Source organism: Lepisma saccharinum, chromosome 18, assembly GCF_977018435.1.
Source record: "Lepisma saccharinum chromosome 18, izLepSacc3.1, whole genome shotgun sequence".
Classification (NCBI taxonomy): Eukaryota; Metazoa; Arthropoda; class Insecta; order Zygentoma; family Lepismatidae; genus Lepisma; species Lepisma saccharinum.
The window spans coordinates 11274524-11346612 of NC_139246.1; the positions used below are offsets into that span (position 1 = coordinate 11274524).

Below are 72089 nucleotides of genomic sequence, written 5' to 3' on the forward strand. Positions count from 1 at the left end.
ATTTCCATTTCTCTTGCAATTTGTCAGCTAAAAGTGGATCATCAAATAAAGATACATTCATTTTCCAATATCCATACCCATATTGTATATTTGGCAGTTGCATTTTTACCGCCATTATAAGTGCACTCTGATCTGAGAAGCAAGTTGGCACCATATTAACATTAGTGATATTAGGGATAATTGATGGTGAAACATAAAATCGATCTAACCGTGAAGCACCCCCAACCTTTACGTATGTGAAGCCTGCACTTGTTGGGTGCAAAGTGTCCCATGCATCTTTCCATTGAAACCCAGTTACCAACTGTTGCAGCGCATTGGATGTATTAAATCCAGGGCGCTTGTCTTTTTGCAACAGTTGCATAAAATTCATTGCGTCCACTTGTACAGTTGTAATTCTACCGCTCGGATGGTATTCTACATTTGATACAGGTATATTGTCTCGAACTAATACAGCTGTTCCTTGCGTTGAATATGTGGAATTATTATAGACAATATAACTAGAGGGTAACTCATAATTAGTTACTGCTACTTCTTGAATGAGAGCAATATCTATAGCGGACTGAACTAGAAAGTCCCCCAATGCACTCTGTTTTGTAGTTTGTTTATGTTTATACTAGCAAGTCTAATGGTGGTAAGCATCACTATGGATATGTAAACACTTGCTTTTACAATACTGTTAAATATGTACATTGTTTTACTGTTTTTAGGTCTACCTTATACACAAGGATTCTTAAAAGGAAAAAATATAGCTATACGTTATACTCTGGCTATGTATGGAGTATTTCACACCAATCACCTGATCAAACATCATATACCTTTATTCATTTTACACATACTATTTCTGACTTTCAGTTTTACTTGCACTCACACATTCACTAGACACACTAGGGGAAACACTGAATTTGGATCCGATCACAGGTTGTAAATCAACACTCGGGGCCAAATTTGTCACGCTTTGGGATCTGGTTATACGCACTGGGGAGGGGGCTATTGCCTGCTGCTTCACATTCTTCTTGTGGTGGGGGTTAGGTGCCACATTTTGTTGTACTTTTTTCTTCTTCAACTGCTTCTGTTCCTGGAGTCGCTTCACATTTGATTTTCTTTTGACATTGTCCTTCGTTCCTGTTGTGGTTTCACCAAACTGAACCTTGCTTTGTTGATCTTCCAGTGTATGGGATCCTCCTGCTTCGTACATGTCAGTCTCCATTTCACGATTACTCGTAGTGTCAGACTCGCGCATCTCTTGATCAGTTGTTTCCAGACTGTCAGTCACCAAAACGTTATCCCGTACGTCACTGCGGAGGTTGTCTAAAGATGCCACCTCTTCCGCCAACGATTTGCTGTGGATAGACACAGGTAGAGGTGTTTCCTTGGTAGGGTCCAGTTGGTGTTCTAAAACATCAGCTTTTTTCGGCTCTATTTGCAGATTTTTCTCGCGTTCATTGTTCACAGTTTTTTCTTGCAACTGCATGGGAATTGGCAACACTGTAAATTGTGTATCAGCCTTTATCTCCGTCTCATGCGCTGAACGTTGGCTAGGTGGTCTATGAACCTTTGCTGCATATGACTGCTTAGGCTGGATTTCTACAGGAGTAGCACATGCTCCAATATTATCTTGTATCACTCGCTCACCCATTGCACCACGTCGTTGTGGACAAAACCGTGCTGTGTGTTGAGTGTCTTCACATGCAGGTAGGTTTCTGTCCATAATATGTTACCCAATATTGCATGCCCTGTATTGATACATAGGACGGGATTGGCTTATTCAGAACCATTCTCACCAACTTAATGCCTGTACGAGTTTTATAAATATGCTCATCCGAATATCTCTCGTCCACCGGAGGGGTCTTAATTTCACCATACTGCGCAAGCGCTGTACGGATATGGCTATCGGTTATTTCCATTGGTATAACATGTAGTCTCACTAGTGTAGTTGTCCTATCAGCCCAGTCTAATCTAATTTCATGTTCATCATCCTCATCACAATACACTAACTTCCCTTCAAATTTATTAATTAACTGATGGCCTAATAGACGCGTCACTAACTTAATATATACACACTTACGGTATTGGTCCAGTTCAATACTTAATACCTGGTCTTCAGTCAATGCAAGAGTATCCTGTATCCAACGATGAAGCATCAGCGATGACGGGCACTTCTTCACACTTGAAAACCATAACTTTAGCGTATTTACGCAACGAATTTCCATTTTTCCTTCAATTCAACAACTTTACGTAACTTAAAAATTTACGCGTTTCACGTCGTCTAGCACGCCAGAGTCCCGATGACTCACCGGTTCACGAGCAGAGGCACGGCGATTTTGCTCGCGCAGGCACTTCCGCTGAACTGACTGACCACTCAGCCACAGGGTCCGGCGTTAATCAAATGAATCACGTTTGTTGAACATTTTTGAAAATAAATGAGAAATAGAATGATAGAACCTTTTTTTAAGCAATATTACCAAAAAAGGAAGATGGTTGGGAAGATAAAACGAAACGTGTTTTCGGTTACGAACTCTTCAAAGCAAAAATCATTTAATTCCCCTGACTTTTCCAGGTTTTGAAAGCTTTTTTTAAAAAAAAAATATTTCCTTCCAATGACCTCAGTCCTAGCGTTGTTTTCCTTACTCCTCCAGTTGTCCAGGACTTTGGAGTCAGTGCGTACCCTGTAAATAAATTATCTGAAGGGAACGGTTAAGTGACTTCACCCTGGCAGTGTGTCTGCTGGCGTAATATTATTTCAATGGTGTATTTTTGCTTTAAGAATCTTATTCGACAGTTAAAATAAATGCCAGTGGCAACCAAGAAGCTATTAAATGGGGATGTATGCATGTGGGATAGAAAATGCCATTATCAACGGCTCGTATCATCGAATTTTTTGGCCTTGATGTCTTCTGCATGCTGTGAAAGTTGTCTGTTGTACGGCCACACCACTGTGAATTTATGTTCAATACAATTACAAGTAGATGAAAAGTTGCAGTAAAACAAATTCCGATTGACAGAATTTCGTAAATAATAATGTACTTAATTTCTTGGATGTTTTGGACAAATAACGATATATGTTAAAAGTACTTCAGGCAATTTTTTGCCTCAAAAATTTAGCAACGATTCTGCTGTGAAGTGGATTATCCTATTTACTTAATATTAATTAACCCTAAGCCATTGAGTGGCAGAATGGACATCAGTTGCAGAAAAATCCTGATGTTGGAGAAAGAAACCAAAGTCTTTTATCCTTCTGCTCAGTGGTGGCAAGAAGGGATCACAAACCTTGCGGTGCGGGTGGAGAGCTAACTGCCCTTATATGGTTGGTTTTGTATTGCAGTCATTGAGGAACCTTTCTTCCATAATGTAAAATAAAGAGTATAGAAAATTCCCCTCTATTCTAACTATGTGAAACATTTTTGACACTAATAGAACAAACTATTCAATAATGAAAGGGTTCCTATTTGTCTAGTGTCAAACAACTGTTTTTGACTCATAAAAAGTTCAGACAATTTTATTAATGTACACAGTATTTTACAGAAAGTCCTACATAACCAGTACAATGTCTGTAGTGGCGCAAGAGTCTTTCTTCCCTTATAGCAAGTGGTGTCCGAGCCGTGGCGAAAAGGTCGGGACATGGATTAAAAGGAATAGACTGCCCCGACTAAATCGGAACGTCTGATAGCCTTGTATCAATGGTAATAGAACTAAAAAAGCCAAATATTGCAGACTGCAGACTTCTCTGTCCAGAAACAACCTATTCATTTGTGCAAGAACAAAATCGAAATTCATGCAAAATTTGCAAATGCAACAACTTAATTTTTATAGGTTTCTATACGTTCTAATTAAATTAGTTCTAGGCTACCCCTGCCCCCTCCCCCCCTGGGCACGGGCCTGGACCCCTTGATTACCGTTTTAAGAATAGTGACACGTAATTACTCAGATATTACTTCAAATACCTAAAATATTAAATTGAATAATTAAAATGCAGACAGTTTGCTATATATTAAATAATTCTGGCATCAGCGAATGCGCATTATCACCATCTATTCACTGTTGAAGCATTTTGACCTCCTCATACAATATCAAGAATTTCTAACCTATACCTTTGAAGCAAGTATTTTCAGGCGGGGAAGGCCACCTTAAAACAAGTCCCCAAGGACTAATATATGTAACCAGAAAGGAGAATACTCTCTTATCTCCAAACTTTAAACAAAGTTTAAACAACAGAAGTTTGCTGTGTGTTTAAATTTCCATTTGGCTTGTTAATTTTCCAATAAATAATTAATGTTTTTAAAAGTTTAATTAAAAATTGATTGTATAGCCCATTAATAAACATATAACTTTAGCAGTTATTTAGCAAAATTATCCTGAATACTATTTTTAATGGGATAGAATAATGTCGGTTCTGCCCCCCTAAAGTTAGGTCTCAAGTTACGCCCATGGCTATGAAAGCTAGAAAGAAACTGTTTCAGCACAGACAAATTTGTCTGTGGTTTTAGGCTATTGTTTTATCTGAGTTTAGTGAATAATTTTTAATCAGATGTGTCTACAATTTAAATTTTACAGGTGTTATTAATACAGAGCATGCAATTAGTGGGAGTGAAGCACCATGATAACAAATATATCCGAAAATTCATATATCCTCCCCTTGAAGTCGACGAAAGTTCTTAACAGTGGCTTCAGGATTTTAGAAAGCGGGTTGAATGTCTCATTTTTTTAATAGTCTGCCCTTTAATTTGTCATATTATCAAGCCTTTAACGCAGTGACGTGCACTGAGTAGCTAGTCTAGCAGAGATAGATCAATCAATCTCACATCTCTAAATATTTTCAAATCTCAATATTTGTCTTGTTAAAGCCACAGTTCATGTGCGACATTTTTTTCACGCACTTCTCGTCCCTCGGTGCTATCCGCGGGCAAAGCTGGCCTAGCTTGCTCTTCCTCCGCCTCACCAGTTCCAGGTAGAAACGACCGCTCGAAGGAAAAGGGAAGATTTCTGCCTCTACCTCCCTTGCCTCCTCGCGCCCCGCTGCAATGGTTGAAAGCCCGTGCTTTCAGATCCCCCAGTCTATATCCTATAGAACAGATAGGGGATTAGTTTCCTTTCGGTTACTTTTATAAATCCTCTAAAGAACTCAGGGGAAAATTTTCTGCAGTACTTATGTTCTCTGTGTTTACACAACCTTTTGCACGTTGTACAATATGTATGTAAAATATGAGATGTAGTTTTATTATTTATGAAATGGGAACGTATTATGTGCAGACAATAATGTTATGCTTTCTCTCTGGGTTTTTTTTCAAATATGGAATATATAATGATTAAATTACAAATATGTGCTCGGACTTTCTCTCACTATCGTTTTAGTAGTGTTTTATTTAAATATACTAATATCTTGGCCTCTAACAGTCATACTGAATACAACGTATGTATTTATTTGGGCAAGAGAACACGCGTTGATATTGTTGTTGGTTTGGTTTATTTTACTTGGCTTTTCTGCCAACACTTGGTTATCGCGAAAATGAGGATGAGTGATGATATGAAATTGATAAAGGGACCTCATATGAACAATCCAGGCCAGGGTTCGAACTCGTGATGAGCGCGCATTCTTGTTCCTGTCTGCTGTACTCTGCAGTGAATAATGAAATAATTTGGAATGAAAAATGTATCTCAGAACTGAAAAAGCCAAATGAATATTATTGAAGAAACTACAAAAAAGTGTGTTTTGTTACCTCTTTTGTTTCTGTGTATAAAGTGGACTGAAAACACCAAATCAACCAACCGTGGGGGAGTGGTTACATCACAGTGTGGTACGACACCAGGAGTTTCGGGTTCGAACCCCGACCTGGGCATGGGTGTTCTTTGTGTTTGTGCCTTCATTAATTTTATCGTATCATCTTCGCAAATGAGGACTAAAATTGGTGAACGTTGTAAGTGCCAAAAGCGAAAGTGTTGGGAAATCGCATCGTTCAGCACATCAGCCCGTAAGAACGTTCACACTAGTGCCTCTTTACACGCCCTTTGAAATACTTAGAAGCTACCAGGCACATTTCACGTTTACGACATTATAAAGCATGGCACATTTCACAGTTCAACATGGAAAACGGTGTTTGAATTATTGTGGCACTTACAGCGTTTGCCAATTTTAGTCTTCAATTAACCAAATGTGACAAAAAAGCGACGCTAAGTAACAAAAATGAAATAAAATCATGATTGATGGCTTGATTTGGTTTATTTTACTTCCCTTTTCCGGCACTTTTGTCTAATCGCGAAGATGATACGATAAATTGATGAAGGGACACACACAAAGAATACCCATGGCCAAACCGAGATTCGAGCCCAGGATCTCTGGCTTAGTAGTCAAGTCAAATCGTTTTTTTAAATTATTTTCGAATGGGGGTGGGGGTTATTTGTTTTAGAGATGCTGAACCAAAGGGGGGTCATAACACCCTACAATCACACATTGAGCAAGCCATTGAATGGAACTGCCTTATGATACGCTTGGAACAACAGCTACATCATCGCCTTGATTGTATTGAATACTTTTTTTCCACTTTTTACTTATTTTGATGTCTTTTCTAACGATGGAAGCGGCCCCGGCGCCCACCCTGCGTCGAATAACATGGGTACCCTCGGGGATAAAGTCGGTCAGGGGCGTGATGCTGATCACATCACCCCCACTCACGACCGGATCAAGAAAGTGTGGGGCGTTACCCCCACACCCCCTATACGCCTTCATGGCGTGGTGCTAAGCACAGGGGAGCACTTTTTACTTATTTTGATGTTATTTTTTTTTGTTCATTCAGTTTGTGCACAGATTATCGAGATTATTGTCTTGTGTTCAGATCACAGATTATTTTTTTCACAGTTCCTTTCTACTATTGAAAAAGAAGACGAAGGCGCAAATGAGGAGGAGGAGGAGCCAAGGAGTATAATATCTATGGGAGTAAATATAATGCATATTTGGTGTACATAATATTTTTTGTGAGTGTTTCCTAAGTTGAACAATAAAACATACGACTTAGAAAATGAGTTCTACGAGGCACGAGAAAGCAAAAAATGAAAATGACAAAGAACATTTAATCGACCTACTATCTGTATTTGTAGATGAACACATCCGTGCAGTACAGGTAATAATACACCAGAAAATGGGTGATTTTTTGTGCAGATACTACGAAATTATTTTTTTTTATACCAGTGGAAGAAAATAGTCTTTCTTAAACGTTAATATCTGAAGAATGACTGTGCATATATTTATTTTATACTTATAAATTATTCATTATGTAATTGGCTCTCAAAACTTACTTTCGGATATTTTACATTGCAATTGCACATTGCTTAATTTGCACATAATATTTATAGTTGGTCATTATGTTCTCCCAAGACCTGTGTTTCTTTTTGATAACACGTTATGCTCAGAGAGACTAATTGGGACTTAACATGCATTGTAAAGTGTAATCTGAACAACTGTGCAATGTACCTCCACCGAGGATCGAACCTGGAACATCTTGATTATAAGGTCACAGCGTTACTACTTTACCAAAAGCAATGTACTCAAATACACCCCCAAATGCAATGCCATATTTACGTACAAGATAGTACCTTATGTTTTCTTTTTCTTACATTTTATTCTATTTTTATTTTCCCTGATTCTGCGGTGAAGGTAGTTTAAAAAAAAAAAATCAGGCACTGATTACTTATTTTGAGAATATATTTTATGCATCGTACAATTATCAACTCTAGTCTTACTATTTTAACTTTTATATATGCGAAGTACCTGTTACAATTAAGGGTAACTTAACAGTTTCAACTAGTCAAAACGGATTTCTTCATTTTTACACAAGAAACTACTTACGCGAATCACTTTCTGTAGCATTGTTGAAGTTCCCGAATGTATTTTCTGTCGTTTCATCTTTTTTAGCCATAATTCATGTTTTTATCTATAAAAATATCGCAATTGCCGTTGCTTTCATGTACTTTCTCTACCTGAACCGGATGTTCTGTGCGTTTGATGACGTAACCCTCTGTCACTGTTTCCAACCACCCCGTCTTTTCCCAAAAAGATTATGTGACCCCAAATTTTGGTACTATTATAGTATGTGGAGACAACTATAAATGATATATTTCACACTTTTTTACATTGCTAACGTACTATTTTGGAATGCGGAACATTTCCTAAGGTGAAATAATTCATTTCTAACTAAGATAATGTCTATTTCTTACATTTACGAGTACTTACTGTTACTTGTTATTTCGATTCTGTAACACATTATGGCGGGTGATAGCGTACTGGTTCAGGGCACGTTGTGCGAGTGTTTTGTCGATTTATGCAGTTTTGCAACCTCGTTCACCAGAAAATACCTACTTCCGTGCCCAGATTTGAAATTATGCTAATACCTCACAAACCCTTGACGTTAGCCTCACACACCATTCACGTTAGCCCCAAAAACCATTGACGTTAGCCCCAAAAACCATTGACGTTACCCCCAAAAACTATTTTCCGTAAGGTTAGGTTAAGTTAGGTTAGGCAAGCATAGTTAAAAAAAATTAAAAATACTCAACACGTCATGTTCTAGTGAAAACACGGCGAGTTTGAAACATTGACTATGGGGTTATGTCATCTTAACACATGGAACATTGTGCGGCAGCAGAAACAGCATGTCGGACAGAGATTTTCGCAGAAAAACAACATGTATTTGCATTAAAAAGGATGAAAACTACATTCACGAACTTCCACAACACTACAGAAAATGATTTCTGTGAGTACTTTCTCCTGTAAATTTGAAGAAATCCGTCTCCCCTATACTATAATGTTACCACTACCTGTTCATGGTTCTACGTATTAGCATAATTTAAAACCCAGAAGTAGGTATTTTTTTCATTTACAAGGTTGGAAACATTGCATACCCACTCTGAATCGACAAGCACGATGTGCGATGATTCAGAACGCTCTTGCCATATTGTGTGTCACACAAGCGAAAAAAATGAACAACATTAATTACTCGTAACATGAATAATTGAAGTTATCTTCATGAGAAATTCATAATTACACTTTATAGAATGTTCCGCAATGCACAATAAGTAAGTAGCAATGTTAAAAAGGACGAAATAAATGAGTTATAGGTGTTTTGACTATATGAAACTAGTAATCAATTAAGTTATGCAAGAAGAAAGCCATTGACATTTATGATTTCAGTTTGGCGAGGAGTAGAGCGATAGGATTTTCAGAATCTAAAAACCGAGTAACCATGAGGGTCCACAGGAAGGTTCTTTTGACAAGGAAATAGTTTTGCTGTTCTTATATCGACACAAGTTCCAATTGTTTATTTCTGAACTTATCATGGTGCATAGGCAATTTTTACATGGATCGATTTCTTATGTCTGTTGACACATGCATCAGTGCACTTGCAAACAACATTTAGTAATGATCCTACCTTTATTTTCTTCTGTTTGAACTGCTGACATTCAGTTAAGAATCTTTTACTGTAAGCAGTCAACGTTTGTATGTCCAGCTGTTCAGTCTGCAGTTTTCAAATAATGTTTCGATATCGTAAGCTAGCAGTTTAGTTCATCATGCCACTGAAAAGGAAGTGCTAGTTTAATGATATACTTCGAGGTGAATTTCTTTTTAAGAGGTGTAAAGAATATAATATTGAAACTATACATAATAATTATGGTGTTCATACATACTACTTTGTGGTATTCCTCCTGTCCTCGGGTCCCCAACAGGCTTCTGATTAGTGGTGTCCTGGATTTTTACCTATGAAATATAGCAATCCTAATTTAAAAGGTGTAATTTGAGTTCATCTGCTATTTTCATGTGAGCATAGAATGCCAGTGTCCTATGTACATCCACCTACAAACTTTTGAATTGCCTTGTAGACTTAAAGTGAAGGTAACGGTTCCATATATCAGAGACACATTTCTTCATTTTTACAGAAGAAACTACTTACGGAAATGAGTTTCTCTAAGGTTTCCAACGTTAGACGAGGTATTTTCTTTGATTGTGGAATATATTTGACCGGGAAATCATGTATTTTGGAAGAGAAATATCTCACCGACGCACAAGTGCCATTGCTTTCGCTACGTGAACCTGGATGCTGCATACGTTTGATGACGTAACACCCTGTCAGGGTTTCCAACCCCCCCCCCCCTTTTTTAACTATGCTTGCCTAACCTAACCAAACCTAACCTAACCTTATCGGAATGGTTCTTGGGGCTGTCCGTCAGCTACCGTGCATAATGTACAATTTGCACACGTGATGAACACGATAGTAGGTATTTTTCGGTGAAGAAACTTGGAAACATTGCATACCCACTACAGTAGTCAAGTTTTGCCTGCCAGATTGTGTGTTAAGGAAGCGAAAAAAGGAATAACAAAAAACTACTCTCTATGTGAAAAATTGTGTTTGTTTTCGTGTAAAAAGCATAATGGCACCTTGAACTATGTTCCGCAATACACAATTGGTAAGTACCAACCATGCGAAACACAAAATATCCGATTTCAATGTGTCTCCGATATACGGAACTGTTACCAAAGTGAACACAGATGGTTAACACATGTCTTGGAGAAATCTCCAGTTGCATTTGAAATGTTTTTGGCAATTATAATTAATTTGTAGATTGAAGGAAATACTACATAAATTATTTTATGTTTATTTTTTGTGTTATTTCAGATTGGAACCTATGCAGTAGGTGTCATTGGATTTATAATAGCTTTGAAAAGTGTCAGACCAGTAAGTACTATTATCTGTTTCTACACCTATACTAGATTTTAATTGAAAATATACTGGAACCATATATTTTATTCAGTCAGGATTTTCATATGTGTAACTTACATTCTATTTTTTCTTCATCTTCATGCTTCTGCTTCTGTTCTTGTTTTTACTACAGCTTAGCATAATCTCACCTAATGTGATCCAAACGTCTTGGCTAATATATACGCCACCTGCAGTCGAAGCTAGTAGAAGCAAACAAAAAGCATATACCGCGTGAGGCACCTAAAAGTACCACCTGAAATAGCGAAGAAACCAGAAACAGTAACGATGTGAGGTTTGCGGGAAACAATAATATCAAATGGGGCTCGTAAATCGGAGGTATGGGATGGGTCGAAAAATATCGACAAATGGGGCATCTGGAGCAAAGTCATATTTTTTTTAAATGTAACGATATACAATAACATGCATAATATAAAAGAGTACACGCAGAGAAACACAACGCCGTTGGTCTCATGCATCTACTGCACATAGGAATGAAGATATGGCCATGTGAAAATATGTAAACAAACTAACAAGTGGCCCACTTGACCGTCAGTACCACGGCATGTACAAGTATGAGATGTCGGAAGCCATTGGACAAGATGAAGACAGAACGTGTTAAAGGAAGAAAAAATAAAGTAGACATTGTCAGCACCATGTATTTGACAGTGTTACAGCATAATGAAAATGACCATGACAGTATGTCGAAGAACCACTGCGTAAGAAGCGAAAACCTGTCAAAGTGTGTGTTCAAAGTGGTGGCCGTCAGCTGCGATACAGGCAACGAGGTGCCCACGCAAAGATCGTTGCACAGAATGTAGCATCTCGTAGGGAATGTCCCTACAGGCCGCAGTAATGCGGTGTTGCATATCCTCTGGAGTTGTTGGCACATCCCGGTAGACAATGTCCTTCAGCTTTCCCCACAGAAAAAAGTCTAACTTTGTCAAATCTGGGGAACGAGCCGGCCATTTGACAGGCCCTCCACATCCAATCCAACGATTTGGAAATGTATTTTCCACACATGCTGTAGCGCGTCTTGCACTGTGAGCTGGGCACCCGTCATGTTGGTACCACATGTCCCTCCTTGTCTGAAGTGGTATGTCCTCCAATAGTAAAGGCAGTTCATGTTGTAAAAACTGTATGTATCGGTCAGCATTCAGTGTCCCTTGTATAAAAAAAGGGCCAATGAGATGTTCACCCACTATACCACACCACACGTTCACACTCCATGGGCGCTGGCGTTCCACTTGGCGAAGCCAATGTGGATTTGTCACCGACCAATAGTGCATGTTACTTAGGTTGACATTTCCATGATTGGTAAAAGTTGCCTCGTCAGTGAAGAGGATACGTTACAAATCGGGTCTGTCGTGTCGTAACAACCATGTGCAAAACCGAACACGGTCCAAAAAATCATTCCCGTGAAGTTCCTGATGGAGGGAGATATGATATGGGTGAAACTTGTGTGTGTGTGTGCAGAATGTGCAATACACTTCGCTGACTCATCCCAGCATCCCTGGCAATTTCACGGGAGCTAACGTGCGGATTCACAGCAGCAGCGGCGAGAACATTTGTTGCACCTGCCTCATCTGTAGTTGGCTTGTTCCGCGCACGTGCTCGTGGTGTTACACTTCCGGTGTCTCTTAATTTAATAAATAACTTACCAAACAGACGTCGAGATGGCTGTCGTCTGTCCGGATATCTCTCTGCGTACACACGGTAGGCTTCTGAGGCATTCTTTCGGCATTCCCCATAAATCAGGATCATGTCCGCTTTTTCTATGTTTGTGAACACCATAATCTTCGCTCTTACCACTACGACTGCTTGCTATGAACTAACACGATCTCATGGACCTGCTATCAAAACTTGCTCTGCGTAAAGGCAGTTCTGTCAGGCACCTGAGAAGTCTTACCGTGGTACTGACGGTCAAGTGGGCCACTTGTTAGTTTGTTTCCATATTTTCACATGACCATATCTTCATTCCTATGTGCAGTAGATGCATGAGACCAACGGCGTTGTGTTTCTCTGCGTGTGCTCTTTTATATTATGCATGTTATTGTATATCGTTCCATTTAAAAAAATATGACTTTGCTCCAGATGCCCCATTTGTCGATATTTTTCGACCCACCCCATACCTCCAATTTACGAGCCCCATTTGATATTATTGTTTCACGCAAATCTCACATCGCTACTGTTTCTGGTTTCTTCGCTATTTCAGGTGGTACTTTTAGGTGCCTCACGTGGTATATATATATATACAGGGTGTCATTTTAATGGCACCCACGGACCACAGATTCGTATAGAGGACATCAAAACAAACAACTTTTCTCAGTAACATTTTTCTCGTTGGTGTGTCGATTTGATGCTAGTCTTTCAAAAAAGGCCATTTTGCCGCCTGAATGCTGGCAACCCAACACAACATTTGATCGTATCTGTGACGTCATTTCCTGCGGCGAAACAGCTCACGGAAGGGTTGTAAGGAACACACAAATTTTGGAAAAAATTATAAACTACCAACCACATTATTAGCTGTAAAACGAAGCGAGAAACGCGTCCAGTAGACCGAACATCATAGCCTACCAGCCAGAAGATCAGTAGTCATCTCAGGGGAAGGGGGAAGTGAACTAACGATATGAGAAACGGTAAAAAAGTTATATTCAAAATTATGTATCAATATCACATTTTGTCTCAGCCTACATGTCAAATATCAACAACAATAAATTTTATTGAACTTACAGGTTACATGTGGCTGTTTACGCCCAGCTACATGTCAAATATTTGCAAATCTCGTTGCAAGGTTGATATCTACAGGTTTTTGTCAAGATGCCTACTGGTACTTTTGTGCTGATATCGGAAGTATTCGAGGTTCACGTTACATTACGGCTAAAACACATACAACCACAGTAACAATCTAATTATGAATCAGTAGCTAATATACTGCCCTGTTCACAGTTGCAAACTGTTACAGGTGTATCCGGTGCATAGATAAACACAGTCGCCGGAGAGCTTGTATTACTACTACTTATATCCCTGTATTTTCAACCATTTTTGTCACTTGTCTCATAATGCCCTGAATATACATTATACGTATATGTATTATGTGTTGCTTACCTTTGGAATTTTTAGTTCTTTCATTTCTATTATGTCATCTGTTGAGTGTGTCACAGACAACTAGTATCAGAAGGACGAAGTGGATAGACTAAATTGTGGCTGATTGTAGCTATGTCATTTTTCACAGAATCTGTGTGTTCCTGGCAACCCTGGAACGCATTGCTTCACGACGGGATATGACGTCACAAATGCTATCAAATGTTGTGTGTGGTTGCCAGCATTCAGGCGGAAAAATGGGCTTTTTTCAACGACTGTAGCGCCGAAACTATGAACTAACAATAAAAATGTTACTGAGAAAAGTTGTTTGTTTTGATGTCCTTTATACGTTTCCGTTTTCCGTGGGTGCCATTAAAATGACACCCTGTATATTCCTTCTGCACTGTAACATCACTCTATTAATGGCATATACGATGGTAAATCAAGAAGTAGAGGCAATTTTCACATAACATCTTATTTCCACACAAGAAGAAGAACTACACATATCATGTTTCCACATATCCCCCCTGCATGGCAATGCACTTTTGGTATCGTGCAATCAGCTTCTATATCCCGTCCGCAAAGAAGTTTTGTGGTCTGCCACGTCTGCACTGCCTGCTGGACCTCGTCATCTGACCTGAACCGACGACCATGCAGCTTTAAAACGGCCCACCCACTCATACACCTTTTGTTGAGTCATGGTGCTTGCTCCAAACTGCGCTAACAGCCGACGGTGGATGTCTGCCGGTTTGACTTCCTCCGATCACAGAAAGTGCACTACGGCATGCTGTTCCTCGATGGTGCATTTGTGGGGTGGTGCGTCCATACGTGTGACCTTTTTGCTCCGTGACACTCGACTGAATGGGGCAGTGATGGATACTTCTAATTCCACGTCACTCCAAGTATACACGTGGTGATGTCAGGCACACCCAGTCTTCGTTCATTCCTGCGTAAACACAAAATTGCCTTTAGTTATGATTTACCCTCTTATATACTTAATAGGTTCAGAATTTGTTTTGCTTTCAAGTGTATTCCTAACAAAAAATGTATTTTTAAAAATTAAACAATGTTCATACAAGTGCGCTAAAGTATAATACATGGGGTAATGGATACATATTTTCTTAGTTGCAGAAGTATTCTTCAGCGAAACAGGTGCCAAATATTTATGTGGAGAGGCACAAAACTTTGAAAGGTAGAGTTATCCGGACGGATATGAAAGATGCAAAAGCCTTGTTGTATATTGACCATAAGCCCACAATTGATGTAAAAATGCTGAATGTATTCCAAACGGAGCCTTTGCCGATCCATGTTGCGGGAGTGAATGCAACACCCAGTGCCTTTTATTGGCTTCAGTATACCATACAGGACAAACAGGTCTCGTGTACTGTGATGAAGAAAAATCCTGATAATTTATCTTGCATCGTGGAATACCAGGTTAGTGTTTATCATAGTAATAGAGAAAAATATTTTTATGGGAAATATAAAGATATACATTTGAATCAGTGATGCAACCCTCAACCTTAGATGGAAATGAGTGGGGGGGAGGGCAAACATTGAGGGTTAAGGGTACTTGTAGGAAGCAATTACTGCCCCTAATTGCGAATTTTATGCAAATAAATGTACTTTTCATAAAAATTTTCTTTCTTGCTTCGCTCGCAATCCCTGCTTTAAGTTCAGAGCCGTTGGCAGGAGTCAGCTCTGGGTGCCGAACAATCTACTTGAAAAAAAGTTAGAAAAGAGAGGATGCCTTGGTACCCCGTGAAATTATTTGTGCCCTATTAAATCAATGTTGATAAGGTGAGGCTCATGCATTATTTTCCTGGGGGTTCACCGAAGTCGTATGACACATATTCAGTTTCCACAAATAGACTTTCGTGAAATGGGTCCCACATCATCTGAACGACAGACAAAAGCGAAAAACCTTCACTATGGCAGGAGCTCTCCTGTGGGGGTTCAGCTGAGGGTGGCCGACTCGTGGTTTCTCTTTCTCAACAAAATAATTTGCCATGTTACGGACACAAATACATTACTTCTTGTGTAGAAATTTTAGCGGAAAATCGTCAAAAGGTAAATACATTGTTTATTGTCCATTCTCGAGGTAAATCCCGTATATTACTGAAGGTTCACTGATCCTGTGCACTATAGGGCCAACCGCACCTGATGTTGATTACAGCCTGCCAAAAAATTTGATCTAAAATTTTACTTGTTCTCTTCGCTTGCAATGTATGATTGTTTTCTGTGATGCATTGTAAATTACCAGAGAGAGGTGACCCTTGTCTTAATGAATATTGTCTTCAATGCATGAACAAATGTTTTGAGGAAACGGGGCGTGTACATTTGAGACAAGTTATGTAATTTTTTGTTTTTGGTTTATTATGAGATGAATGAATTGAGTGTGTAATATATTTAAATAATATATGTTGTATGTATATGTATTAAAGAAACTTTTCACACGTACACAATTTAGTGTTAGTATGCATGCAGCAGTATTTTCTTATTTTACATCGCTCCATGTTGCATATGTGTGAAACATATTGTTTATGAAAGTTATACATGTTAACGTAAAAAAAAAATTATATTCGGAATGCATTTATCAAGCATTTTCTATCTTTCAAAAATAGTTTGTGTGTTTGCTTTCTATTATTAATGTGAAATTGAACGTTTTGAAATATTAATTCAAATCGATTGTTTGAACCCAAATTCTTTAGCACTGACTACTACCCCTTTTTTGTGTAATTTATGAGGAGGATAACATCTTTGATAGTACTACTACTACTAATAATATTATTATTTATTATTATTGGTATGTTTATCCAGGTACTTGCCTCCTCCCCCCCTACCCCCTGCAAACAAAAATTCATGGTAAAATGAAAAGTTTCATTACTTTTCTGTCATGGTGTGCATGTATGCACCCACTCGTATGCATATACTTGTTTACTGTTGTGTAATATGAGTTTTTTTTTTCTACAGAACTTAGATATAGGTAAGGAGTAGATGGTGTTCATAAAGATTTTCATTGACAATGCCTGTACACTACTAATAATCAAGGGCTCTACTTGTCATCAGCTGGACTTAACAGCCTTTTAGTATTCAGTAAATCATCCGTCTTGACTAGCCATAAGCTAGGTAATAAACATAATAGTGACCAGAGCCACATATTTATGGTGAATATAACTCTAAATTTGATTTAGAAACTACACAAAATAAACTTTTCCCTTTGTACTTCATTTATGTAGTTGGCAGAGTATTAAGTTTATTCCTGTGTAAAGGGGTCAATTTTTGCTTCTCAAATATTTACAGCAGAATTAATCAATTTTTCATAGTTTGTGTAGGAAAATGCACCTCACACCTTTCAAAAACATGTAAAATGAACGTTACCATTTTTTTTCTCACATTTGGTGTTTCATCAAAAAAGAAATGAACGTGCATCTATTAATTACCCATTTTTTTTTTTATTTATTATTTGGTTCGGACTCCTGCCGAAATATAGTTCTAGATGCATGCCTTGCTGCCACGATATCAGCCATGTACACCCCTGAGTGAAAAAACTGCCCACCCTCGAAAATTTCAAAGTCCAAATCTGCACAATATGACAACAAGGTGGGGCAGTGTAGCAAACCTCACATGCGAGAAAGTAACATCACCAGTACATCGAAGTCTTGGTGATGCTACAACAGATATGTAATGATAGTACATTCAGTATGTTCATAGACTTGAAATTTTTGTTCATGTCCAATGTTTTCGCTTCTTGCTTAATTGTTCACACAGATTTTTCCACGGACACATCTTCCAAATTGGACAACCTTCAATTTGATAACCATTTATTTTTGTGAATGTGAATGGAATGCGAACTACTTGAAATATATATATATTAACAATGCTACTGAAATGATTATTATTAAAATTTCTACAAAACACTTTTTCCTATTAATTCATACACGTCCTGAGTTACCTTACAGAAGAAATTCTCGTCTTTGAAAAACCTACTTCCAATTCTGTTGGTAAAAAGTTTGTTATAAGAAGGAAATCATTTTACAGCAATACTCAAGGTTGCCTGACACTGCAAATGAACCAAGTGATATTTTTGCCGTATAATTGTCATATTTTGATTAACGTTGTTATACTAGGCTCTTCAATCTTGAAATGTTTCTGATAAATGCAAACAAATATTTATATCGAATATTGCAGCACACTGTAGCCAACGTCGTGCTTCCAATAGTTATTTTCAAATGGTTTGAAACGATAGTGAAAACAATAGCACAATTTTAATAATCATAAATTATAAACTCTATCATACGCCGGATAAAAGAATTAGCCGAGTGGAGACTCGAACATGCGATCAAAATGTAAGTCTGAGTTTTTAAGTAGGATACCTTAACCAACTACTCTAGATTTCTCTCGTCTCTTTCACTCACTCACTCACTCACTCACTCTCTCTCTCACTCTCTCACTCTCACTCTCTCCCCCTCCCTTCCTCCCTCCCCCGAACATGCTCTTCCGGGCTCACTCGGCATATTTCCCCCATAAATTACAGTTTGGTTTGTGGCCATGAATATTTTTATATTCTTATGTGTGATTGTTTTGGGAATGTAACCAGCTCCTTCATGCCAAAAGCTGAGTCGGGAAGACTGCCACGATTATCGACAGTATTACAGACTGTGAAGAACTCGCACCATTTTCAGTTTCATTGTCAACATGGTAGGACACTTAATTAAGAACAACAGGAGTGGGGTTGCTAGGGGTTGCTAGTCCCCCATTGGGCGCCTCCCTAGGTGGCGGATAAGGGAAGGCCTTCAAGATATGGAAGGTACCGGAGAGATCCGGAGCGGACCAAAACTAGCAAACTACTGCCTTGTAGTCAGCAAAGGCTAATGGAAAAAACCCTGACAGAAAAGCAGCGATCCTGATAGCTGTGAGAGGCAATCCCTTACCAGGTTGGGCGTGGGATTAACAGTCCAACCCCAGAAAAAATCCTTGTTACGAAACCAAGTGATAGCAGCCGGATGGATGTGAAGGTACGACACAGGCAATGTAAAAGGAAAAACGATTGGAAAATGGCAACATGGAATGTGAGAACCCTTAATAAAGCAGGAGGATTGAATAACCTCAAACAAATAATGGAGCAATATAAGATCGAAGTTATTGCACTACAAGAAATGAGATGGAAAGGAAGAGGTATCATTGATACGGGAGACTTCACAATATTCTATAGTGGACATGGTCAAAATACCTTTGGAACTGGTTTTTTAGTGACAAAAAGAATTAAACAGGTTGTCATAGATTTTGAACCAATCATTGAACGTATATGTAAATTAAGAATAAAAGCAAAACTCTTCAATATCACTGTACATGCACCAACTGAGGAAGCAGAAGAAAAAGACAAAGACCACTTTTATGAGCAGCTGGAAACCATATATAATAAACAGCCAAAACATGATGTCATAATAATTCTTGGAGACTTCAACGCCAAGATAGGAAGAGAGGATGTATATAAGCCAACTATTGGGAAGCATAGCTTACATGTAAACTGTAATGAAAATGGATCAAAACTAGTAGATTTTGCTACCAGTAAAAATATGATTGAGAGTAGCACGACTTTCCCACATAAAAACATACATAAAGCTACCTGGCAGTCTCCAGATAATATGACAAACAATCAGATAGACCATATATTAATAGACAGAAGACATGGCAGTGATATATTAGACGTACAAAGCTACAGAGGAGCAGATGTGGACTCTGATCATTATCTAGTAACCATCAGATATAGACAGCGGATCTCAAACACAAAGAAAGAACAAGGGATTAGACAGACTAAATATAATGTGAAACTGTTGATAAAAAATCCAGAAAAAAGAAGATAATATAGAGCCAGATTGAAACAAAATTTTGAAAATATACAAAATCCCGTAACGATAGAAGAAAAATGGAAAAGAATAAAGGAAAACATTCAGAAAACAGCAGAAGAGACAATAGGATGGGAAGAGAAAACTAAAAGAAAGGAATGGTTTGACGAGAGTTGCCAGAAAGCATTAGATGAAAGAAGCACAGCTAGAAATAAAGTTCTCCAAAGAAAGACCAGAGCAAGTGTAGAGATTTGGATAGTGAAAAGAAGAGAAGCTAAAAGAGAATGTAGAAGAAAGAAACGGCAGTGGGAGAAAGAAAACCTAATAGAACTAAATGAACTACATAATAAGAAAGAAATAAGGAATATGTATCAAATAATAGCAAACTATAAGAAAGGATTTCAACCGCGAACAAATTTGTGTAAAGATAAAGAAGGAAATCTTATTGGAGATAAAAATAAAATAATAAGTAGATGGGCGGGATATTTTAAGGAATTATTAGGCTTCGATGAAAATGAAAATAGGATATTAGAAGTAAGAAATGACCAACAATGGGATGAAGAACAAGACTTGCCTCAACTAATGGATGTCACAATAGCCATACAAAGCTTTAATAATAACAAAGCATCAGGAGAAGATCAAATTACTGCTGAAATGCTCAAATGTGGAGGAGCAGAACTAAAGAAACAAATCTTTGAGCTGATCAAACAGATCTGGAAAAAGCTGAAATGCCAAAGGATTGGATGATAGCAATAATATGTCCGATACACAAAAAGAATGACAAGACATGTTGTAAGAATTATAGGGGCATATCTCTCCTTAACGTGACATACAAAATATTTACAAAAATTCTGGCGAAGAGACTAGAACCATACGTAGAAACACTGTCAGGGGACTACCAGTGCGGATTCAGAAGTAATAGATCAACAATACACCAAATCTTTGTATTAAGAATGATATTAGAGAAAAGTTTTGAACACAATATTAACATACATCAATTATATGTGGACTTTCAACAAGCGGTGGCCGCGGTGGCTCAGTCGGTAACGCGTCTGACTACCATGCTAAAGGTCCTGGGTTCGATCCCCAGCCAATTCAAATCCGGAAACTTTCCTAACGATGGAAGCGGCCCGGCGCCCACCCAGCGTCGAATAACATGGGTACCTGGGGGAAACCCTGGGGGGTAAAGGCGGTCAGGGGCATGATGCTGATCACATCACCCCCACTCACGACTGGATCAAGAAAGTGTGGGGCGTTACCCCCCACACCCCCTATATGCCTTCATGGCATGGTGCTATGCACAGGGGAGCACTTTACCTTTTACCTTTCAACAAGCATTTGACTGTATACAAAGAGAAAAACTGTATAAGATAATGAGAGATATGGATATCCCAGAAAAATTAGTAAAATTGACAGAAATGACCATAAGAAATTCAAAATGCAAAATTAGAATCCAAAACCAACTATCCGAAGAAATTCAAATTGGAAAAGGACTACGACAAGGGGATAGCCTCTCCACACTGCTGTTTAACATAAGTTTGGAACATGTAATTAGAAATATTGAAATAAATCCTGGAGGAACCATCTTAAATAGGACAATACAATACCTTGCATTTGCTGATGACGTTGCCTTACTAAGCAGATCATCAAAAGCATTAGAAGATGCCCTGAAACAATTACAACAAGGAGCACATGAGATTGGACTGGAAATAAACCAGGATAAGACAAAATACATGATAACAACAAGAAACAAGGTCACATATCAAACTATAAATGAGTTCGAAACACACAGCCAAAAGTTTGAACGAGTTGGAAATTTCAAATATCTAGGTTCAACAATAACAGAAGGTAATAGCATTGCCGAAGAGGTAAAAGCAAGAATAACAGCAGGTAACAGATGCTACCATGCATTTGGAAATGTTTTAAAATCCTCACAAGTGAACCGAAAGCTGAAACTAAGGCTGTATAGAACCATAATGAGACCAATAGTGATGTATGGGTCGGAAACCTGGTGTCTGACAAGAAAGGAAGAAGAAAGGCTAGATATATGGGAGAGGAAGGTTTTACGTAAGATATATGGACCAATCAATGAACATGGCATCTGGAGAATTAGGATAAACGAAGAACTAGCAACACTACCAGAACCCAAGTATAACAAGTGAAATAAGATCCAAACGCCTTAGCTGGCTGGGACACGTAGAAAGGATGCAACCAGACAGAGCGGTATATAAGATCTACGAAGGGAAACAGGAAGGCAAGAGGAGTGTTGGCAGACCCAGGAAGAGATGGCTCGACCAGGCAGAAGAAGACCTCAAAGGAATGGGTATAAGGGGATGGAGAACTAGAGCGAAGAACTGAGATGAGTGGGCAGCTATCACCAAGGAGGCCAAGGCCCTGCATGGGCTGTAGAGCCGCGGAGTAAGTAAGTAAGTTAGTAACGGGTGTTGTTTATGTGACCAAACACCCAATTGCTATTGTGTTCATTTCTGGCTATATATGCATTTTTTGTGTGCATGCATGTCTGTTTTTTTTTTTCAGAATTCATTATATGCATACATTCAGCACGTAATGTTTATCAAGTTGTAAATAAATATTTTTAATCTTTTTTGGAACTAACATATCAATCATTTTTCAGAAGTTTCAGAAGACCAACCCAGCAATTGCAATGTTGACGAATGAAGCAGGAGCGAAGAATGTGTTGTGAAATTTATCAATTGTTTAATTATTTGTAATTACTAGGGATGGGACGATATGAAATTTTGGCCAATACCGATAAAGTACCGATATAAAATTTACTGATACCGATAACCGATATTCTACCGATCCGATATAAAATTAGAAATGGTCCTGGAAAAACCTGAAAGGTTCATTGACCTCCTTAAAAAATGTGTGTTACAAAGTGATTGCAGTACAAGAGAAATTGCATATTTAGACATTTACTTTTTAAAAAAGTAGGGCATGGGGATTATCCATAAAAATTACAACAAAATGGCAGAATTTTGCACTAAACTATCAGATATTTATCGATATATCGGATCGGTAAAATAATCGGTAATTTTACCGATAAACCGATACACCGATATGCCTATATCGGCCGATACCGATAGAGTACCGATTAATCGGTCCCATCCCTAGTAATTACTCTTAAGAAATAAGTAAATACATCAATTACATATCTGTAATCGACGTACTGGTGATGCTACTTTCTCGCACGTGAGATTTGCTACACTGCCCCACCTTGTTGTCACATCGTGCAGATTTGGACTTTGAAATTTTCGAGGGTGGGCAGTTTTTTTGCTCAAGGGTGTACTTTCCTATGTTTCATTCTTGTTGTAGTAACCTGGAAAGACAGAGATTTCAATACTAAATTCAAAAAATGAGATTCTATACATATTTGCTTGTTTCAGAATTCACGGAGGAGAAACATTGCTGAGGACCTGGTTGGTATTGGGTTTGCATCTGTAGCACCATTTGAACATGAATTGGAATCCAGCAAGCTATACTCAAGACATTACAAGAAGTTACTGTCTGTAGAAGAGAGAGCCGAAAAACACGGCTTGGGAATGTGGTTCGAAGGAGGCAGCAGAGTGTATAGATACTGGGATAAAATAGCTGCACTTCTAAGGAGATACCTCACTTCTGTAGTGACTTTCAAAAGAACTCCACAACAATCACTACAAGTTCAAAAGTAGATTGTGAAATATGTATAGTAATTTCAATTTTGATAATAAACATAGATATGAGTACTTAATAAGGATATAATTAAAAAGTAGTCATTTAGTGGCAGATATTTTGTACAACAGCTGATTATGTCCAGAATGTCGTATTGTTATTTCAGGTTTTTTTGTTTTTTGCATTGCATATCAAAGATGCAAGACTGAAAGACATTACGTTGTTTTAGGGGAATTAGTAAGAAGTTTGAGATAGAAAAAATGCATTGTCAAATTTGTCAAGCAAATTGAATTATTGAAGACTGACTTATTTTTTGCCTTAAATATATTCTGGTACCTTTGAATAGGGCATTGTTGAATGGATCCTTTTGGATGTTTAACAGTTGCAATGATATGCAGACTAAAAATATTGTACATGCAGTATAGACTGTATATAGGTGCTATTGTTGAAAACTGTTCTGGTTATATATTTCTTTTGTGCAGTGTTCTGTTAACAGACTAATAAATTGACTATTTTAATTACAATCGCGATCTATACTTGGAGTATAACTTTGAAACCTGTTTTCTTAGGGGCTGAGCCTACACCAGCCACATGCATAAATGCCATGTGACTCTCCCATGGAGTCTTAAATATTGTGGAAATTATGCAGTTGGTGATTAAATGATTATGAGGGTGTGCTGAAAAGTAATGCCTCCTATTTTTTTGTGACGGTGCAGTGTAAAGACATTTTGGATTTTGAGCAACCATGGATTGTACTCTTCAGACTTTCTCCGTTCTCCATTCCAAGTTTCAAACTTCTATCACCAGGGGTTGCTGAACTAGAGCGAGGAAAATGGCAGCATGTAACCATACTATGTCGGTGCACCTGAAACCTCATGTGGTGACAGAGTTTCTAGCTGCAGAAAATGTGTCCCCCCATTGACATTCATTAGAGAATGAAGGCTTTTTATGGCAATGAATGTGTAACGTTTGTACTGTATTATGTTGGGCTGTTCATGCTCACAATGAAAACCCCTGCCAAGGAACTCTTATCTCAAGAGGTTCTTGTCACATTCTCTGGTGAATGTCAATTGGGGGGACACATTTTCTGCAGTGAGAAACTCAGTTATCACACTCAGTTTCAGGTGCACCGACATAGTATGGTTACATGCTGCCATTTTCCTCGCTCTAGTTCAGCAACCCCTGGTGATAGAAGTTTGAAACTTGGAATGGAGAACGGGGAAAGTCTGAAGAGTACAATCCATGGTTGCTCAAAATCCAAAATGTCTTTACTCCGTCACAAAAAAATAGGAGGATTGCCTTTTCAGCATGCCCTCGTACGAGGGCTGAGCTGATACCACTTTGAACTGATACTTATGCTGATAAGTAACTGCCATCATCTGTCGTGTTCCCTGTGCCAAAACATGCCTGCTGAAATCCAGTTATCCAGGTCTGGACAAACAAAAGTCTAAAGTTTGAAATGAAAAGGGGGATTAGTCCATGTTTGATTTTCCAAGAATATCCTATATACTATGCCTGAGACACATCCACCACTGTCATGGGCGATGGCCGTTTTGACTGTGGGAAGTATCTAAAGAGAGAGATGTCAGCAAACACCAAAGAAAGTGGAAGGATTAGCCACAGGTGGCTCGTTGGGGTTATTGTTACATAAGACCGCATATGTATGAATAAAGCCTGGTAGGCTTCGAAGAGAACTAAAGAGAAGCAGCAAACTTCTATGGGAATAATTTCACTTTAAGTGAGAGTATCGATCTTTGTGTCACGTACTTGCTGTTCTTGGAAATTGAGTACAGGTTCATTTAACAAATGCACAACTATTTTTCACTTTATTTTTGCAAAACCAAAGGTAAGTTGGAAACCGTGAATGAACCTTTGAAAAGGAACAAATTTTGGTTTTGGCCGTGCTTCTAGCGACTCAAAAACAATGGTATTGGCTAGTATCGGTGCAAAAATATCAAGCAATATTTACCGATACTGATACCACTGCTATCGGCCACATCGGTATCAGCTCAACCTCATGTGAAATAATGACTGTTTTAAATCAAAACTCTTGGTAGACTTGTTGCCTAGTTTCAGTGAAGAACATGTATATTAAACTTTATTAACATTCTGAATTACTTTCGAGTTGTTACAATTTTAATTTGTATTTGTCTTGTTCAGTCCTTCTATATATACACTATCTGTTCAAAAGTATCCTTACATCCCTGGTAATAGTGACCTGAAGCCTAGACATCACAGCAAATTCACAGTCCAGTATAAAAGAAGGCAGGGCACTGGCTGGAGTTCATAGAAAGAAGTATGAGGTGGGCAGTCAGCAGAACTCGGGTGACCTCAAACATGAACTGGTCATTGGTTGCCACATGAATTAGAAGTCTGTCAGGGACATTTCCACCCTTCTGCAGTTGCCAAAATTGTTAGTGTACATACAAACTAAACCAATTGTCCTACAATAAAACTTTGAACTTTAATCTCTCCAATAATGTGTGTATTATGTTCCTGTCGTGTATGGTCTGTTGGAAATAACATTTTGAAATCGCTCCTTTTTTTTACTACATTATTTCCTCTCGCCTGGAAATTTGATAAATTGGAGTTATGTCTGTCTGGTTCTCACACGACGAGATGTGACTGTGAAGTAGAAATGTGAAGGAGCAACAGCAAGAAAATCGTGACATGATAGCAGGGTTGTTAAAACGTCGAGGAACTCCTAAATTCTAATGGGTTCTGTAACAGGACCAGGACCTTTTTTCGCGCACACTTTAATTTGGTCAAAGTTGTGTATTCTTTCATTTCAATATGGAACTTGGACTGTATTTAAACTGATCAGGGAAAAAGGTACCTGGACGGTGTTTGAATTGATTAGGAAAAATGGGTCCTGAACAGTATTTAAATTGATCTGGAAAGAAGGTTCCTGGACCGTATTGAAATTAACCTGGAGTGGTGTAAAGAGTTATGCCACTGGAGAGTGAAGGATAATTGATGAATCACACTATACCATGTAGCAGTTGGATGATAGGGTTTGTGTGTGGCATATGCCCAGAGAAGAATATCTACCTTCATGCCTCCAGTGAAGTTTGAAGGTGGTATTAAAGGGGGGGGGGGGATATCCTGGAATGGGCTCTGGCTTTTGGAAACACTACATGGCAAGACAAATTTGTCGCCTTCCCAACTCTCTGTTGTTGGGAGATGAAGCATGCACCTTTTACATTCTGTCTGATGAAAATTTTAATGTTTTCTTACCTTTTTAATGGCCAATACAGGTGCCTTTACAGCCTTGCACTTTTAACCTTACACCCCTTCTTAAAATTTGACTTAGGGACATAATGGGATTTTTTCTTATACTCTGATAACTGCAAAATGACCATATGTACCGAAACACCCCGAAAAATTTAATTCATTCATACTAGTTGTGGTATGGTATTTTGACCAGTTGTGTAGTCATGCTGCATGTTTTAAAGTGGGAACTCTGCATGAATGATTTGTGGACAATCCTGAAATGGAATGACCTTGAAGTTTTTTAATACCTTTTAAATTAATTTACTCTTTTTAGCATGTACTTATCACTGCTTGAAGGATTGAGGTCGATGTGAAAAGCAAAAGTACATGTTGCGACTATTTCACAGTTATGAATCAGCATTCCCAGAAATTATTTCTAGACAGGTGCTATTGCATTTTATGTATCCCAAACACAAACAGTTCTTGCAGAAAAAAAATTACCATTTTTGACCCCTTCCCTCTCCCCCAAAATAGAGAAAATCAAAATTACATTTTTTTCAGGAAATCGTGAAGTAATAATATTAGCAAAATAAAGAAAAATGTATTGCACAATCCAGGAAAATTATCAATTGATACAGAATTTATCACATGAATATACATGCAAAATTACCAATACTAATTTCAGGGGGGACACAAAATTTTGTTTCTTAGGATCACAATTTGATGTTTTGTGACAAATACCATGCTAACCTGCGGTTCCTGTCCAGTATTTGTCCTGTGCAATGTTTGATGTATTTCGGTTCAGAGCTTAAATGGACCACATAAAATAATGCTATTTTAAGGGTATATAATCTTGGTTGAAAAAAATTCTCTCCAACTTGGCTCATTTAATAATTTCTGGCACTTTTGCGTCAACGTAAATATCGTGGTTTTAAAGTAGTTATTGATGAAAGATTTTTTCCACCTGTTCAAGCGGCTCTTGAGCCCTCCCAGCATCCTACAAAGTGGGTACCTGGAGGAAACTGGGGGTTAAATGTGGACAGGGGCATGGTGCTGATCACATCACCCCCACCTTCGGCCGTGATCAATAAAGTGTGGGGCCCTAACTCCACACCCCTATACACCTTCATGGCATGGTGCAATGCACAGGGAGCACTTTACATTTTGAAAGAGTGACATGGCTTTTCAAACACACAGTATATAAACAGATTGAAATATTAAAGGAGATCCTACACCAAAACGACAAGGGACACACGTCACTTCGGTTGAAATATCTCCGAGAGTTGATTGAATTAGATCATTTTTAGTCACTTTTCTGCCATTTTGGGCTAATCACAATGATGATGATGAGTGATGTATCACTCACAAAGAATGACCCAGGCCAGGATTTTAACCTGTGACCCCTGTTGGCGAAATACAGATTAGCATTTATTTTGGGAAATTATGTGGATATTATAACCAATTCTTGCGTGACCAAAAGTGACATTCTGATTTTTACATTTCCTGCATGGTTCCTGTGCTAATGTTAATAGCAAATGCTAAAAAATTCAACATAAAATTATGGTAAAAGCATAGTTAAGGCATTTTAAAACAAAATGTACACTAATTACTGACCTTTTATTCATAAAGCTTCAAGTTTGTACAATGAATATCAACTTCATGTTCATAATCAATAGATCACAAAAATAGTCATGGAAAAATACTGTTAAGCATATTTGAGCATTTCGTATTGACAAAAAAGCATTATCTGAATACTGGAAATGCATTTTCATATATGTAACACATTTATATGATCAATTCTGAGGCACAAAATATGTTCCCTTCTAGAAGGCTGACCAAATATTTCTTACATGCATATATATATATAAGTTACAGCTAAAACAATGCAATAGTTCTTAATTTCACATCAACATCAACCATGTTGTGTTAATAAAAACTGTAAACAGATTTCAATTGACTGTGATGTTAAGTACACAATGGTATAGTTAGGTCCATATCTTCAGTCTTAGGATGGGTTAGGTTTAGTAAATGTTTTTCAATCTTTGGCTATTGTTTTTTGGCTAAGGTGATGATTAGTAATTAAATTTAACCTTGTACTATTTACCAGTGTTTAGTTATTAAACATGGAACCAAATGACATGAAAAACTGTACAGAGAACAAACCATTGTATTTTGAAAATTTCATTATTTTTCCACATGCATACATAGCTGCAAATTGATAAAAGTTATAGCTGAAAAAACAACAATAGGTTTTCATGGGTGTTACATCATCCTTCATACTTCGTTTAAAAAACTCAATAATGTATATTTAAATTAAGAGAAAAGGTCCATTAAGTGATAATGGATTATTATATAATATATAAATTAATTAACATAATTTTTAATGTTAGCAGCATATTTTTCTTTCCCTTGTTCCAATTTATGTTCAATTGTGTATAATTTCTCACACACCCACCCATGGAGAATGACATATTTTTGGACAAATTGAATCAATATTAAAAACTTAAAAATAAACACAACATTACATAACATGCATATAGATTACAATTCTGCACTAAAAAATGTTTATGTAAAAAATATCAAAAACTGTTAGTAAGGTATCGGAATATATTTCCAAAATGGGAATATTAGTATAAAAGATAGCATGTTGACGCAGCAACAAGAACTATATATAAAAATCCACATTCTTTGCTTGAATTTTCTTAATATAAAAGAAAAACACTTGCTAGCTGCACTCTTTATGCTAACCTAATACAATGGCTCTCCAAGCAGACACTAAACATCACTAAAGAATATAAACTACAACAAAATGAAATAAAATGATGCAAATAATACTTAACAGGTTGCAAGCAAATTCCATTGCTACATAACATCAACATAAAGTATGCATTAAATGCTCACTTTCACATATTAATAATGATAGTGAATCAGAAATTTTGTTGTTTTATTGTTGTTAACAAATCTTTCTGTTCATTTCACAACTGGTATGACACTACATGCAAGAAAATTAAGAAAACAAGAAATGATAAGAAATGGAACACCACACCAGTTCTGATCACTTCATTTGACTGTAAACTGAAGTATTTGCAGTGTATGGACACCCAATACCATGAATGAAAACGAATGTGGCAAATCTTATTATTCCTAGCCAATAACTATTAATCACGTATGCAACATAAAAGTGGCTGACAGCTATGTTCGATCTGGCAACACTGCATCCAATAATCGATGTTGTCATTATGAACTTCTGTTTTGCAGCAACCTGAAAGCAGCTCAAGTCTGTCTTGTGTCTTTTAACATGTTGCCTTGTTAATCTTCTCCGCCATTCCATTGAGAATGTGTGTGAGAAATGTTGAGCTTTTAATGTTCTGTTGTGCAATGTTTATAACCCTGAACAGCTACAGCATTAGGTAACAGCATGCTATGTTCAGGATTTAGCATAAGAGTATATGCTGTGTAAACTAAAAATTCTTCATGACTTATTGACAGAAAACTTATATGGAAAATGTAGCTGCGGAATATTTTTACCGGAGAATGTAGAACCACTGTATTTATTAATATAGTGACCACCAATGTTACACTGTAATTGCTTATAATTAATTGTTACATAGAGAAGTTAATTGCTTGCTAAGAAGATATAAAATGGTAAGTTCTTGATTGCAATTGCCTTTGGGCTATTTTGCTATGCAAAAAAGAATTAACAGGTTATGACCATAAAGAATACCACAATATAACTACTGATATCATACCTGTTGAAAGTAGTTTTTTGAACCCTGCAACAAGGAAACCAAAATTGTCTTGCAATATCTTGTGTGACGTTACAATATGTCTAAAAGCAGAAAAATAAGGAGACATCTTGTTTCATTGTAGCAGCTAATAATACTGTTTTATATCTCATCTTGTCATGCTATTCTTAAGTGATGTGGTGGTATTATTAGAGGAAACTTCTAAAGTAATACGTCTGCGATTGCAGAGAGTAAATCCGGTCAACCTGAGTACACAAAAACCATTATTCATTATTAGGGCCCGGGACTTTATGTTAGAACATATTTTTCAATTGGCTTCGGATCTAATATTGGGGTGAGATCCTTACATATCTGATGAAAATCAGCCAAAATAGACAAACTTGACAAAGCATATTTTGACATATTTCACCAATTTCGCATTTTTACAACATATTTCTTCAATTTTGTTGTAATAAGACATATTTCTGTATAATTTCGTAATTCTCTCACACATAATCAGTTATTTCAATTTTTTTTCTTCGTAGCTTTAGCACAATGGATATTTCATATTGTCGATGGCAGGATATGGAAATTACGGAGGAAGAAAGGTGCCGTCTTTTCTTAGTACAGAACAATAATACCCCACTTTTTTATCCTGCCGACAATTGTTAGCCATGCAAACATTATTGAGTAAAATGTTCTCTCCCCCCTTGTTGCACGGGAAGTAAAGAAGTTTCGTTCTCATTTCTTTGCCTTTTTCGCTGTTCACAAAAATCAGTCAAAAGTAATAACATTTGGCCCGTACTCTACTCTATCGGGTATGGGAGAAATTCAAGAGTACTGTTGTGCATATTTTTGGCTTTACTGGGAATATTTCTGCATTTTTCTGACATATTTGTAATTATTCATGACATATTTTCCAATTTATATGACATAATTACATACATATTTACACTTTTATAGGACATAAAGTCCCGGGCCCTATTCATTATAAAACTTTTCATCCACCTAAAAAATAAAACAAAAACTGTAAAATAAAACTAAGCTGCACACAGTTTCATAATACATGAAATACAGAATTCAAATACTGGATGTTTAAATTTCCTTTTCTATGACATATTGAAATAAAGCAATATGAAGTTTTACACTACCAAACTTCACTTTTACCCTGTGAAAAAAAGCAAGAACTCTCAAAATGTAGATACTGGTAGTACAAGTGTATATTCTTACTGGGCTTGAATTCTCACACTTCGTCTCATGACATTTTGCGCAGCCCGTTCGAAATCCTTAACTCCGGTCTTGACCGACTGAATATCTTTTGGAAACTGCTGTGTGGGGCTGTATGTCTCGGGAATCGTCACTGGTCGCAGAGCACATAGAGGTTGCCGAGGATGATTACGACCTACATATGCAGTACGATCCTGGGATGTGGATGCAAAGACAGGATTGTAATTTTCCCAACCATTTGGCGAATACCTAGACCTGCAATGAATTCAAAATCAACTTTTAAGTTGCAACATTACTGAAATTCCAAAACATCAGTTTTCATCATTAAATGCAATTAAACAATTGCCACAAGAAATTCTCAGACTTTTCTAGGTTTTGAAACAAATTTCAGGACCATTATTTAATATTATGACTTCAGTCTGTTTACAACATATTTTCGTCAGTGCAACAAACCCTGCAAGTACAGCTGTATTTATTAGGAATGAGCCAGATTGGTCAGTATGCTAATAAAACTGGCAGATAATGGCATATCAGTGTATCATTACAAATACTGACACTTTTGCTGATCCATTTATAAATATCCTCACATTCTCGATCACTGTAATTTTGGTGATGTGATCAGCACCATGCTCCAGCCACTTCTACTTGCCATGGTTGCACCCAGGTACCCATTGATTTGAAACTGGGTGAGTTTCAGAGCCGCTCATGCGGGGATAAGGTTCCTTAGCTCACCCACCCTGGGAAACGAACCTGGGTCTCCCACGTGGTAGTCAGACACCAAACTGACTAGACCACCATGGAACTAATGAGGAACTAATGAAGCAATTAAATTAATCAAATTATTCACAGCCATTTGCAATTTTACACCGCACTGGTAGAATATTTTTTTAAAAAGTAAAGTGCTCCCCTGTGCTGTGCACCATGCCATGAAGGGGTATAGCGGTTGTGGGGTTAGGGCCCCACACTTTCTTGATCATGGCCGAAGGTGGGGGTGATGTGATCAGCACCACACCCCTGGCTGCCTTTACAGCCCAGTTTCCTCCAGGTACCCACTTTATACAATGCTAGATGAGCACCGGTAGAATATTAGTTATTGCTACTTTGATATGGTAATTAGTAAAATGACTAATGTTAAAACATGCACATTTACAAAATCATCCAAATTTTCGAATCTATCTGGGAGGGTAGGTATAGATCGACCACAAGGAAAAAACTTTGGGACGAAAAGTCCCCACGCATCTTTCCCTTCTCCCCTCCACCTCGGGCCATAAGGAAGCATGGTCCACTCTCCCCCTCCCCTCCTCGCGGGAGTACGGTGCACAGGAGTCGTGGGTCTGCACAGGTTGTTTTGCTCGTGGTTCCACTATAGCTTCATCTAGCTTCAGATAATGCCATGCAGAGTCGCTAGCCATGATTTCTGGGAGTCACGTCACAGATTTTCTAACGTTTTAACTTATATTTTTAACCCTGAAAAAAATAACACGCGGTGCAACAGCCCGTGACGGCCAGGGACTGCGTACCAACCTCACTCCCACCTGTCGAGGTAGGAGATCATCCAACCAGTTAAGGAGTGACGTGTGGTCAGCACAACGAACCCTCAGATAGTTCTTAACGTACTTGTTCGTAGCTCCCTAATTTCTTCACGATGGTGGGTGGCCCCTGGTCCCATACACAGGCCGAAATCACAGGAGAAAAGTTGTTATGCTTTCCCGCGGAGACTCGAACCTGCACGCATCCCGTAACCAGAGCCTACATGCCTAGGGCATGTGGGGGTAGGGTCCCACACATTCTCGAATGTGGCCATTTTGGAGGTGATGTAATCAGTACCATGCTCCATCTGCCTTTAGCCCCTAGGTACCCACAGTTTTGAGGCTGGGTGTATTTTAAACCGTATGGAACATTTATTCCTTGCCTGTCCGTGATTAAGAAGCCAAGTGAGTTGAAAATTCAAATATTTGTAAAAGGTACTATTTAGGTTACTACATTTTACAATACTGGCAACACATAGCATGTAAATCAATCTCTTTTATCGTACTTTATTGCTATCAGCAAAATGTTCATGACTGCATAGTACAAAAAAAAGTATGTTCTACAACAACCACTCACCTTTTGGGAGTATACCTCCCTACTGTACTGCATCTATTCTCTTTGTTCTCATCAAAGGGTGAATCTATACCAAACGGACTGTACAGCTTTGTTGGAGTCCTCCCTAACATGCGCCGAGCTCTTGATTGAGGTGTCACTGGAGAATAAGCGCATTCATTCAAGCGATATCGTCGACGTGTTGAGCTGCGAAATTTCTGAAATACAATAATTATCATATTTAACAGAAAAATCCCAAGAACATTTTAAGGTATTGAAAGAAAAAAAAACACTTCTTTCTCAGGAAACTAGGCACTGTTGACATTAGTATTTCAAAGGCAACAGATTCCATTGTGATATCACTGACAGAGACAATTTCACACAGATCAAACAGCATATAAGTGAAAAATCAGTCAAGACCAGGGCTCGCTAATTCAGTTGATAGAGCAACGGCAGACCTGGCCTGCCTATTTCTTACTTAAATTTCTACATAGTGCATCTCCTGTATGTGCCAAATTATAATGAAAAATTGAATGATGACTTGCAAGAAGTAATATATTTAAAATTAGTTATTCTTATTTACAAGTAGCTGTTGCATTAAATCAATGAGATATGTGAAAAAATCCATTTTCATGCACAAAATTCTCTTCTAATATAACATTTCTGAACTCCCACAATATCGCACTAAAAATGCTCAAAAGTATCAGGATAATAACATTTGGGCATGAGTTTACAATACCGGACCACACTCCAATTTCTATAAAATTTCGCCTACTTACTAATTTCGGTGTCCTGATGATGTATCTGTAGTTCATATTTGGCGGTCACTTGTTAAAATTGTACATTTACGTGTAAAACTTGTAAAATAACCTTGCGATTTACCACGGTGATTGTCCATACACAGCAATTCGGAACCATCTTTCTTTCGATATTCCTTAATGGTCTTCCTTTATGCACGACAAGGAATGCCTACAAAGTTAGGTTAGGTTCCATTAGCATAAATACAAAGAAAAATTAATATTTTGGCTTAGAGAACTATACAGTGTATTGCACGTTGATTTCTTCATGTTGGGAAAATGGCGTCTTCCGTGGAGCTACTGTGTTACGCTACGTTAAAAAAACATAGTTTATTTCGTTTTTTTCTCGACTTACATACTTGACCGCCAATTATTACAAGCATATTCTTGATTAGGAGTTCACACTTGGTGAGTAGGCGAAATTTCATAGAAATTGGAGAGTGGTCCGGTATTGTAAACTCGTTCCAAAATTTGTTCAGTGTTTCAAATTAGATGAGGCTGTTCTTTTACGCATGTCAAATTTGCATCATTGTAATAAGAATTCATGGACAAAGAAAATTAACATTCTCTAAAAACATAATAATCTCCATGTTCTCGCACAAAAAATTCCATAATAAGCTGCACAATCTCCACGATGATCACAAATATGAGAATGATGGGCAACAGTTCCAATTGTGTAATGAATTTTGAAAATTTTACAGGAGGACGAGCCGCGCATTTAGAAAACTGCAAATGATTGGATTACAAATACATGATTGAATTTCCGAAGAACTAATTTGTGCACTTTAAACGTGCAGAGAGCATTAAATTATGTTGTGCAAATGCATGTGTATCATATTATTACGTATGTGAAGAACACAAGAGGATACGCCCTACTTTTAACCACTACAATAATAAAAATAATCTCGCTACATCAACAGCGGAAAGGGGAGGAAATTTTGTACCGCAAAACACCAACATTTATTAATAAATAATAGAATAATTTACCTGAGATAAAGTCCCAAATGTCGTTTTGACGCCGTTTATAGTTTTCGACAAAGTTTCGGCACCGGATCTTAAAACTCGACGAGTTTGTGTCTGAATAGGTGAGAGCCTCATAGAGGATAAATTTAATTTTCCCCACCTGGCCCTGGGTCCATTTGGCGAAGATTTCTCTATTCTCGTTGGTTCACATTCCATATCGAACTTGTCTTGCAACCTTCGCCGAGTTTTTCTCGTTGGCGTTCGTGATACAGGTCCATTACCAGGTTTGCTCCTATGCCAAGTAAAGGAAACGCTTCGGATATCTGGTCTCATTCTGCTTCTTGTATCTGTTATGTGAATGAAAATATAAATTACGAACTTGATATTGAAGCCATTCACATGCCAACAAATTGCTAACAAATTTGAAATGGGCGCTGACCTGCATACACACAGGTTACAAACCACAGTTACATAACATTGGCCGTGGGACTCGTGGCCGTTCCTTTTGGGCTCCTTTGGTCAACAAGTCGAGACGAGTGGCGTGCGAAAGCTTTGGAACGGGTTTATTTCTTTATTCGTCTTTTTTATAAAATAATGCTACATATTGTATATTGTGTAATCTTCTTTAGAATGGACGTTCCGTTTTTAGTGGGGATATGCAGGCAGAATCCAAGTTTTTAGAAATGATTTCCTGAGAATTTGGGAGCCCGACCAATCTGAAAATTTCAAATAATCGTGTTTAAAGGTGGTTAATACTAATTTTCTTTCCACTATAAATGTTTGAGCTTGCTTGAAAATAGCAGTTCTTAGTCCATAAATATAATTCCAGAATGGACATTTCCACTTTGACATGAAAAACGTTTTAAATCCATTCATTTTACGGATTATGACACAAACATGAGATGTGCAAAATATCTCGGCGATATTTGTTTTGGTTCTTGAATCATGAGCCGCGGAAGTGTAAAACAAGTATCTTGTAACTTCCAGTGGAAAAATCTGTGCTCCATTTCTTGGAGATGAATTATGCCCTAGCAGTATAGCAGTATTTAATATAATCATAGAATATAATTTAGCCACTCGGTAGAGGGTTTCCCATTAGGGTGACAAAGCAAAACTTGTAACAGTCAATGTGAACAGCCTTGTTCATTGTGAATACATAGGTTGGTTCTGACTGGCAAGAACTTAATGTTATAGGAATGTCTTTTCTGGAATTACAATTATTCTCGTCATAATATTTTCTTCAGAAATTTTAAGATAATACGTTTAGAACACTCTGATTTTCACGTCCATTTCTGCAATATAAGAGGTGATACGGTATAAAAAGGTACGGGGAGTTTTCCAATTTCCTGCAGTAAATGACAGTTTTCTTCAGTTAATATATATATTGCAAATTTTTGTATTTTGCCTACTTTTACTTCGCTTTTCCGTCACTTTGATTAACCGCAACGATGAGAACGCATGGTTAAATTATTATGTATCCTCTCTAACATCACATTTCTTCCCACTTTTGGCTAATCGTTACAATGAAGATGAATGACTACAAGCAGTATTCGAAGTCGGGGTGCAGGAGAAAAACCCCTCCCCACACACACACACACTACCACCTCCAAGTATCGCCCAACCTGCCACGATACGAGACGAACTTTTTTCTGTCCCATCTCATTTCGAAAACATTCACTTGTCCCATCTCCTTTTATCAGACGAGACGGAAAATGTCTCGTCTCGTGAGCAACATTAACAATAGAAGCATCCCCCTAGCTGTTCCCAAAGTCTCGAACAAACATCCACCCATGTAACAATTTCCAGTTCAATGAAATGTCACTCACAAGGAAACAGCCATGCCCAGGTAGAGAGTCAAACCTGGAACGTGCGACTTCCTCAGATAAATCATGAATTTTGTGTATAATAATTTCAACGCCAGTTCATTCCTGGTAATTCTGAATCTGCGGTTTTGTTTGCATATATAAGCAGGATAATATTCAGTTTTCGAAGGATCGTACCGTCGAAACGAGTAAAAAAATAAAATAAAGTTGTTTTTTTTGTATTTATAATCTCTATGCACTGTGAAAGTTTGTACGATAAGCCTTTGCATACGTTGTTAATTCTATATTTTACGATACTGGAGACGAGAACGAGAAGTGCCCTCCCAAACCGAGACGGATGTTTATAAATCGAGACGAGACTGTCAATGAGACATTTACAAATAAACACGAGACAGACATTTACAACTCTCAACCAAGGCTGCCATTTCTCGTCTCGATAGGATCCTTAGTGGTGACGTTGTGAACCAACCAATTAATGCAAAGGCGAACGAGATGAGGCGGCTTTTTTCGCAGTACATAATTCAAAATATATCGTACCATTTCAATATGGATTTTCGTGTGGATTATTTTACTTCGAATGTAGGGAGAATTTTCATGGTGGTATCGTTTGGATTCTGTGTGAATAGCGTGTTGAATTGTTTGTTTTTCTAGTTTGAGATCTAATTAATTGAAGTTTGATTTGAGAATAATAGTTCTAGAGTTACAAGATTAAATCTCTCTATACATTTTACATTTGATATGTGAAAGAGAAAAGCGAAATAAAATCGCTTGTGATTTCCCAAGATGGCTCAGGATGTGAAGATTAATGAGGAAAATTTAATGCAAGCAATCCAGAGTGATATGAATGTGATTGTACCTGAACAGTTAGAAGAAATGGAAGTTAGTGATAAGACTTCTTTCAAAAGAGGTCGATCTAATGAAGAATGCATGGAACCTGAAGTGGAGAAAAACCCAAAAAATCCGAAAGTAAGTGCAAGTACAAAGGTTGGTGTTGCTAAATATAGAAATGAGGCATATGATATGTCTTTATATTATGAGGGACATCAAGGCCCATATATCGTGTTGGTGGACAGTACATTACCTGGATTACAGAGCTTGAATACGGTAAAATTAGGTTATAATTTGTGTAAGGAGAAGGTTGATGTTGAATTCGTTAAACAAAGTGGTTTGAAGCAGGCAAAATTGACATTTCGCACAGCATATGATGCAAATAAATTTGCTAAAAATGAATTCATCAAGGAAAAATACCATTTAGAAGCCAGAATTCCTAAAGGTCTTTTAGTGAGAGAAGGATTAATATATGGTGTACCTACCGACATCCCAGTAGACGAGATAATCGAAGACATTAGAGCTGAAGTTCCAATAATAGATGTAATAAGGATGAAGAAAACTTTTTTCAATGAAGAGGGGGAAGTAAGGCAAGAACCTACTAAACTGATTAGTGTAACATTTCAATCTCAACAGTTACCAAAAGAAGTGAAGTTGTGGAGACAAATATTTGAAGTGAAGCCAAAAGTAAGATCTGTGATTTTATGCAAGAAATGTTTCCGTTTCTCACACACACAAGCACAGTGTAAATCCTCTCCCGTGTGTTATAGATGCGGTCAAGCGGAACATGGAATCTGCAATGCCAGTCCTAAATGTATTAATTGCAAAGGAAACCACTTATCTACCGATAAGTCATGTGTAAGATGGGAGCAAGAGAGAGAAATACAAAGGCTGATTGCTTATAACAACATCTCCTATCAAGATGCAAGGAAACAAGTACTTTTTGGAATTGATCCACGAAATGAACAGCGAACATATGCGACCTCTGCTAAAGACTTTCCTAAATTGCTAGAGATAAGAAAGGAATCAATAAACAAGGAAAGCCCTTGCACATCAGAAAGTCCTACTACGATCAGATTAAATTCTGTTACAGATTGGGAAAATAGAAGAAATGACACATATCTGAGTAACCTCTGTTGGAAGAAAGTGCCACCAGAATCTGACCGGTCTTATGAAAGTTTTAAAAAACAACATGGGGAAAATTTTAGACTGCATTCTGCTTCACAATTGAGGAAAACAATTAAACCTGTTTTGATAAAGGACAAAAATAAACACAAGGATCCACAAATTGCGTCAACATCATCAGCAGTGGCTAATACAAGTGAACCTGTGAGCACAACGTGTTCCTCTAAGGAACAGGATAGAAAATCAGATTCGATTGGACGCCGGACAACAGCGGAGAGTCCTTCTCAGAAAGAATCGCTAGTAAATCTGCTACATCTAATAGCTGAACTTACCACAACAATTTCAGTGAGTGATGATTTATTATATATTAGGAAAATAATCTTAAAATGTAATGAAATTTCTGCACAAATTTTAAAACTAATTCAAGACTTACAAGTTTTCGGGGACACCCCTTAATTTAAAACAACAATGTGTTACCAGCAAAGAAAATACTTGCCATTAATAATACAATGGAATTTAAGATCCTTCTCTGCAAGGAAACTTCAATTAATTAAATTAATAGATGAGTGTCACCCGTTAATTATTTGCGTTAGTGAGGTATGGGGTTTAAAATCAGAAAATATTCATATTGCTCACTATCATAGTATATTAAATGATTATAATGTGCGAAATAAGGGTGTGGGAATTTTTGTTCATGAAAGTGTACCATTTCAACAAATTCAGTTTAATTCAACACATGATTTATTTTCCAAATATAATGTAGAAGTGGTCGGTATAAAAATTCAGTTAAACAACTTACTTTATAATATTATTAGCTTGTATATTCCATCTCATTATACTTCGCAACAAATACAGAGCTCTCATCTAAATTCTCTTATATCTGGCTTTCAACATCCCTTTATCATAACAGGAGATTTTAATTGTCATAATACATTGTGGGGTGATCATAGAATTGATACTTTGGGAAAGACAGTTGAAGATTGGATGGATTATAATAACTTGACAGTTATAAATGATGGATCTCCAACACATGTTCCACCGAATGGAAATAATATGTCCTCTATTGATCTAACTTTAATATCTGATAATCAGTGTTTTGATTTTGTGTGGGAAATAGACTTTGATTTACGAACTAGTGATCATTTTCCATGTTTTATCACGCTAACATTATCTCAAAAATTTCCAAAATTAATAAAACAAAAAACAATTCGTAAGTGGAGCGTAAAGAGGGCAGATTGGATGAAATATAATTCAGTTTTAGACTTAAAATTTTCAGCTAAAGAATATCAAAACCAATATACTGTACAATATGAAAAATTTGTGGATATAATAACTCAAGTTATGGATTATGCCTGTCCCCGACTAAAACCGCAATATGATCGAAATTTTCCTAAAATAGATTGGTGGAATGAAGAATGTTATCAAGCAAAAAGGAAGCGAATACAAGCATTGAAACAATTTGTAAGTGCTCCTTCACCTGCAACTTTGATAAATTTGAAACGAACTACTGCAAAATCTAGAAAAGTATATATAAAGGCTAAGAGATTTTCATGGCAAAAATATTGCGAAGAAATAAACCCTAACACAAAATTAGACGTCATATGGCGCAAGTTCAGATCACTTAGAAAAGCACATGTAAGTCGGACTTTACCTTTGTCCACTGAATGGAAAACCGATTTTATTAATAAAGTCATTCCTACACCCTTTACATCAGCCTGTGAACCTCCTAATATATTCTACACGTTCTCATCTACATCAAAATACTCAAAGGGGTTCACATCCTCTATCACTGTAAATGAAATTCATGAAATTCTTCAAGGGTCTAAAGATTCTGCTCCTGGCATTGATGGAATTACGTATTCTATGGTACGAAATCTTCCACAGAAAGCACTAAGCATGTTATGTAAAATTTTCAATCAAATATTTCTATCGGGTAAAATTCCCGTTGCATGGACCTCTCAAATTATTATACCAATTCTAAAATCAGGGAAAAACCCTTCGTTGGGTCAGTCATATCGCCCAATAGCTCTAAGTTCCGTACTGGCAAAAATTTTCGAGAAGCTTTTATTAAAAAGATTAGAGTGGTTTATGGAAGGTCAAAAGGTATTTTCGCCCAGACAAATGGGATTTCGTAAAGGTTATGGAACCCAGGATGCATTAGTAACATTATCTTCTCATATTTATAGCGTTATTAAAAGAAACCAATCAGTACTTTCAGCCATTATTGATATTCAAAGTGCATATGACAACGTAGATATTACTGTTCTATTGAGACAACTACAATTACTAAAAGTGCCACATTGTATACTCATAATGACATGGAAATTGTTATCTAAAAGACAACTTTATTTTCATTTTGGTTCAGAAATGGTAGGTCCAATATATATTGGACAAGGACTACCACAGGGAAGTCCTCTTAGCCCATTATTATTTAATGTTTATTTATCAGATATTAAAACAATAATAGATTCCCCATTTCAGTTTCTACAATATGCTGATGATGTATGTATATATTTAGACTCAAACAATCACTTAAAAGATTTTTCAATGTTTGAATATAAATTAATAGAATTTAACGAATGGTTAAAGCAGAAAAAATTATCAATATCTTTAGAAAAGTCCAAAATAGTAGTATTTAAGCATAAGGGTCTTCAAAATATTTTCAACATTATTCCTAGGAGATTACAAATTCCAATTGTTTCACAAGTAAAATATCTAGGTGTATACTTTGATGCTTCATTATCATGGCAGTATCAAATAAATATGATGAAAAATAGATCCGATAAAATATTTCATTTATTTAAAGCTATGGCGAATACCAAATGGGGAGCACATCCTACCAGCATGCTTATGTTTTATAAGAATTATTATCGAGCAGTATTAGATTATGGATTAATGGTCTTGTGTAATCTTCCAGTAACAAAACTTTCTTCACTAGAAGTCCAGCAACGAAAAATTCTAAAAAGATGTTTGGGATTAATGAACAGTACTCCTAATGTAGTGGTATATATGGAGTCAGTAGAATGTTCGGTTTCTGTGAGGATAAAGTTAATTGCTATAAAAATGTTATTTAAAATTCAACATTCACCATGGCATCCTTTCAATGATGTTTTATTAAATCTTTTAGAGCTGCATGATTCAGGAATAACCAATGATAAATCAGCTACGCTTTGGGTACAACTATTTAGTAAATATCATCATGAATGTAGTCAAGTACTCATAGCAAGAACATTGCCAGTGTACTCGTTAGAATTTCCCACCCAACCAATTCAAAATATATATTTCCCGAAATATAATCACTCAGCTGAGTTTAGAGAATCTTGGGAAGACTTTTATCATATATATACAGATGGGTCTAAAACTGAAAGTGGAGTAGGAGCAGCTCTTTATGATACTGAAAGAAATATATCAAAAATGTTTAGGTTACCAGTGGAGGCATCCATATTTACAGCAGAAATATATGCGGTATATCAAGCTTTGATTTATATTGGTACAGTTCCTGAACAGAAATTTCTAATACTGGTTGATTCGCAAAGTGTTTTACAAGCAATACAATCTAATTATAAAAATTTATTTAAAATATCACCATATGTCATCAATTGTATTCGTGCAACTAATAGCTTAATTAGCAATGGAAAGGTAGTTCATTATGTGTGGGTAAAATCACACATTAATATTTACGGAAATGAACAAGCAGACAGATATGCAAAACAAGCTGCTCAGATGAATGAAACAATCCAGTTACCATTGCATTACACAGATCTTCTGCCGAGGGTTAAGAAGAAAATTTTTGAAGAATGGAACTTATGGTGTAATAATGCATTAGAAAGCGTTGGTGAAAGTTATCGTCCTTATGTTAATTACACTAGGAAAAAACCTTGGTTTTATAATTGTAAAGGTTCAAGAAATGCAATTGTTTTAATAAATAGACTAAGAAGTGGTCACGCGAGAACATATCATCATTTATTTAAAATACACATTTTAAAATCTCCGAATTGTGACTGTGGTGATTTAAGGGGTGATGCTCATCATATTATTTTGGAATGTCCAATTCACTCAGAGAGAAGAAAGACTTTATACAAAACATTGTCAAAAATTAATGTTCCTTTCCCTATTAATATGACTTCAATGTTGTATGCTCCAGATATTAGAATTGGATATGTTATACTTGCTTTTTTGAGAAAAGCTGATATAAAATTATAATATATTTTTGTTACTGAATGAGTTAATGTAGTTATATAAAATTGTGTTTAAGAGCGTTTATGAATTTTGTGTGTAAAATTTATATTAAAAATGTATCTTATGTACTTATAATGTATGCTGGGCATAAACAGCCACCTGTAAGCTGTAAGTCCAATAAAGATTAGTTGAGTTGAGTTGACCATTTCAATATGGGATAATGTTATACATATGGGCGTATATATAGTTCACGTATGGGGGGTTCAACTTTTGGTATGATTAGGGTTGCTTTATTTCGTAAGTGAAAATCCAGGAAACTGATGGCCGGAAGCTTGTTGGGGAGCAGGGGGGAACGGGTTTTGGACCCGACAAAGTTGTGTGTATGGGGTCACGAAGTCACGCTACTTAGTGTTGATACTTTTCTGTTCATCTTGTGTCACTGCGTTGTTAAAAACCAAATTTGTTTAAGATGACTCGAGGGGGAAAAAATAACTGATTTGACAGTCTCAATGCAGTTTCTTATCTCAGAAATTCCGAAACTATCAGGAAATTGCAGACATTTGGTCTACAGTCCCATCTGGTGTGTGGAATTACGTAATTTCCTTCCCATCCGTATCCTGTCCTAAGTCTCTAATTTAAGAGAATAAAAGAAGTCCGAAGAAATTTTTATGAACAAGCGGATAGAACAGGTAACTCTGGTAATTTTACTGAACCAAAGGGTGGTGGACCCGTTGAACCCCCATTAAATACGCCCATGGTTATACACATTATTTCCTTGTAATAATTATACATAAACTAAGTATTAATATGTACTGTGCAACTGATGTAATCTTCTGTGTATTTTCTCTTATCTGTCCAAAAATATTTGATCATAGCTTGCGCAACAGAAATGAAACAAACTGAAATTGCTTTATGGAAAATTATAAATAAAGTGAAGAATGTGAAAATTCTTATTTTGCAATATATAGGTTACGGTAAATTTCGATAAATATAAGTTTAATATATATATATTTTTGAAAGTTTGGTCAGCAACCTATTTTACAAGCATTTTTCACATGACCTGAGAACACGCACGCAGCTGAACCCTTTCATTTATCTTGTACAGTGGGATCCATGAGTATTACCGTGCAAATTGTCCATGACTATTTTCATTAATTTTTCTCTTACATCCTATGTGTTTTTAAGCGATGGATTTTTATGTATGCTGGTGCAGAAGTTGTCAACAGCTTGTTTTGAGTTTTCTTTTAATTCCTGAAGCTCTTATTAGGTCAAATAAAGTACGTGAACATGGTGATGGACAATTTGCACGGTAATACTCATGGATCCCACTGTACGTGACCAGCAGGGATATTTCATGGAAGAATGATCATTACAAAGCATAGCTAGCTTTCCTTTCCACTATCGCTCCTTCTTCCATTATTAAAATCTGTACAGATTTGTAAAACTGCTGTTTGGTCTAACCCCAGTAAACTGGACGCTCGAAGCAGACGACAAACGAGCTCTTTCTAAGTCGTGACGTATTAACATGGCGGGGCGTGTTTTCAGCGCAACGCTAGCCTCGCAACTTTGGAAGCCTCGTTTTTGCCTTAAACTGAACACAGAGAAGCCTGAGAACTTGCAGGGGTCATTTTCCAGTATGTAGTTCTTAAAATTGTTGTAAAAAAAATTGAGTGGAAATGTCCATTCGAGATTTTCACACTGTCGGGAAATTTCTAAGATTTTCCGTTGCAAAATTTTCACGATTTTCAGCAAATGGCTAATTTTCCTGCCGGACCAAGGGGTTAAAATTCCATCCTGCTCCCCCTTGGCATGCGCACTGTCCTTGCCCAGACCCAGAATGAGGGACTTGGGTGCTTTTTCCGCCTTTAGATCTGGCTCCAGTATGACGTCATATTTGACAACACAACTGAAGAATGGCAGGTGGAATGAGTGCTTGGGAAGGTTAGTGATATAATCTCTAAATAAACAAACTTAAGTGTGACATGTAATGCGTTTTAGAAACTTGAAAAGGAAATACTAGAGAATTGTTTTCATGTGCATTGTAACATGTAGATAATTCTTACCTCCTAGGTATGATCGAAAGAGTAAATTTTTGCTCAAGCATACCATACATGTAATGTAGTTACAGTATGTAACATTCTTATTCGTACACACGGATTTTCAAAGAAAATGCGTTAATATCTGAAAGGAAACACACTCTTTTGAAATTGTTTCTTTACAATTTAATAACTAATATCATTAGGAACATAAAATCTTACCCAAATTCTGTATAACCAATTACAATAATAAATTAAATGAAACTAAAAAAGAAACATGCCATTTTTTGTACAACTTTTGGTAACGGTTCCGATTGTTTTATGATTTCTCCTAGCACAGAGAGTAATTATCGTAGAATTTTGGAAATCATTGTCACACGAAATGTGAACCTTCCTTAAAGTAATGAGCACTATTTGAACTCGAAATAAAGTTATTTAATGTTGAAAAAAAAAACAACTTGAAAATTACCTTACGCACTTCTCATGGACAAGATATTCTCAGTCGACAAGCGACAGTAAATATCGTAGAAGCATGGAAATGAATGTAGAAGTAAATCGGAACCTTAGTAGAATGTTAAGGGAACCAAACCTAACCACGAAAGCATGTATTGAACAAAACCTTAACTAATCGCTAAAACTCCGCAGTATGTGTTACATCGAAATCGAACCATGTAAAAATGTCATTCGTAGCATGATGAAATAGCAATAAAACAAAATGAACTTGGACCCAAGTGTTCTATTCGTACACTTAATAATATAAAACAAAAAAGTATATTCAGAGCAAATTGAGGAGGGTGGGAATACGTGGGTATATACCCAGGTTATGGGTTAGCTAAGATATTGGTAGGAAGAATGAATGAAGTAAGGAAAAGCACGGCTTTCAGCGTGATGAACGCTTGGGAAGTTAAGGGGGAAATTGAAAATATTGAAATTGAAGATTACAGAATAGATAGTTTTGATATAGTCAACCTTTACCCCAGCATACCGTGAGAAAAAGCCGCTGATTGCCTACATAGATGGCTGATGGGAAATGGTGCAGATGTAATAACCGCGTGGGAGTACGTGAGGTGGTTTAACATAAGTACAGGTAACAATTATTTTTACTGCAATGATAAAATCTTTATGCAAAAGGGAGGTCTAGCAATGGGGAATCCCGTACCTGGGATAGTTTCAACTATCTTCATACACTATATTGAGAATGTAGCTTTAAGCACATTAAGTAATGGAGTCTAGGGTAACTATCCGATATCGCCCGAACAGATTTCTTCAAACTTACAGGAGAAACTACTTACTGAAATCAGTTTCTGTAGCATTGTCGAAGTTCTTCGAGGTATTTTCTTTCGCGGAAACTGAAAACTTCACCATAGAATGCTGCAGAACAAGAAATAATCACTTGTTACGTAAGGAACTTGCATCTTCTGTAACATTAGGCCGTTGTTTCCATTATATACGTGCAGATGGCGCGAGCGTCGAAAGTCACGCAGTTTCGCCAGTGTTTCCAAACTTGCCTTTTTTTACGAGATTTTTTTTTTTAACTATGCTTACCTAACCTTGCCAGAAATGATCCGTGGGGCTATCGTGAATGGTTTTTGGGGCTATCCGTGAATGGTTGTTGGGGCTATCCGTCAATGGTTTGTGATGACATAATAAACACAAAAGTAGGTATTTTTTGGTTAAGAAGGTTGTAACACTGCATACCCACTCCAAATCGACAAAACACAAGCACGACGCGCGATGATCCATGACGAGTGCATGCCATATTGTCTGTTACCCAAGCATAACAATGAAGACAAATAATGACTCGTAATATGAAAAGATGACACTATTTTATGGAAAAAGGCATAACTTCCCCTTAAAGAATCTTCCGCAATGCAGAATACGTAACCATCAATGCTAAAATTAAGGAAATAAAGGAGTGAGAGGTGTTCAGGCCTTTTCGGATAAGTACCGAGTCAAGTACTATGGGAGATATGTAGACGACATTTAAGTGATTGGGAAAGAAAAGGTGCTGGATAGCCTCTAAACGAACCTAGAAGAACAAGAGGCAAGAATTATGTTCACGAGGGAAATATGAAAGATAATAGGATTAGTTTCTTAGATTTGGAGATCTATAAGACAGGTAGGAAAATTAAAACTGGTGTCTTACATAAGCCCGTAGCAGGAGATAAGTACATAAACAAGGAATCAGCACACGATATGAGGACAAAATATAATGTCTTCTTAAATTTCTTCATTCGAGCCTTAAGATTATGTAATTGTAAGACGATGCTGGAAAATGAAATAACATGGATTTTTCGAATTGGTAGAAAGAATGGGTATAAAAATGAAGAAATGCGGAAGAATTTGAGTAGGGTGAGAAAGATATGCCCGAAGGATGATAATAAAGATAGTAAAACAAGGGAGAGAAGAAAGAGGAGGAAAATATAAATGAGAAATTAGGGGAATGTAAGTATGCCGCTATCCCGTACTTTAGGGGAGTATCGGAAAAAGTGGAAAGAGTAACAAAAGCGTATAGAATTATGTGTGGGATGAAAGCCCCTAAATGTTTAGAGAAACATTTTATGAGTTATAAAAGAGATGGAATGAGAAAGGGTGATAATGTAGAGGGAAAAAGGGTGTATACAGAATCAAATGTCAATGTAAGGAAGAATATGTAGGGTAAACTGGTATGGAGGTCCGATGGAAAGAACATGATAAGGATATTAAAGAGGGAAACCCCGTATGGGATTATCCGAGCATGTATTGGAAGAGGAACATGAGATAGTCACACAGGAAGTTATATGCAAGGAAGACAAATTATTAAGTAGGAATGTTTATGAGGCCTCATTTATATGTAAAAATAGAGAGAACAAGCTTAATAGAGTTGATGGGAATATTGATGAAATATGGCTATGAATGTTGAAAAAATGGGAAAAGCGTAAATATAAGGAAATCTGATTCAAGGTTAACCCAGACATTGTCCGGGAGGCAAGCATCATACGTGACTTCTCGTTTGAAATGATGTAATGGAAGGGGAAGCTAGCTCACCCACCGAACTGAGTTTCTGTAGACTTTTGAAAGGTCGTGGAAGTGTTTTTTCCCATCGTTTAATTTATTTGGCCAGTAAATCATGTATTTTTCAAGATTAATGTCTCTCCGATGCGCAAAAGCTGTTGCCTCTCTGTCCTTCCACTACGTGAACCAAATGTTGCATGCATTTTATGATGTAACCCCGGTTAATGATCCCATAACGAAACTTCTAAGACTTGATGTTGAAATATGTATGTTTCTATGTGCACTTTTTAAAAATTTTCAAAATATAGGTTTTAGAAAAATTCTATTTTCAAAAAAAGTTTGAATGACCTTGCAATAAAAAAAAATTGAAAAGTAGTCATTTGATATATCTAATTAAAGCTCATAGTAGAAGCTACAATTTGGTTCTTATCCCAACCTTCTACGCCAATTCTAGCTTGATTTATGAGTTTTTTTGTGATGGCAGGTGTGCCGAAAATTGTGCTTTTTTCCATATTTCAGAGGTTTCTAACTGGAGAACTACAACAGATACAAATCTGCAATTTTGCAGTTTTTCCTACCTTAGGGTAGTACTTCATGACAATACGCTGGTAAAGTAAACATCACTTCCTGTGCTGTTCCCATAGCAACGGTACATCTAGCTTAATACAACTCAGTGCCCGTACTTTCACCATGCAGGTAGTATTGGAAACTGATCGCGAGGGATACATTTTGTTGTAAATGACAGCATCTATCAAGGAAAGTGGCAATATGTATCTTACACCACTGTAAAGATAAGATTTAGAAGAATACGTAGATATAATATAGGTTGCTTATAGGCGACAAGTTAAAGAAGAAATGGTGAAACAAATGTAGGCATTTTTCTAAGAAATAGACCAGCAAACAACTGGCTGGTACTTACGATTTCTTCGGTTTAGCTACACAGGCTTACTAGGGCTTATAGGAACGTGAAGTCATATGGTTGGTTCTTTCTCTGCTGTCAGGTATGTCTTATTGCTTTGCGTATGATTGCTAACATTAGGCACATTTCCTGCGTTTTGCACTACTGAGCATTCAAAAAACTACAATTCATTTTCTCGCTCAGAAGAAGATTATATATATGTCTATATATTCTCCACAGCCATGGAGGTCCCCAGAAATTTTTGTAGGGGTGGCAAGCCATTGACAAATTTCAGTAGAAGTAGTATTAATAGTGGTCAAAGTGGTTTCAATTAGTAGCTGGAACACCAACCAGAAATCAATAGATACGCCAACTACAATGCATATTAAGATAACAATGACATTATTACCAGTTGTGCCGGTTAATAATTCTTAATTTCATCGCTGGATGGCGCTGGAAGCAAGGGTTGGTGCACAGTCTCAACTGTTACGTCAGTGTGTTGCCTAGACAGTACCTGTCAAAACACCGTGGATGTACAACCGAGTGCGAGTGATCGTGATATTGGGTTTGTGTGGTAAACATGTCGACCTTCAAACCAAATAAGGAGCATGTACACGTCCTGCTTTTCTTGTTCAATCAAAAGAAAAACACGAGTGAAAGCCATCGTATCCTTGTGGAAACGTATGGTGACAATGTCCTAACGCAAGACGCGTGTGCGCGTTGGTTTCGATTATTCAAAAGTGGTGATTTTGACTTGAAAGACAAAGATCACCTGGGCCAGCCGAAAAAATTCCAAGACTCCGAATTGCAAGCACTGTTGGACGAAGACGATACGCAAACGCAACAACAACTGGCAGAGAAGTTAAATGTTGGTTCCCAAACCATATCTGATCGTCTTCCTGCCATGCGAAAGTTCCAGATTGGGCGAAAAGACACGGAAAAGTGATTTTGCAGCCCGACAACGCCTCATCACACACAGCGAAAGTCGTCAGAGACACCAATTCTGCACTTGCTTGGCTGGAAATTCTTGCCTCACCCTACATACGCACCAGACTTAGCCCCTTCGGACTACCACTTGTTTTCATCGATGTCTCACTCACTTTCCCAGCAACACTTCAACAATTACGAAGATGTCGAACAATGGCTTGCTGACTGGATCACCTCAAAATGTGAACGATTTTTCTGGTAGGGCATCCACAATTTGACAGACAGATGGGCAAAATGTATAGCTAGCGATGGCGCATACTTTGAATAAAGCATTTGTTACCTTTCTCCCCAGATACACTTGTTTTCTTTCGGATCAATTAAGAAATATTAACTGGCACACCTGGTATTAATGTTATTGTTCCATCCAAAGTAAATATATTACACACACACACACACACACACACACACACAAGGTCTGTCACGTCTGTCATTTCAGGAAACTAGATTTCCATTTACATCTTAATGAATAGCACTTACCAAAATATATTGTTTTTCTAAATTTCTGGAAATACTGAATAATCGTAACTCATAAATAAGAGAATTATACCCGAAAATATTACATTCATTTATAGATTATAAAAAATTGATATAAATAAAATCATTTAGGAACAATTACATTATTTTATCATCGTAAGCAACTGATAATGGTAAACTGACAGCAATAGGAAAGAATTCGCCTCTAGAAACTTATACTCCAGCTTCTGAGAAATTCACCCCTTTTCTGAGGTATGCATATCGCTTTGGGCATTTCAGAACCAGCCAACGAAAGATGGAACATGTGATAAATCTGTCACGTTGAAATGCCTGGCTTGGAACCTACTGACTGCTCACCCGCAGGAGACAAATTTATTACAAGATCTTTTTCTGTTTTTCTTCATCTATTGTTTACAACAGGAATTAACGTAACAAAGGATTAACTTTTGTACAGTTATTAAATAAATAAAATAGATGTCCAATGTCGCAGCAAGAACTGATTTGCCGGAACAGAGTTCCGATGCCTTCCGGTGCTCTGATTATTAGTAATAATAATTATTATTATGGTTATGATTGTTGTTATACAATGTCTATTATAAACTCATGGATATGAACCAATATAATTCAATAATAATAATAATATATATTATTATTATATCCTTCGGGTCAATTTCAACACAATTGTTTTTCATAATTCTTTTTCTTCACATTTCTTGTAGTTGATATACTGAAATTCATAGTTAGTTATTCTAGTTTGTTACTAAATTTTTCACACAAAAGTTAGGTGAAATTTTAGTCTTAAAGTTTGTTGCCTAACGTTTGTCGTGTGACCTCTCATATAAAACTCTAATTTTTGGAATTTTGAAAACTGAAACCAATTATTTCTTGAATTAAATGGTAGAATGTGTAAACATAAACGGGTTCCTGTATTTTTCCATCCTAATGGAGTTTTTACTTCGGTTATTCTGCTCTCTATTTCTCTTATTACCAATAACCTTTCTGCTTTCTAGTAACTTGAAATTAACTATATCAATATCCATGGGTGTTCAAGAACCGATATGACTCACCTTCCCGACGCCCATGATTCATGCTAATATCTTTTTTTTTTAGTCTAGTAATTTCGCTCTATTTATCTTCTATTGGAAGAAAAGAATACTAAATGAAAGTTATTAATGATATTTTTGTTTAGAGGATTTCAATATTTTCTCTCCCTTCCTATAATCTCATGAAAAATAATTTGCAGTCACACAAACTCGCCCACTTGTTAGTCAATTAGAATCGACCTGAAGATGTTTTTAGTTTGGCAGACCATTATTAATTACAACAAATTGTTTTCATTCGAATATTTTTGCACAAAAGAGCATGATAAATTGGAAGAGGAACGACAAAATAATTACGAATAGGGTAATTGTATTCAACCCTTTTGCCCTCGTGGTAACCTCGTAACAAAGGAATACAGGCCACATTGGTGAAATAATATTTAATCTGGTTCCCGTAAACATCTCTTCGCTCAAACACAAAGTTGTTATTAAGAAAACTACTGTAGACATTTCAAAAAAGTGCTAGTCACAACATGTGAGACATCATCTGAGTAGCACTTTCCTTAATATCATATTATTAGAGCCCGGAAGTTTGGCAAAATGCCTTTTTTTATCTACTGCATATATTGATAAAATTTTTCCGGATATACGTTTCGAATGTTTTCGAAGCCTTTTCATTTTGCCTATTTGGGACCCCACTGCCTATTTTTAATTATAATGCCTTTTTTTGCCTTTTTCAATGAAATTTGACCATTTTTTTTAAAAAAATGTGTATATAAATTATTTTTCTCCGAAAAAACGTTGTTGGCATTTATTTTTCTTCCGTTTATTATGTGAGTAATTTTAGTCTTATTTAAGTAATATTGAACTCATGCATGTTTCAACATTGCTGAAGGAGAAAAGTGTAAGAAGAATGTATTTCATGCTGAGTTAGGATATTGCCTTTCGGTTAACATTTCCTTGTGCATGATTGACTGCTGAAGTGGACAGGTTGATTTCAAACACAAAGAAGATATTTCTGAAATCTCCGTCTCGAACCCGAAAATTTAAGGAAGTTGCATCTGAGCTTAGTTTACCTCCACAACCAGTCTTGACCAGATGGGGAACCTGGATATCACAGCAGCTATATATTGATAACGACCTTGAAAAAATCAGTGAGGTGATAGATGCTCTTCCAGAAAATGAAGCAGCTTCAGTGGAAAAACTCCTGTGCTATTCAAGTTTATTTTTGCACATTATGGTGCATTGCCAGAGACAATTACAATTATAGCATCCATGAAAATCTACGAGGAATCTATGGAGCATATGATGGAAGTGCCAGGAGAAAAGGAGTCAGCTGTTGCGGAAAAGTGCAAACAGGTAGTGAGTGCAAATGAGGACTTGAAACTATTGAAAACAATTTGTGATATTCTAAAAGGTGAAAATGCTGTTACCAAAATGAGTCCAGCTACATTAGCTTGTTTTATGTATGCTCCAATAACTTCTGTCGAAGTAGAATGATCATTTTCTATTATGAAAAACATTCTCTCTGACAGACGACTATCAATGAATGTTGAGAACTTAAACAAAACACCTTGTAGTTATGTGCAATCAAGACGGAGAAAATTGAAATGCTCTTCCCAATGTAGATTTTAACATTTTGCCAGAAATTATAGATAAAAGTAAGTGACTTCCAAATGTGCCTTTTTTCGGTTTATTTTGCCTTTTTTTTTTCATTTTTAGTGCCTATTTTCCACATTATAAATGCCTTTTTGCCTGCCTATTTTAACGAAAATAAATGCCTGAACTTCCGGGCTCTACATATTATATTTCTTTCATGCTTCGTTGCACCCTTCCTTCGACGACACCTTCTTATCTTATATATCTAAAGCTCTGCAAGTAGTTTTCCTTATGTGCTAACTCTCCGTCATTGTTTTTGGCTCATCTTTCCAAACTGCATGAATGCACAATAGCGTGTCGCTATGTGGCGCCTTAGCAACCATCCTAGCAACCGGTTGTATACATCCAACATGGCCACACCCATGTGCGGGACTAGCAGACGACTTTACCAGCATATGAAGTATGAATAAAATTAGAGATGGTCAGGTGTTTTTCATTGGTTCGCTTGACATGGAATGACCCACTCTCACTCTTCGTCTATCTATTTATCTCAGTGCTCAAAGTGAGGGGAAATCTGCAGAATGGTATCCCTCCAGTTAGCTAGTAAAATTTACACAAAGCACCCCCACCCCCTTCTCACCAGCTGTCTCCTTGTCATCATATTAAACCTTAGGAGCTTCTCCCAAGATTCGACCAAACATTTTCCACTTCAAGCGCTGATGAATCTGTCTCTCTCTCTCTCTCTGTTCAATTATAGAATCATGTGCATATCAGAAGTCTTGGTAAACTTTTGCAGCTACCTGTTGGAATGCATCTTTTTAATTCTTTATATACATTTGTACTAGTGTATGTATATAACCTTACCAGAGTGGAACTAATATTTTATGATTTGCTTTCAGATTTGAGAAAACAGGCACGTCAGTTGGAAAATGAAATTGATTTGAAGCTGGTGTCATTTAGCAAACTCGGACATGGCGGTCCAGGATACAAAGCGGAAAGGTAAATTCATGTTCATTTATTATTTCCTTTGTTTTAAGTGTGTTTCCCATGATGGTGAAACCTGTGACTTGGTAAGACTGTAACTGATGTATCATTCCATTGTCCCAAGAAAATTTTTTGCACATAATTTTGTTTTGTATTTCAAATTGTTGAGTTAACATGATAATCTGAATAATCTATTCTTCCTATCAAGTGTAGCTTTGGTGATGTACCAATTTCATAATGAACATTTTCTGGAGTCCTTCCAGAGAATCTTAACTGTTAGAGCAAGTAATGTTGTCATTCCAAAGACAGCATATCACCTTCATTCTTTTATTTGACCATGCTAAGAAAATCATGACTTGGATAACATTGTATAGCTGGGGCCTCCCAGATGACGCCTTTTAGTCAAGGGTTCGGTACCCGGTGGAGGCACATAGTGATTCGGATCCCACTTTAAACTGTAAGTCCAGTCCCAATTAGCCTTACTGTGCATAAAGTGAACTAAAAACACCAACTCAATCAACCAATCAAAGACATTGTATAGCTGTGAATTTTGATAATTCAACTGGAAATGCTCAAATGAAAGTGTTTTCCCGATGCTACAGTTGAGATCAATCATTTTATTTCTTCTTATGTATCATGGATTGTAAATTCTTGCATGGTAAGCATTAGTTACAGTATAATTAGGGACGTGAAGTTTTCCTTTTAACGACAGCACCGAAAAGTTGATGAAAGCGAAATAAATTGTTTAAAATGTATTTGGGTAGGTTAAGGAGGCAAGTTTTCAATGTTTCGGAATCTCGAAATAACGTGAATCATGCCATTTTTCAGAATAACGCCAAATTTTACACTGTCACACGAAAAATGCTGCGAAATGTGCAATATTAACTAGGGATAACAATTCTTCTATTCAAAAAGAACTACCTGAAGCTATATTCTGTCATTTGTGTGCTTGTGATAGTTGGATTCAAAAGAGTTGTCACGCTTAATTTATTGCAGTTTGACGGAGACATGACTGACAGTGTTTAACCTTGCCCGCGGGGGTGTTCCCAGAAGGGAAATTTTGTAGGAACGGGAACATTTCCAGGTAGATTAACCTGTTGTGTTTGAGGGGTGGAGCGCGCGCGCGCGTGTGTGTGTACACAAAACAGTATTTTGGGGCCGCAGAGGATTTATTTTGGCATTGTTAGTGAAATGTGATGTGTCTGATTGTGTTCCAAGATTTGGGTGTTATCATTCAATAAACGTTTCATATTTATTGTCTGGTGAGATGAAATAGTTTTCCAAATGGAAGAAATTTGGTCATTTCTCACAATTGTAAGCCATATTTTTTTTTTTAAAACTAAAATTTGTCTCAATTTTCGAGAACCAATACGATGTGAAACTCTTAAACATAGAAGGAACAGTAAAAATGCATGTAAAAGTAACACCGATTTTAAATTAATAACATAATAATAATAAATTTTGCCATAAACTGCAAAAAAAAAAACCCACCAAATTGCAGTAAAAAATAACATCGAAATTTAGAGAAAAATAAAACTAAAACTTCACGCCCCTAGTTATAATATCTTTCTTCCTGAGATATCTACGAACCCTACATTGATGAAGAGGAGAAACAGGTTGGCTCAATCATTATTTCACACATGTATTTTATACATGACTTGATGTACACGAGCTGACACTGGTTACTTGTTGTGAAGAACAGCTATACATTAACCTAAGTTGAAATGAAGAAAGATACAATGCACATGTGAACATGAACAAATGTTCTACACTCTGTAAAAAAAAAATAGCATCACTGTATTCTAATTACGGATGTTGACAATTTTGAGTTTCGCATGCATGCATCTTTCCTGCACAACTTGAAATCAATTGATTGAAGCATTGGTCTGGTATCACTGCGTAGTGTGGTGTTATTCTTTTGTTGATTTAGTGTTTGGAGTGTCCGCTAGAGGGTGTAGCAATCAGTTACTGCTGCAAGGCTTTGTAATCAATTGTCAGGAGTCTGTAAAACGATTGTTAGTAGTGTAACTTGTGACGTGTTTTATGTTGCAAACTACATGTTCATTATTGACAGTTTGGATACGTTATCATATTTGAGAAGTGTTCTGGTGGTGTGTAGTGTATTTGAGCGTGTTTTCTCGGAAAAAATGGGCAGAAAGTGTGACATTTCACCACGTAAGCAAGGAATGGTTCTTGCTTTGCATATGGATGGTCATTCTCAGAGAGAAATTGGTCGACAACTTCAAATGCATCAATCCACAGTTAGCCGCTGCCTGCAAAAGCAACAAGAATATGGAAAATCATCTCTGAGAAGTCACTGTGGCAGAAAGAAAAATACATCACCTCGACTGGATCGTTTGATAAAGGACATGGCACTGAAGAACAGAGGAATGAGTTCACGCCAAATTGCACATAAACTTCAAAATGAGGTGGGAGTTAATCTTACTCATGCTACTGTAGTATCCCGACTAAAGAAACAGGGTGTTTCTAAACACGTCCCACGTAATAAACCCAGGCTAACTGACGCACAAGCAAAAGCTAGACGTGAGTTTGTCACACGTTATGGCGCATGGAATGATACAGATTGAAAACATGTGATATTTTCTGATGAAAAACGATTTAAATTGCTGGGGAATGACAGCTCAGTTAAACTGTGGATGCGGAAGGGAGAAGAACTTGCAAAATCTTGTGTATTTTGAAACTCAAACGTTTTGTGGCAGTGTTATGATTTGGGCATGTTTCTCTGCAAAAGGGATTGGCAGGATGTATATTTGCGGGACCGTTAAGGCTGACCATTATCTGGAAATCCTGAATCGGAAAGTTCTACAAACTGCGGGAGATCATTTTTCTGGACAGAATTTGGGCTACTTTATTTTTCAAGACGACAATGCAACCTGTCACCATGTTCAGGTGGTGAATAACTGGTTTCACGATATGAATATTGAAAGACTTTGTTGGCCGCCCAAATCTCCAGACATAAATCCTATAGAAAACCTGTGGGCTATGATGTGCAAAAAACTTGGTAAGCAGACGTACAGGTCAAAAGAGGAACTTATGGCAGCAATTGTACATGTTTGGAATGAAATTGAGGTCGAATATTGTCAAAATCTCATTCATAGCATGCCTCGAAGGTTGGAAGCACTTTAGAAGGCCAGGGGTGGCCACACTAAGTACTAGTCAATGTATTTACTTACTAGCATTACAAATTGACATATCATGATGAATTTAAAACCTTTGTTCAATCTTTTTACTTGTAAAAAATTGTCTTTGTGCGAAAACGTTCCACAAGCTATATTTGCAATAATTTTGTTATTAGTTCTGTAAAGTGCATTATGTATGTAACTATGACTTAAATAATAAAAATATATTGTACAGATATAGTGTCTTATATAATTGTTAGGAAAACAAATCGACAAGTCGAATTAAATCAATAAAACAACTGATAATTCACGAGCGAAATGCTGACGACCAAAAATAATGAAGTGATGCTAATTTTTTTTTACAGAGTGTATTATAAAATTACTACTTGATGCATGATAGGTTTTGATGCGTAATTAATTTTGTGTTTCTGGCAACTTTCTCATGATGAGTGAGTGATAACTAAGTTATTTAGAAGAGATGATGTTCCTCCACAGACTTGCCAAATCTTATATAATAGAAATGTATGTGTGTGTTTATGGTATGTATTCATTAGTGCATTTCATGTTTATGCTTCATTAGTTTAGTGTAATGAATTAATGATCCCCTTTTTTGTTTATTATAATTTATTAGGGATGGGCCGATACCGATTAAGTACTGATATAAAATTTACTGATACCGATAACCGATATTCTACCAATCCGATATAAAATTAGAAATGGTCCTTGAAGAACCTGAAAGGTTCATTGACCTCCTTAATATATGTGTGCTTCAAGGTGACTGCAGTGAAAAAGAAATTGCATATTTAGACATTTACATTTATAGAAAGGGCAAGGAGATTATCCATAAAAATTAAACAAAATGGCATAATTTTGCACTAAATTATCATATATTTATCGATATATTGGATCGGTAAAATAATCGGTAATTTTACCGATAAACCGATACACCGCGGCCGGTACTGATAGAGTACCAATTAATCGGTTCCATCCCTATAATTTATGTTAAGCTGGTAGTTGTGATTGACTACAAATATCCACTATGTTTATAATTTTATGATTGGAATTGAAGATAATTAAACAGAAAATATCTGAATGTAAATTGCTAACAATATTGCCTCTAGATAATTATCAATAATAAGTAGATTATATTTTAAATACACATGGCACAGTGTCATTAATTTTGTATTTGCTGTCAAAGTGTGTTCATTTTAAAATTTCCGCAATGTTCTTTCTTTCCAATGCTGACTAGATTTTCTTTGTCACTAAACAAACTTTCTGTTCTTTTTCTTTTTGTTGTGCCTGCAAACTCTCACTTGTTTGTTTTCTATTTGCACACTAACATCCATCCTTCTTTCTCTTCTCTCAGTCCACTTGGTTGTGAAACCTCATCAGAAAGGTAGGAAATTAGATTATACTGCTTTCGTTTCCCATGCTAATTTTAAATGAGATTTATGTTTTATGACACAAATTTAAGGCTCGGCCGGACCTTTGACTAATGCCAGGACTGCTGTTTTCGAATTTTCCTATTTTTATTTATTTATTTTTTCAGAAAAACTGCTATGACGTTCGAAAATTACATCAGATTATAATTTCTTCTAGAGCAGTCACGTGGTTTGCTTTCCTGTTGTCGGAGATATTATCAATTGTTTCATAGCCTTACGTAGCCACAAAACTGTTGATAACATCTAGGCAACAGCGAAGGATTCACGTGAATGCTCTTGGAGGAATTCTAAAGTGATGCAATTTTTCAAACTTTGGAATATCATAGCAGTTTTTTCAAAGGAGAGGAAAATTTAAAAGAAACTGCCCTGTCCTTTCATTGCCCAAGACCCACCTGAGCTTTAAGTCCAGAAAATGAATACGGTTTACTAAACAATATTAAGTATTACCCATGATTTGTAGACATTTTTGATAACTATCTTGTTGTATGTGGTATTGATTGTCTAATTTTGAATTGCTGGATACTGATCTCTTAAGTATACCTTCTGTTCTACATACCAGGGTTGTTTGGTAAGTATGGTATGTGATCCATAGATGTCAGCATTATGAACAAAAAAAAACCTCCACAATTTTACACCATCCTCCAGACAAGCTTCTGAGAAGTGCTACGTTCTGTTTGATTGGCTTGTCAAAATAGAAGATGCTGAGAATTTCCAAAATTCATGGGCAGAGAGGAGGTTCATGCTGTCATAAAATTGTATTTTAACGTTGGGAGGGGGGGACCTAGATCAAAGCTATCATAGATTCTGTTGTTCATGAAACTTATTCTTAATTTAAAGCTGTTCACTCATTGGTTTGCTTAATTTAACCCTACATCGGATGCACTCTATCTCTGAGATACATGTAGCTATAATTGCTTATTTTGTTGGAAACGTTTAGGCTTGTGGTTCGAAGGCCCCGTTGTGTCTGGGCTTAGAGTAATCCATTTCTATTTGTAAGATACAATATGACAGATGTAGTTTGGGTTAGTGGTAGCAAAGTCTACCAGAAAAAGATGCTGAACTCATTTGTTGCATGCTCTGCAGCAGTGCTGCGAGTTCAGTGATGATGATGATATTTGGTTATGAGCAGGGAAGGGATTTGTATGTAGCAAAAATGTACTAAATATATAAATATATATTTAATTATTTTCATCAAAATATGGAGTTAAATATGAACTTAAAATTGTAAAAAAAAAATACCTTTTTAATAATACAATACATGAGCTACATAAAATACAGTATGCTTACAACGAAATAAATTGTAGAGCAACACAAAATGTGTTTTCATTTTCTGTTTCCAAAACAGTGAATATCAAGATTTTGTTGTAAGTCTTTGAACGTGAATTTTCTTCTGTCGTCTCTTAAGATGGATTTATATTGACTAAAACTGCGTTCAATATCGCAAGAAGTAATGGGAGTTTATTTAAAATTTGTCAGTTATTCACACAAAAAATTCACACCGAACTCTCTCAGACACACGGGGACATGTAGTTATTCCGCGAAATAAATTATATGTTGAGAAATATTCTGAAGTATGGAAATAATATGTAAAAAATGATAATAAACCTAATATATGTAGAAATATGGACAATAAAAATGGAGTTTTTCGAGTACATTTCATGATGTGCAAAGATAATACAAAATATTTGTGATTTTAGCTTCATACCAGAAAATGTATTTAACCGTTCCCTGGTTATGAGTAATCTGTGGAGGATTGTGATATCACAGAGAAAAGAGAAGGTGATTCGGAGACTAAACTGGAATGTGGTGATGAGTGTGTAGAACAACAGAGTAACATATATGAATTAATGTTTGTCTAGTGACAATAAATGTCATATGTTGTGGCAAAGAAATGTTCTTAATAAGTTTAAAAATCATGTATAGGACTAAATACAGAGAAACTAGTACTGACAGGTTGGTTTGAATATTTTGCGAGGAACAACAATAACAACTGTATAAATATATTAAGAATCAACATTAACCCTAAATGCTGGATCTGTCACTTACTTACATAATGTTCCAAACAAACATGCTTGTTGTGTCATAACTAGGGCTCGGAAGTTGAGGAAAAATCTTTTTTTTTCCTAGTGTCCTAAGACGAGGCCCAACATAATATATGTTCATTTTGGGTCATTGTAGGCCAGAAAAAGGTGGGTTTTATTGGTCCTTTTTTAGCCTTTTTTTTAAGGTCTTAACGGCTTTTATTTGCTACTTCACCTTCTTTCGACTACAAGGTCCTTAAACCGTAAGTTGTCTGGAAGGTCGCGCTGTAAGTGGCAACTTTCTCTTGTTTTGAAGCTTTCAGTTTTTTCGCACTGTCTGTTCCATACCACCAGAATTTTGTATTTTTTATTCTTAAATATGTAATTAAAACTTAAGTTATTAATAAATTTGGATGTCATTTATACGTCCTTTTTTCCGTTTTTAGGTCCTTTTTTATATTTTTAGGTCTTTTTTTTTTGGCTATTTTAAGGTCTTCAACTTCCAAGCCCTAGTCGTGACTAATATTATCACATAATATAATAGTGCATGAGGGGCAGCTACAAACTTGCATGCTCTATATGTTTTATGAATTTTAACTTCGTTGCTGGTGTTTTCTGTGATGCTATTTAGGATAGAACATAATTTCATATTTCATCTGGAACAGCCTTGACGTTGACGTTAATAGAACAGAAAATAGGCCAGCATGGAAGGGTGAAAATAAACAATGTGTAACAGATATGTTGATTTAGTAAATGCTTTATTATGCGTACCAGTAACAATTGAAATTTGCAGTTTTCGTGTTTCTTTTACAGTGAGGACACTGTTCCACTACTCAGTGGCGAACACATGTTTGAGACTATGGCCCTTGAAATAGAACAGCTGTTAAGTAAGGTAATTAATTTAATCAGTGTTTATAGTATTAAGAGTTCAACCATTGACCTGAATTTGCAGAAACATTAAAAATTAGATTTTTATGCTTGTACATGTGTATAAATTTAAAATACAGGGTTATTATAAATGATTGACCCGATTTCATAAATTCACTGTAGCTTTATTATTTGACTTATTGTCAAAAAACTTTGCAGATGTATAGAAAAACTCAAAAAGTTTTTTTGTGACATATTACAAGTGCTCTATATGTTCCCCCCTAGCAATTCTGCAAATATCAAGTCGATAATCAAGTTCTTCCCACACTTGGTGCAGCATGTCCCTATCAATCCGTTGGAAAGCACTGTTGATGCGAGCTCTCAGTTCTGTTAGGTTTGTTGGTAGCGGAGGCGTAAACACTGTATCCTTCACATAACCCCACACAAAAAAAATCGCATGGGGTTAGGTCCGGAGAGCATGGAGGCCATGGCAGGAATTGCTGATCATCATCCCCACCACGACCGATCCATCGGTTTGTCAATCTCCTGTTTAGGAATTCACGACCATCGAGATGGAAGTTGGGTGGAGCACCATCCTGTTGGAAGATGAAGTCCACACTGTCTGTTTCCAATTGTGGCATGAGCCAATATTCCAGCATGTCCAGATACACGTGTCCTGTCATGGTCTGTTCTGAGAAGAAAAAGGGGCCATAAACTTTACACCGTGAGACTGCACAAAACACATTAACCTTTGGTGAGTTTCTAATGTGCTGCATGACAGCGTGGGAACTCTCTGTCCACCAGATTCGCACATTGTGTCTGTTCACTGCTCCATTCACAAAAAATGTTGCTTCATCACTAAAGATGAGTTTCTCACAAAACCCATCTTCTTCTTCCATAAGCTGTTGTAACTGTGCTGAAAATTCAAAGCGTATGGCTTTGTCATCAGGCATCAGGGCTTGTAGCAATTGCAAGTGGTAAGGCTTCTGCTTTAATCGTTTCCATAAGATCTTCCAAACGGTAGGCTGTGGAATGCTCAGCTCTCTGCTTGCTTTGTTCGTCGACTTCTGTGGGCTTCGTGCAAAACTCGCTCGCACGCGCTCAACCGTTTCTTCAGTCACTGTAGGCCGACCAGTTGATTTCCCCTTACAGAGGCATCCTGAAGCTGTAAATTGTGCATACTATCAGCGAATGGACTTGGCAGTTGGTGGATCTTTTTTGAACTTCGTTCGGAAGTCTCGTTGCACTGTTAGGACAGACTGATGTGAATGAAACTCGAGCACAACATAAGCTTTCACTCTGCCTGTCACCATATTGAATAAATGCTCACTGCTACACTCTCATGGCAGAAATCAGAAGCAAACATGCAACACAAAAAAACTTTTTGAGTTTTTCTATATGTCTGCAAAGTTTTTTGACAATATGTCAAATAATTAAGCTACAGTGAATTTATGAAATCGGGTCAATCATTTATAATAACTCTGTGTATAATGTGTGGACAGTAACTGTACGTTACAACATTAGGCTTATGTAAAGGTAAACAAGAAAGTTCTGTCTATTTCTGATGATGTTGAATGTCATGAGTACTGAACACTGCAAGTTCCAAGGTTAGACTGGCATGATGGTTATTGGTGGGGATATACACATTCAACCAGCAGGATGTGGTCACTGCAGTTCAATGTGAACACAAGTTAAACATGGGTACTCCAAGAGCATGGGCCCCTTACATGCTTAAAGGCTTTATATATTTTTTTTTTAGTTCACTTTATGCACAGATAGACTAATCAGGACTAGACATGCAGTTTAAAGTGTGATCAGCAACACTATATATCTCCAGCAGATATCGAACCCGAGACCCATTGATTACAAGGTGGCACTTTTGTGTATGTATCGTGATGGTTCCAAGGATCCAGGGTGAAATGCCACAAATAAGAAAAAAACTTTAATAGTAATATTTAGAGCCTCCCCGATTACACAGTGGTAGCGTTGTTGCCTTGTAATCAAGGGGTCCCGGGTTCGATACTCGGTGGAGGCACATGGTGGTTCGGATCAAACTTTAAACTGTAGGTCCAGTCCTGATTAGCCTTACTGTGCATAAATTGGACTTAAAACACCAATTCAACCAACTAACTAATGGTAATATTTACAGTGTTATTTTGCAACTACTGATCTGATATTAAGTGCCAAACTTTCTCTGAAGATACTGTATTGAATTAGACTGTTGTGGTTTTATTCTAACATTGTGGAGAATTGTTCTCTCCATCTTCAGGGGTTGATATGTATTTATTGTTATTTTTATATTATATAGATGTGGTTTTTCACAAGAATACCACTTAGGAGATATGTTCTGTGCATAAGAAACTGGTTTGTGTAAGACTTGAATTGAATCTGCTGGGGAGGGTGATTTCTTGATGACGTATTCTCCCCCATGTGCAGTAGGGTACTGCATGGAACCACTTTCGCTTGCTTGTGCTAATTTGAGTGTCGCACACTCAAGCGTTTACAATGAAATATCATTTTAATGGACAATAATTTTAGACATACAGATATAACAGTTGGGCTGAAAAGTTCGTAGGCTAACATAGTAAAAAATATTTTTTTGACAAAATTCGATTTTATTATTCAATATAGTTGCCTTCGAGGGCGATACAACGATTATAGCGGTCATACAATTTTTCGATGCCATTTTTATAGTACAATTTCTCTTTAGCCTCAAAATAGGCCTCAGTTTCGGCGATTACCTCTTCATCAGTGCTAAATTTCTTTCCAGCGAGCATTCTTTTAAGGTCTGCAAACAGGAAAAAGTCACTGGGGGCCAGATCTGGAGAATATGGTTGATGGGGAAGCAATTCGTAGTCTAATTTATATAATTTTGCCATCGTTTTCATTGATTTGTGACACTGTGCATTGTCTTGATGAAACAGCACTTTTTTCTTCTTCAAATGGGGCCGTTTTTTCGTGATTTCATCCTTTAAACGCTCCAACAACGCTATGTAATAATCGCTGTTGATGGACTGGCCCTTTTTGGGGTAATCGATGAATATAATACCATGCGCATCCCAGAATACTGATGCCATAACCTTGCCAGCCGACTGTTGCGTCTTTCCACGCTTTGGATTCGGTTCATCACGTGCAGTCCACTCGGCTGACTGTCGATTGGACTCTGGAGTGTAGTTATGGAGCCATGTTTCATCCATTGTAATATATCGACGGAAAAATTCGTGTTTATTACGGTTGAATATCGCTAAACATTGCTCCGAATCATCAAAACGTTGTTGCTTTTGATCGATTGTGAGCACGCGCGGCACCCATTTTGCACACAGCTTTCGCATGTTCAAATATTCATGCACAATATGTCCAACACGTTCCTTTGATATTTTTAAAGTCTCAGATATCTCGATCAACTTTACGATCATTTAAAATTATTTTGTGGACTTTTTTGATGTTTTCGTCGGTAACAGCCTCTTTGGGGCGTCCACTGCGTGCATCGTCTTCGATGCTCATTTCGCCTCGTTTAAATTTAGCAAACCACTTCTCAACGGTTGATTTTCCTGGTGCAGAGTCCGAATAATGTTTATCAAGCCAAGCCTTGGCTTCAACAGTATTTTTTTTTCGCCAAAAAGCAATGCTTTATTAACACACGAAATTCTTTTTTATCCATTTTTTCACAATAACAAAAGCTGCTTCACTCACAATGCTATATCTCACGAACTAATTATCCGGCAGCTGTGAAATTTATACACGTATCTTTTGAAGGTTAGTACTAAGTAACAATCACATGGATTTAATTCTAGTAACGCCATCTATGAGTCAGCCTACGAACTTTTCAGCCCAACTGTTATGTAAAATATCCATCCTGGCAGTTTCATCCCATAATCATCTTTTTTATATTTACTCATTGTATTGGTAACATATACATTTTAACATAGAGATATTGACTATGTTTACTTAAGTTTCAATTTCAATGAGTTTTTCAGTTCAAGATCCATATTTGAGGTCTCCCTATCAGAGACAAATGACTGATGTATGTGTACTATTGGGCAACGAGCATTATCGCTCATTTTGCCCATCCGAGTGTTATTCTCTCAAGCAAAGAAACACTATGTAATGTCATCCGTACAAAATATATGGTGCTCAAGCAAAATGCTTTCACTGCAGCACTTGAATGTCCAGACTTAAGGGTTCAAAGTAATCAGATGAGTTAACATGTGACAAGTGAGATGCCACATGTGCCAGTTAGAAATGAACCTTCGGAAGTAAATGCAGTCTTTCGTACCCAGGAGACACAAGCAGTACATGTTGGGCTGGGCCATTTTCCCAATTGTATCACATTCATTTGCTGGTCGCATATGGTCAGGTCTGCTTTTTTTAGACTAGGGGTGTCTCTGTGACATATTGGTTGTCACTTCAGTCTGAAATCTGCCTTCCAAGGCCAATGGTGCATCTGCCCCAAATCGTGATATTCACCCCCTCCAAATAAATTCATGTCACAATCCCCATAAAGTATTTGATTACAGTAGCATGTCTACTAAAAGTATTTTTTTTAAGCTTTACTTAACCTATACTTGTTCTGCCCTCCCCTGAATATATGTGAGACCTCTGTCCCAAGACCTTGGATGCATTACCCCCAAAATGGTTTGGACGGATACGTAATATTTGATTTTTATTTTAATACATAGTTCTTAAAAGTGCCCATGTTTTTTTTTTTTTAATTGTTCAAATTTTCGAAAGAACAGAAAGCTGTCACATTCATTGGTAAAATGCTTCATAAAGTAAATTACCAGGCTGTCCCGGAAGCACAATACAAGGAGGAAAATGAAACACAGAATATCAGAAACAAAAACAGGCTTTTTATTCAGCAAAGTACAGGCCTGCCCCATCTCTGCGACAACAGTTCAATCTGAGGGCGATACCAGGTGGCAGGTTTAGAATTGAAAAACTCACGACAGGCAGCACGACCTGCTGGAACAAACTCATAATGGACAATCCTGTCAATATTCCACCACACACACAGCATGAGCTTTTCCACAAATCTATCTTGTTTCACATGGGCAATGGCCTCCTGTCCTCTTTTCACCCACTGTTTATGTGTATCAGGATTTTTCAGAAACACACACTTCTCGTCTCCTGTCACAATTCTCCTCCAAAAGCGAAGATCACACGGGTTTTGTAGCAATGTCTGGTAAATTGCAACTCTGTGCTGGGCACCTCTGTCAGCTCCTGCGGACTTTGTCGGGGCTGTTTATTGGTGTAATCCATGTCATGCAAGCGATGGTTTACTGTTGATTTGGATGCCCTAACACACACGTGCTGGATTGTGGTGTAGCATTCACAACATCCTGCAGAGACTCGTCTATCGGAGGTCGTCCCGTGCGGGGCTTGTCTGCAAGGCATAGATCACCTGAAGCAAATTGTTTAAACAAACGGGAAGCTGTCGATCGATTCACCACTTCTTCGTTCTCCACACGACAAATTTCCTCCTTGCAACATCCTCCAGTTGGACACCAGTCGTTCCAAAGTTAGTCCGCTGCTACTTTTGTCGGGAACATTGAGACGCTTTTATCACTCATCAGGGCCTGCTGGGTAGAAAAGAAAACACAACATTCTTTTCAAAGTTAAACACAATTTTATAATCGCTTATATTTCCTAATCACTTACCAATAAAACACTAGAACATTCAATACTAACGTTGGGCAATTCACTCACATATAACGAAAGTCAAATTACATAATTAATTGTTTACTTTCAACTTATCGGCAAGAAGAAAACTCGAAAACCCAAAATCTATACTTCAATCCTCTCCGTTTTCAAGTTCTTATTGATCCTTCACCTTCACCTGTTTTCCAAACTCAGTCTGTCGTCAGGTGAGGAACATTCAGGTGGGTTCACTTCCTCGGCTGAGATGAAAGAGTGACGTCAACACGAACAGATTTTGACGTATTTATAAACATATATAAAAGTTCCAACTACAACTGTATCAGTCTAACTATAATTGTCTGTGACAACTTGCACATTATTTGAAGTAACAAACATTTTAAAAATCTTAACTTCTTACAAATATAAAATCTTAAAACTCTCAGGTTCGTTACATCCTCTTTTGCTGATTGTCCTTTTTGCCATAAAAAACTCAGCACGGCATGAAGTGCAAATTGGTTCTCACTCATTGTGCCCACTTTAACTTCACGGGAACACTCGCTACACATGCAGTGTGTGCCTTTACTTCATCCCACGAACCTGCCAACAGCCTTTCACCGGTGGTGCCACCTACCCTCGCAAACTTCACCTCGTGGAGCTCAGTTTGCTGAACCTGGGACAGCCTGGTATACATATACATATGCATTTAAACAGTGTTTGTGTGTGGAGAATTAGATTTTAAAAACTCAAAGACAATTTCAGCATTTAATACGAATTATTATGCATCTGAAGATAGAAAATTCAACCTGAAGAAACCAAATAATGCGCTGCAGTTGTATGTTTTATCAAAATTGCTTCTTCGTGTGAGTGATTCCATTATTGTTTCACGAGATATACAGAATCTTAGCTAGAAATTCCAAAGGCCGAGGCGACAAAGGCAGAAAAACAGTGTAAAATAAGAAAAATACAAATGGCCCACACTTGTATAAGATAAATGCGTTTCGTGGAGAAAATTTCATGGTATTGTTATTTACTCTGCGAAGAGAGCACAACATTTTTTACATCCATTTCTTCGCAGGCCTGCAAGAATATTAATTTAATGGGAGTGTCAGCACTTTCATAGGATCTTATCTTTTCGCACGTGCAACACCGAAAACGTATGCATACCATATCGCTAAATATCATCCCCAAATATAATGCTTGAACACTCCCCCCTCTATACAAATCCTTTGACAATCTGAGATTTAACACTTTCTCAAGCATTGCTCTCCATGAAATTTAATATGCAGTCCTCCCACAAAAATTTTCATCCCCCCCCAAAAGTCTGTCCCCATACCAGAAATTCTGCAACAGTCTAGTACGTAATACTACAAGAGTTGGATATCCTCCACCCCTAATTTAATGCTCAATTCCCATTGCATGTCATTTCGTGTGTCCATTTAATGCCTAATATGTCAGATTTGTATATCTGTCCCCCCCCCCCATAATATGTATTACCCCTTACAATTCCCTTGGCAGGCTACAAATTATTTCTGTAATAGCAGTGGTCAATTGATAATGTCATTCAACTTGTGTCAATGATCACTCAGGGGAATTTCCTTCACAAAATCACCCCCCCCCCACCAAAGAGTTAGAGATGCAACCTGTATGTGGGCCTGCCCTTAAATACCTGCTTTTCTTCGTCTATTGGATTAAATATGGTTTACCTAAGGTATTAACATTTTCTAACTAACTAACTAACTCTCTCTCTAGCCTTCTTAAACCCGAAGGTTCATTGCTGCAGCAACACAGGCCTTCCATCTGTCCCTATCTTGAGCAACATTTTCACACATACTACCAATGTTAAACTATTTTAAGAAAAAAATTCCCCCAAAAAATTTCGATGGCACAATCCATTCCAGTACCACCTGTGTGCTCCAGTGAACCGACCTCAATATTTGTTCCTCTAATTGTGGACATGGTTAAGTCTAGGTTGTCAGAAACAATCCTCCAAGTCAGTCTTGATTAGAATATTGCACATACTTACCAGTTCCTTGTGTACAGTACATATCACTGAAGATTTCATAAGTCAGTCAAATATGTAACTTGGTTACAATGGAGCTTTGGTCACTGTTAAATAATTTTCCTCGGTTGTCTTCACAGTTTGTATAAATACTAAGAACAGGACAGATAAATGTACCCTAGGGCAGTAAGGCATCTGACTGACACTCGGGAGACCCAGGTTTGATTCCCAGACTGGGTAATCTAAGATCGACATTTTTCCAGCCTTTCCCATGCAGTGGACAGCTCTGAGGTTCGCCTAGCCTCATATAAATTAATACCTGGTGGCCGGAGCATGGTGCTGATCACATCACATCCGAAATGGCCCAGTTCGAGAATGTGTGGGGCCCTACCTTCACCCGATATGTGCCTTCATGGTATGGCGCAATGTACACACATTACCTGTCAGTATCAGTCGATATGGACATATCGGTTTATGGGTAAAATTACAGACAATTTTACCAATCTGATATATCCATGAATAGCCTGCGATTTATTGCAGAATTCTGCCATTTTGTTGTTACTTTATACATGAAAACATATACTGTATTTACACATGTATAATGTGCACCCCGTTTTTTGATAGGGAAAAGTGACAAAATATTATATCTCTTATATAATGCGCAGTACAAGCCAGGTTCAAGAAATGGCTTTCCTAGTTGTTGGTTGTAAAGCTGTTGCTACGCCGATCAACAGTGAATGACATCATACCTATTCAGTGAGTCACCTGTTGCTATGTGGACAAAGTGGAGAATATCCTCTTGTATAAACAATAAATCACCAACCCATCAGTGGCATAGCGTGATTCTATGAAAGGTGTAAGGCTTCCTTAGATAAACCTGATCTGAATATTGGACAAAGAAAACCCAAAGATATTTTAAGTAAATAGAATCTATTTGAATGTAAGTCATGCATGGGCATACTCAATTTCAAACACAGAATTCACACACTCTATGTTAACAATAATAGCATATGCGTGTATTACTTAATGAAAATTCTCATTTATACTGTGACTCGATCCGACGATCCTTTAGTCTGAACACCTCCAACACGTCGTCGTAGAATCGGGAGTTTCTGGTCAATGTCTTTAGCAGCTCCTTTTCAATGGATATCAGTCCCAAGTCAGATTTCCTTGCCTGAGTCTGTGTGCTGCGTTGAAATGTGTGAATCCTCTTCAGTGCAGAAAACTACTTTTCCACCGACGAGCTTGAGGCAGGAACAGTGGGGAAGAATTCTGTTAGTTTGTACACTTGTACAACAGCTTCATTCAAATGGGTAGTACACAAGTACTCATGAAGTTCAAACACACTCTTTACTCGATATTCGGCTTCAGAATAAATTACCTGTAGCTCAACTTTCAACTAGTAGCAATTGACAAATTTCGCATACAGCTTAGTTAAGGACACATGTCATATTTTTATTCTTATTATTCTTTTTCTTTCACTAAAAAGCCATTTGAGGGAAATGCTTAGGATACAATTTGCAAATGCAAATGCATTCGAGAATATTACGCCCGACCCTGTGGCCGAGTGGTTAGCACATCGCGCTGCGAAGCCAAGGGTCCCGGGTTCGAATCCCGGTCGGGCTTGGTTGTTTGTGAATGTCCATTCATCAATTTCATCATTTCATCACTCATCCCCATCTTCGCAAATTAGCCAAGAGGCACAAAACGCGAAGTAAAATAAACTAAATCAATCAATCAATCAATCAATTCGAGAATATTATTCATTATCATGGTTACGATATTTGCGCACATTTTGAAAAGCATATCAAGCAACTTAGTCAAAGGAAAAGGTAAAACAAATCTGTAAATCATAACGCTAAGTATTACGCGTATGCTTTTAATATTACGGGCAAGTGGGATGCAGGCGCCTAACTTTGCGGACGCTGCCGGATCTAGGATTGTCAGGCATTCCTCCTCGCTGCTTCTAATGAAGGTAATATCCAATATTAAACCATCTCTTTGTGAACTTAATAGTTAGTTTACACATTTAAAATGACGCCCGTTTTGTTAGCTACACCTACCGTCAAGCATTGTTGAAACAACAAGGGAGTCGATTTTTTTGGTTCTCTTCCGACCGTGGCAAACAGACGCAGCAGGGACAGAAATCTCGCCAATTAGTAATGCGCATTACAGTGCGTCAGAATCGGGGCGCCCTGTCATTGGTTGAGTAGATACTACATAAGCAAACACACCCACCATGGGCGAGTCCAAATCATTTCTTCCATTCACCCGCACGTAAGTCTTCTCATGAAGCCTTACAGAGAAACAACTCGAATCAAAACAAGACCTCAATTGTTTTGTTAAAAGTTCTACTTGATGTCTGATGTGTGTTCAAGCGATAAATATGGGAATGAAATACTTTTTCTTCAATAATTTCAACTTGTAAGGTGGACTTACAAGCCTTACGTGGGCACTACGCCGCTGCAACCCATACCACCTTCCACTTCTCCCTCCACTGTGTTTAGCATCCCAAAGCTTTCAATCCTTAACCACCTCCTTTCTTCAAAATCACCTTATGAATTTGCAGTGCTCATGAAGTTATTTTCTATTATTTCTCACCTAACAAATACCGCTGATATACATCCCAAGTGACGCGAGGTGCATGCTCGAATTCCGCCAGAACAGC

At 37.2% G+C, this 72089-nt stretch overlaps 3 protein-coding genes across 4 annotated transcripts in view; 2 read left to right on the top strand and 1 right to left on the bottom strand.

The window, feature by feature from the left end:
* The first annotated feature begins 6880 nt into the window (after positions 1–6880).
* LOC146001845 (protein C3orf33-like) lies at positions 6881–23865 on the top strand. The gene is made up of 4 exons (XM_083139539.1): positions 6881–7112; positions 10659–10718; positions 14949–15257; positions 23077–23865. The coding sequence occupies exons 1-4, from the start codon at positions 7011–7013 to the stop codon at positions 23359–23361; spliced, it is 756 nt and encodes a 251-aa protein (XP_082995665.1). The 5' UTR covers positions 6881–7010; the 3' UTR covers positions 23362–23865.
* A 4287-nt stretch (positions 23866–28152) lies between these two features.
* On the bottom strand, positions 28153–35763 carry LOC146001846 (uncharacterized). Its single transcript, XM_083139540.1, has 3 exons — positions 35373–35763; positions 33613–33806; positions 28153–31761 (listed from the first exon to the last, which is right to left on the bottom strand). The coding sequence occupies exons 1-3, from the start codon at positions 35679–35681 to the stop codon at positions 31506–31508; spliced, it is 759 nt and encodes a 252-aa protein (XP_082995666.1). The 5' UTR covers positions 35682–35763; the 3' UTR covers positions 28153–31505.
* Positions 35764–45190: 9427 nt separating this feature from the next.
* Positions 45191–72089, top strand: part of Gos28 (golgi SNAP receptor complex member Gos28) — a 44307-nt gene continuing 17408 nt past the window's right edge. The window contains exons 1-4 of one of the 2 annotated variants that reach the window (XM_083139541.1): positions 45191–45244; positions 54231–54330; positions 58822–58851; positions 61732–61810. In XM_083139541.1, coding sequence (XP_082995667.1) covers positions 45217–45244; positions 54231–54330; positions 58822–58851; positions 61732–61810 — 237 coding nt within the window. In that variant the 5' untranslated portion in view covers positions 45191–45216. The remainder of the gene's footprint in view (positions 45245–54230; positions 54331–58821; positions 58852–61731; positions 61811–72089) is intronic. The other variant, XM_083139542.1, reaches the window with a different exon arrangement.

Excerpts from the sequence above, each read along its gene's own strand:
- LOC146001846 (XM_083139540.1), bottom strand. The coding sequence starts at position 35,681 with ATGAGACCAGATATCCGAAGCGTTTCCTTTACTTGGCATAGGAGCAAA. Across the intron at positions 33,807-35,372 it reads CATTTGGGACTTTATCTCAG|AAATTTCGCAGCTCAACACG; the intron begins GTAAATTATTCT and ends ATTGTATTTCAG. Across the intron at positions 31,762-33,612 it reads GGGAGGTATACTCCCAAAAG|GTCTAGGTATTCGCCAAATG; the intron begins GTGAGTGGTTGT and ends AATTCATTGCAG.
- LOC146001845 (XM_083139539.1), top strand. The coding sequence starts at position 7,011 with ATGAGTTCTACGAGGCACGAGAAAGCAAAAAATGAAAATGACAAAGAA. Across the intron at positions 7,113-10,658 it reads AACACATCCGTGCAGTACAG|ATTGGAACCTATGCAGTAGG; the intron begins GTAATAATACAC and ends GTGTTATTTCAG. Across the intron at positions 15,258-23,076 it reads CTTGCATCGTGGAATACCAG|AATTCACGGAGGAGAAACAT; the intron begins GTTAGTGTTTAT and ends TGCTTGTTTCAG.